The sequence below is a fragment of the Phoenix dactylifera genome, chromosome 15, assembly GCF_051530095.1.
Source record: "Phoenix dactylifera cultivar Ajwa chromosome 15, Ajwa_hap1_PhDact_Kaust_v1.1, whole genome shotgun sequence".
NCBI classification, from domain to species: Eukaryota; Viridiplantae; Streptophyta; class Magnoliopsida; order Arecales; family Arecaceae; genus Phoenix; species Phoenix dactylifera.
Window position 1 is genome coordinate 724737 of NC_143204.1, and position 72089 is coordinate 796825.

General features: G+C 41.5%; 1 protein-coding gene and 1 pseudogene across 1 annotated transcript; one reads left to right on the top strand and one right to left on the bottom strand.

Annotated features, from left to right (window-relative positions):
• Nucleotides 1-7821: 7821 nt before the first annotated feature.
• On the bottom strand, nt 7822-42940 carry LOC103697563 (uncharacterized). Its single transcript, XM_089927439.1, has 4 exons — nt 41884-42940; nt 41687-41783; nt 9901-10053; nt 7822-9829 (listed from the first exon to the last, which is right to left on the bottom strand). Exons 1-4 carry the CDS (start codon nt 42017-42019, stop codon nt 9793-9795), a joined length of 423 nt encoding a protein of 140 aa, XP_089783565.1. The 5' UTR covers nt 42020-42940; the 3' UTR covers nt 7822-9792.
• Nucleotides 42941-57766: 14826 nt separating this feature from the next.
• LOC149751182 (small nucleolar RNA R71) lies at nt 57767-57864 on the top strand (annotated as a pseudogene).
• Nucleotides 57865-72089: the final 14225 nt, after the last annotated feature.

Genomic DNA, 72089 nt, shown 5'->3' on the forward strand with positions numbered 1-72089 from the left:
GTAGATGATCACCGCAAACTGAAGTTCGTGATTTAGGATGAAGGTTCGCTTGAAGCCGTTCACGTGTCCGGCCTCTACGGGTATCCACACGGAGTAAAAACCGATCCAAGCTTCTTTGTCTCCTCGGGGTGCTAGCTCCCTTACAGAGACAACTTTAATGGCTGATGTCCTCCCTTTGGATCAACTCTTGAATGTGCTTGGGAGGAGGAAGAAGAAGGATGAAGAACCAAAGGCTAGACCTAGCCTTTGCATTTCCCTGCGTTGGAAGAAGGAAAGGAAAGGGAGGAGGCCGCCAAGGCCTTCTTCTTTTTCTTCCTTGCTTGCGGCTGAAGACCAAAGGGAGGAAGGGGGGGCCACAGCTTGGATAGGAAGAGGGCTTCAATGAATGCCCTAGGGTGCCGCCCACTTCTCCTTTTAAAGGTATGAAGGGCTCCTACAAATTAGGAGCCCTTGATCTTTTTCCAAGAGGGGCGTCGGCCCCTCTTGTGTTGCCGCACCAAGGAGGAAAAGGAGGAGGGGCGTACGCCCCTCCTTCTTGGTTAACCTAATCCTCCTCTAAGGAGGATTAGGAAGGTCACTTATGGATCGGTCCTAATCTAATTAGGCTTAGACCAAGGGTGAACCAATTTTGGGTTAAATCAATGCTAGTCCTAATCCAATTAGAACTTGAATGAACCATGACTTAATTGAACTCTTCAATCCTAACCCAATTAGAAGTCATGTTAATTCATTAGATTAATAATTAATTGGGACTTAAGAAATCCTAATCCAATTAGGACTTATTTAATTTTAGTCCTAATCCAATTAGGACTCGATTTTGAATCCGAATTCCTAATCTAATTAGGACTTCTAGGAATCCTATTCTAAGTAGAAATCCATATTGAATTCAAAATCCTAATCTAATTAGGATTGTAAGAATCCTACTCCAAGTAGGACTCCCAGTCCTAGTCCAAGTAGGATTTTCAGTCCTAATCCAACTAGGACTCCAAGAATCCTACTCCAAGTAGGATTTGTATTTTAAGTCCAATTAATCAATTTCCATTGTTCCTTCTTCTACTGATTATCAATCGAATTGATTACTCGTGATTCATAATCACTTTTCAACCATCGGATCGGTCAATACCTCTAGTATGTGTGACTCCATAGGTTCTATTCTGACTGGTAGTTGAGTCGATCCTAGAAAAGTTTGGATCAACCCCAGCACGGGCAAGGGCATAACGGCTAGTTCTGCAGAAGTGCTTTTTGACCTTCCAATGGCTAGTAACGGCTAGTTTTTCAAATCTAACCAATGGGGAGTGACCAATAGAGGTGGAAAAGTATTTAAAGTGACGCTATTCATCAGAGAAAGTATCTTTTGCTAAGAAATCAATAGTTCATTCAAGTCAAAGCAAGCCCTAGCATCCTTCATCAAGGTTCTCCATTTAAGTCTCAAAAAGGAGGTGGTTGAGCAATCTGAGTGTGTATTCAACAACTCCACCAAACCATTGTGAAGTGAAGTAACCTTGGCAAAGAAGAAAAGAGCATCCTCAAAGCGATAACTATTTTCTCATCTCTTCTATTAGTGTAAAATTGTTATATTTGCTCTTCTAGGAGTTTCAAACTCTTTCTTCTTAATTACTTTGTAAGGTTTGTTGGTGAGCCCGTAAAACCAACGATGTAGGTTGTTGGTGAGCCTGCAAAACCAACATAGATTTTTGGTGATCCTGAAAAGCCAAAGTGTAAAGATTTTTGGATTGTGAGCCTGAAAAACAATCCAACTGTAATCCGCAGGATTATAATGAATTTCCAAGGGGATGCCTGGAGAGTGGACGTAGGTGCTTAGGAGAGCACCGAACCACTATATTTCTTGTGTGTTTGTATTGTGTATTATTCTAACTTTACTACACGCACTCAATTAATATTAACTAAATCACTCACTCATCAATTGATTTAATTAAGGGATTGAAAAATTTAGAAAAACCACTTTACCCCCCCGCCCCCTCCTCCCTCTTGGCTTGTCACCTTGGGCAACAAGACCTGAACTGGGGCCGACCCAAGCCCAGAGTGGGGTCGACCCCACCTTGAGTCAACCCAAGCACAAGCTGGGGTCGACCCGACGGCGGGACCCCCATTTTTAAGGGGGTGCGGTGAGCAAATTTAGGGGTTCTTTCTCACTTCTACCCTCCCAAAAATCCTATTTCCTCCTTTCCAATCCCCTCTAATCACTTCCAAACAGTAGTAGATCCCTCTCCCAAGCCATTAGATCAAGTTCTTGGAAAGGGTTTGGTGAAAATGGGACACATACGAGCAGTGGCCAAGCGTGCTAAGAGAGTGACACGCCCATCTACAATAGAGGAGCACACTAGAGAACCATCTACAGTACCTCCTCGAGCTGAGCCACATGCAGAGCCTCCTCCACCTCCTTCCCCTTTAGTTCTACTTGCTAGGTATGCGGGGAGACCGGTTACTACAGGTAGAAGAATTAATTTTGAATTTGTGGATCAAGAGGGGTTCAGCTTGAGTGGTTGGATCCAGCAACAGGAATGGGGGTACCTTTGCTCCCTAGATTTACAGACCTACCCGGGATTAGTTCGTGAGTTTTATGCTTTCCTACAGGTCGGTTCAAGATGACTTGTGTCCGAGGTTCGTGGAGTTCAGATCCGAGTTTCTAAGGAGAGCCTAGGATAGTTGCTTCATCTTCCGTGTGAGGGTGCCATACCAGATAGACCAGAGCATAGGATTAGAGCTCTACAGCTGATTCTAGAGAGAGACGAGATTGATTATTCAGAGAATTTGGTAGCCAGCTCCTTTCCTGTTGAGATGAGATTGCTTCATAACTTCATAGGTCGGATACTGTTCCCGAAGAGCGGGAGATTCGACCATGTGTCTGAGCATGACCTGGCTATTGTGGAGCATGTTATTCAGGAAATTCCTCTGAATCTTCCGGCCATGATGATTAGACAGATGCATGAGGCTGTATCTAAAGCGAGAGCTTCTTTACCCTACGATATGGTACTCACAATGGTATTTAGACATTATGATATGTGTCTGGTTGGAGAGATCTCCAGAGATTTATTACATAGCGACACCTACACTGCACGATCACTTATTCGCATGGGCTACGAGAAGGTGGATGGTCACTGGGTGCGCAGAGGTGCAGGGGCACAGGCACCAGAGCCTGATGTACCAGAGCCTGGAGACTCCATTCCCGAGCCTGAGGTACCTGCCGACCACCCTTCGGCACATGCAGAGGCAGGACCTTCATCATCCACACCTACTGGATATATAAAGGAGTATTGGAGTAGGATGACTGAGATTGTATCAGCTCAGGTGATGTGTCTCTCCGATAGGATGACGAGTCTCTCCGATGGTATGATGAGTCAGATGGACAGTATCACAGCTGAGGTCGGGGAGTATCTGCTCAGGTGACGAGTCTCACGGACCGGATGACAGCTTTAGAGAGAGAGTTTCATGGTCCTCAGAGAGCTCGAGCAGCTGAGTTAGAGGTCTCGGCACAGAGCCAGCCAGTTCATAGGGCTCACAGACCCTCACAATCATATCAGCCCAGACCTCCTCTCGCCACCTACACTAGGAGATCTAGAGCCAGATCCCAACCTTTGGATGCCTCTAGGCCTACTGATAGCACTGCAGGAGCTCATTTAAACTAGTGCCTAGAGTTACTCTAGTTATCCATGTATTTGCTTTTTGTTGATTGTCAACGATGTTATCTTATATGGCATCTTGGCTTATTAGAACATTGTAATTTTGGCTCTTATGAAATGCAATGTCTTATCCTGTTTTATGATCTTTGTTATTGGAATACTTTTCACCCGTGTATTACATATCTTTTTGATGATGACAAAAAGGGGGAGAAGTAAGAGAAGGGAAAAGTTGCAATATAGGGGAAGAAGTAAGAGAAGTAGGATAAGTTATAGAAGTTAAAGAAATTCTTCATACCTAAGACACAAAGGGGGAGTATATATATACATCTTTAAGCAAAGCTAAGTTGAAAGAAAATATAAGAAAGCAATTGTATACCTAAGGGGGAGATATGTGTAACAATGAAAAATTCTACACTCTAAAACTTCAAAACAAGAAAATCTGAAGTTTAATCAAAAATTCTGAATTTGGCACATACTTCTCTTGTCTCGATACATAACTTGAAACTCTTGTATTGGCATAAATTTTTGGAGTCTTATCTTCAATAAAACACAAGAATAAGGGGGAGCAAAAGTAGAGTTCAATTGGCATAAATTTGGATTAGAGAGGGCGAGATTTTGGTTGGCACACCCTTTAATTTAGAAAATTCTGAATTTTCAGCTTTTAAAGCATTTTCTAAACTTTAAACCTCAAGTCACATATAAACGCCAACTTGAGTATACTCAATGTTTTGTAATCATCAAATAGGGGAAGATTGAGGATGATAATATTATTTTGATGTTTAATACAACTATTGAGGCCATATTAAATTAGAAATGCAAATTAACTCGATACATCATTAAGGAATGGCACACTCTCGATACATTCACGATACATTAGGAAAATGCGGTCAAAACAACTCTCAAAGATTAATAACGAGATAAAATTTGTAGTAGAGAATGATAAAAAGCTTTTAAATTTATTTCGGCAAAGTTTTAAGTAAAGTATATTCTAAAGGGCAAAAATATAATTTTCATTATTAAGGGTACGAAACTCTAATATGCCATATATTCTAATTTACTTGGAATATGTTTTATTGATCCTATATGCTAGTCTAACACTAAGATCATGATTAGAGTCGACCCCAATTAGTTTGGAGTCAACCCCGATATATTTGGCATGCCTTGAAACGAAGTGGCACGCCTTTGGATCACTTGGCACAGAGTAGGAGTCAACCCCAGAAGAGATAGAGTCGACCCTAGCACGTTTTGGCACATTCTGGCACATCCTGCCACATATGGTATAGATGAACAGTAACTGGAGCCGACCCCAGGAAGCCTTGAGCCAACCCTAGTGGAGCCAACCCCAGGTTGAGAATTCAAAAAAACATATCTCTGGAATCCCTGAGAGGGCCGACCCCACTGTAGCTTGGGTCGACCTCAAGAAAGCATTAGTCGACCCCAGCCTGAAAAGTCGGAAAAACAAGCTTCTGGATTTTCTGAGAGGGCTGACCCCACTGTAGCAGGGGCCGACCCCACTGTAGCAGGAGCCGACCCCAGAAAAGCTTGAGCCGACCCCTGCCTGATGAACAGTGACTTGAGCCGACCCTAGAAAAGCTTGAGCCAACCCCAGCACGGGTGATAGCCCAACAGCTAGTTCTGCAGAATTATTTTTTAAGTCCCCAACGGCGATAAATGGCTACTTTCTCCATTCCAACGGTAGGAAAGTGTTCTTTAGAGGTTGGGAAAGTATTTAAGAGGCACTATTTATCAGAGGAAAGTATCTTTTGAAAATCAAGAAGCACGTTCAAGAGAAAATCCTAGAAAAGCAAGCCTCATTCAATTGCTTCATCTCAAGAGCCAAAAGAAAGTATTTGAGCAGTTTCAAAGAGTCATCAATAGCTCCACCAACCCTTGTGAAGTGAAGCAAGCTTGACAAAGAAGAGAATAGCTCCTCCAAAGTGATAAACATTCTCTAAACTCTTCTTTGTAGTTTATAATTGCTTTATTTGCTCTTTTAGGAGCTTTCATTCTTTGCTTATTACTCTTGTTGTAAGGTTTGTTGGTAAGTACATAAAACCAACATTGTAGGTTGGTTAGCCGCAAAACCAACATTGAGGTTTATTGGTGAGCCCGAAAAACCAGTTATAAAGGTTTTAGATTGTGAGCCCGAAAAACAATCCTACTGTAATCCGAGGGATTATAGTAAAATTTCCAAGGGGACGCTTGGGGAGTGGACGTAGATGCCTTGGGGTACACTGAACCACTATACATCATGGTGTTTGTGTTGTAGCTTCACTTGTGATTATTCTTGCATTATCTTTCATCTTTGCTATAGTTTAATTCATTGAAGTAATTTCAGAAAGCATCCACTGCACTCAACTAAGAAAGTTTTTTTTTAAAGCACTAAAAATTTAAAAAAATCCAATTCAACCCCCGCCTCTTGGGTTGTCACCTTGGGCAACACATGTAAATCTAGAGAAGTCATCAACAATGACAAAAGCATATGCTTTTCCACCAAGACGTAGAGTACGAGAGGGACCAAATAGGTCAAGATGGAGGAGTTAGAGAGGCATTATAGTCGAAACAATAATTTTTACTCTCAAATGAGGCTCTTGTTTACTTCCCAAGTTGACATGCATCACATATTTTTTTTACTCTTTCACTCATGTTCACTCTTACTAACACTTCCTTGAATTCCCTGAGTGTTCCAATGCATTTATATCTTGAAAAATCATTGGAAGACGGTTTATAGCTGTTGGAGGAGCTAAAATAGCCGCTAAGAATGATAGAGCCATTTTGAGTTTGTAGAAAAACTAGCCTTTACTGTTGCATATATAGAGGGGTCGGCCAGACTTTTTCAGGGGTCGACTCATGATTTTTTGGGGACGACTCTTTTTCTCGGGTTGACTAGAGAAGGTACTGAATTTCATTATGTTCTGTCTTTCATCTATGGCTATTCTAGGGTCGACTTATGATCTTCTTGTGTCAACTTGAGGAGGGGCTATTTTTCACTGCTTTTTGTCTTTTATCTACAACCATTATAGGGTCGACTTAACTTGTTCTGGGGTCGACTCATGCTCGACAGGGCTGAATCATGATTTGCTTGAGTCAACTCGAAAAAAGTCCATTTTTCATTTCTTTCTGTCTTTCCCCTGAGACTGTTCTAGGTTCGACTCGACTGGTCTAGAGGTTGACTTATGAAAGCGTGCCAGTTTGCTCTATTGTGCCAAGATCAACTCATATACCTTTAGGGTCAACTCCTGAATCCCTTCAAAAATAAAGTCTTCTGTTTAAGCCTGTGCACATTCAATGATCAGCTCCTCATGGCTTGAGGTCAACTTCTCTTATACAAAACTTTATAAAATCTTGTTACATCATTTCCAAATCGAACATTTTAGGTTGCATTCTTCTTAATACATTTGGATCATTTTGGGATTATCTTTGCTTCACGTATGCATTCTTAAATACTCCAAAAATGCTATTACTAACTTTTTTACTCAAATACTTTGTATCATTAAAATCAAACCTTTTGGGTCAACAATGGGTTTCAAAGTGGATAGATCAGGAAGCCACCAATAGATCAGGAAACCTTGTTGAATACTTCAGCATTGAGGAGGCTAGTTGAAGACTACAGCCTAATGTCATGATAGTGCGTCAATGTTCATAAACCCACCATTAAATCGAGTCCCAAGATTGATTATCATGTTAAGCATCAAATCAAAACATGCCTTGGTGTTGAAGAATGTGAGAGACCTGGGAGTATTTGGGGGTACCCATTATAGGAAGACAACCCAAAGTGTCCAAACACAACCCATTAATACAGAGGATTCAAAATAGATTGGGGAGGTGCTAATGGAATATGTTACCGATGATGGGAAGGATTGTTCCGATCAAGTCTATATTGAGTGCTATGCCGGCCTATCTCATGGCAAACACACTCACTCCTCTAGGAGTTATTAATAGAGTTGAGCAAATGATGTGAAGCTTCCTTTGAGGTTTCTCAAATCCATCTGAACAATTCACCTCCTTGCATGGTATGCACAGTGTCAACCTATACAGGCTAGCTCATTGTCCATGAGAGGATACATTGATGATAAGCCATGCAGTGACGATTTCATTAGATCCTCAAAATTTTTGGATCATATTGAGGGCATCTAAATATGGGGAGAATTAGCACCGTAATTGCTCATTTATTGGAAAGCACTATGTTTTATGCTCCCAGGCTTACGTTCAAATTTAGATGGATGGTTGCTGATGGGAGAACTATTGATGTAATCAATGACCTCTGGATGTCCACAATTCTGCTGGCACACCATCCTTGTACTATTGACTATGAGGCTCTAGGAAATAAGGTGTCCGCAATCTAATGGTTATTAGAGAAAGAATATGGGATAGAGAACTCATTGAGCAGCACTTTGGAGGTGAGTTTAGCTTCCAAGTGGTCTCTCTGAAGATTCCTTTGGAGGTCTCAACTGATAGACTTGGATCGGATGGCACTAATGGGTAGACAATCAAAGTCAGTGAGCTTTACACACTTCTCAAAGGTTCTATAGAGAGATAGAGGGATGCATTGTGGGTCTAGAAGGTATGTGTTCAATCAAGTGGCACTTTTTCTCTGGAAGCTGATTTGGAATCAATTACCATGCCAAGAGATTCTCCACCATAGTGATATTTCCATCTCCCCTTATTGTGAGCTAATGTAGGAAACTAAAGAATACATGTGCGCCTCGAGTGTCCTAGAGCAACACAGATTTGGAGCGACGCTTTTAGTTTTCTATCCCCATCCATCCAAACTTGGAATTTGAAGACTTTCTTCCCATCTGAAGGGGGGCAATCTCAGAAAAGTTGCACATCAGGTATCTACTTCATTGTGCTATATTGCCTACAACATATGGTTGGCTAGAATAAGAGACTCTTTAATAATGCCAATGAAAGTCCCCTAGTTATTGTCTTGAGAGCTTTACACACGGTCTCAGACTCCATCAAAAGGGTTGATAAATGCTAGGAAAATATAGGGTTCTACACCTACAAGTTCTGCGTCCCATGCAGTTCACTTTACTTGGAAACCCCTACCTCCTAATTTACTTAACATCAACTTTGATGGCAATGTGAAGAACAGACATCTAACTGGTAGAGCAGGCTTTTGTCATTCAAAACTCCAGATCAAGTTTCATTGCAGCAGATGCTTCTTCCCTTTGATACAACGGTCCTATTGCCTAAACTAAGGGCTAAATGGGAGTCTGGTGTCTGCCATTATGGTCTTAGAGGCAGATCATATCACATTGGCAGGGATCATCTCAAAATTTCAGGATAGGGAGCCACGTATCGACTAATGATGGATATTTGGAAACTCAAATTGAGTATCACTTCACATATTGTTCAGCATGTTTTCGAAAAGGCCAATAGAATGGTCGACTGAATGGTCTCCTATGTGGCTGAACATAGTGGATCTGCTTGTGTCAACCAGTTATCTTGGGATATTTTGATGATTGATGCAAATGACTGTATGTATAAGAGCTTTCTAAAGCAGCCAGGTTAACGAGAGAGGGTGGGGGAGCAGAATTAAAAAAGAGAGATATATAATAGGGATGGCATTTTCTTAAACAGACCGGAGACCCACCAACCTGCCCACAATTTGAAGGATCTTTCCCAATCGGATCATACAGAAAATACTCAAATATAATTGAGGGTAAAACTCACCCCTACCGCCAACTTGATAAAATAACGTGTTGGACACCCGTAAAACCCAATCCTAGGCACAAGGAAAGTGGTAATGATGCAATAGATCCAGAGCTAGTCATCTCTTAGTTCACAGGAATATGGATGCCATGTAGTTCCAACAAAAAAGTAGGAAAAGAATGGAACATGCTAAATGAAAAGGTGGACCAGACAGCATGATAAGGATTTACTTGTGTTAAGTCAGTTTACCTGGCCACTCAATCAAATTTTCCAAAACTAGAACCAGAAGCATAGATTAATTCAGAGACACATACGATCATTATAGTATCTCGTTTATTTGCAGAATAATATTGATATATAAAATAGTAAAACTACAAAAAAAAAAAAAAATGTTTTTTGCCCTTTCTTTTTCTCTTTGTATTTGTCAGTGACTAAGTTCATGGTGACTTCATCTTTACATGCCCACTTCAAATGTGGAACAGATTTTATCATCTCAATCTTCCGAATGACAAATCCAGTAGATCAGCCCACTGCAAGGGATATCAATGTTAGATAACATTCCATGGTAGGAGATGCATATACTGGAACCAAGCAGGAATACCTGATCAAGACAAGCACACATTGAAGGACACTAGCAACATCTGTCCACACGGAAGGGCCCTTATCTGTGAGGGCATCTTGTATTAGCAAGCCCACTGCTGCAGAGAGAGAGACAAAGGAAACAACATATGCAACAAAGAGCCAGAGCTTCAACCTGTAGCGGCAAGAGTGGAATCAATATCATGAGAGGCAAAATGTAATCTGAGTTCTGAACTGAAATACTGATCAAACATTCATCATCAAATGAAAAGAATTAACAAATGTCTCGATGAAAAGTCAGAGCCCAAATGCTGAGAGAATGAGGGAACCAATCTAAAAGAGTAATACAGAGAAAAGTACCGGAATATTGCTTGATTCAGCCTGCCGACCTTACCATATTACTTATTTTGTGCATCATGCAAATAAAAGGCTGTACCTATATATCTTTTTCATAACAATCCTAACAACTATGTCATTAAAGAGAATGCTCACTTTCATAGTCTTCAAACCATCGTCCACGGTTGTCTCAAATGCAATCACGATCTCACTGCATTATATCCACTACTCATGACCATAATCTTCTCGAATTGATGATCTTGGAGTTGGATATGCTTACAATCACGATCATGATTTTAGAATCATCTCAATTTTTCATGAACCTAATACAGTCATGATCCTTACAAGAAGAAAGCGTATGGCTTTGGCTTCAAGAGAAAGTATTTGATCCCGACATTTTAGGCACATATCAGGTCTTAGTTTCCCTTTCATAATTTAATTTTGAGTCTAAGCACTCAGTATGCAAGAAGCAGAGCATTGCATAACTTGCCAGGGACTAGTTCAAACTTTAAGATTCCATTTATGATTCCCTTTTCTGAATCATTATTTTGATTTCAATTTCCCAATGCTTTTCCAAGTCTGATTGTTAGGATGTTACTTTAGTACAAAACTTGGATCTGATCTCACTTCAAAGACAAACTAAAGAAATCATTCTCATGTTTCTTTATAATCTTTAGTTGGACCTTATCAACATTCTAATGCTAATAAAGTTTTATATGATATCTTTGCTCCACTTTCAATACCATGTGGTTACCATAAGAATTGGCACTTGGACTGTAATCTGAACCTTGATTTTATATATGATCATAGTTCAGCTAAATTTGATTATGAAATTCTAATATGCTCTCACATAATTAGAGTAGCAAGGACTTGAAAGCAAGATCTTTTAATTTCAACAATACGCCATCTGATCATGTAGAGCACATTAAAATTTCACAGTCAAATATACAACTGTAGAAGTATGCAATTCTAATCATAACCAGTCATGATTTGCTTTGTTTGTGCCATCGTTCTACAATGATGCACATCTGAAATCCATTCTAGTATTGAATCTGACCTATTCTTGAACAGCATTAAATTTTAACAATTCATCCACCTACGAGGATACAAACCAAGATCTGGGTCCATTCGAATGCATATCCCTCTCCATCATAGTTTTGAAACTGTATATGAGGCTAGGCCATAATTTTGGCTTGAAAATCTGAATCCTACTTCTTTTGTCTATCTTGCTTCCTATATCTAAATCTCGAAACAAGCAAAACCTCCCAGACATGATAGTAGTATTTTTTTTGAATATAAAAGTAAATCACCATATTGTACTGAGATGTTTACACATTGTGATCTTCTATATTAGATGTGGAAACCCAATCATGTCATTGGCCATTCTTTGTATCTCTTGGATTCTCCTTCAATCCATCATGTCAAATGTGAAATTTCTAACCTTATACATGACCATTATCACAAATGTGAAAGTGTATGGCTTCAAGAGAAAGTTTTTGATCCCGACATTTTAGACACATATCAGGTCTTAGTTTCCCTTTCATAATTTAACTTTGAATCTAAGCACTCAGTCTGCAAGAAGGAGAGCATTGCAATAACTTGCCAGGGACTTGTTCAAACTTTAAGATATCATTCATGATTCCCTTTTCTGAATCATTATTTTGATTTTAATTTCCCAATGCTTATCCAAGTCTGATTGTTATGATGTTACTTTAGTATGAAACTTGGATCTGATCTCAAAGATAAACTAAAGAAATCATTCTCATGTTTCTTTATAATCTTTAGTTGGACCTTATCAACATTCTAACACTAATAAAGTTTTATATGATGTCTTTGCTCCACTTTCAATACCATGTGGTTACCCTAAGAATTGGCACTTGGACTGCAATCTGAACCTTGATTTTATATATGATCATAGTCCAGCTAAATTTGATTATGAAATTCTAATATGCTCTCACATAATTACAGTAAGGACTGGAAAACAAGATCTTTTAATTTCAACAATATGTCATCTGATCATGTAGAGCACATTAAAATTTCACAATCAAATATACAACCATAGAAGTATTCAATTCTAATCATAACCAGTCATGATTTGCTTTGTTATGCCATTGTTCTACAATGATGCATATATGGAATCCGTTGTGCTCTTGAATCTGACCTCTTCTTGAACAGCATTAAATTTTAACAATTCATCCACCTACGAGGATACAAAGCAAGATCTGGGTCCATTCGGATGCATTTCCCTGTCCATTGTAGTTTTGGAATTGTATATCAAGTTAGACCATAATTTTGGCTTGAAAATCTGAATCCTACTCTTTTTGTCAATGCTTATCTTGCTTCCTATATCTAAATCTAAAAACAAGCAAAACCTCCAAGACATGATAGTAGCATTTTTTGAATATAAAAGTAAATCACCATATTGTATTGAGAATGTCATTGGCCATTCTTTGTATCTCTTGGATTCTCCTTCGATCCATCATGTCAAGTGTGAAATTGCGAACCTTATACATGACCATTATCACATCAAAGATATTCGTCTGAATAAGAGTGCTACCATAATCTCAAATATATACACATTTCAGTTCATGATGAATGTAATGTAATCCTGATCCTTATCAAAAGCAAAATGCTTAACCATAACCACCCGCCCAGCCCACAGCCCCCCACCCCCCTACAAAAAAAAAAAAGAAGCAAATTGCTTAGTCTTTTGCAAAAGCATTGTTCTTGATATTTTAACAATGGTTTTCTAAATTTCCTTCTAGTCTAGTTTCTTTAACACTCCGGTTAAGAGAGAAAATGTCGCAATCATATAACTCATGTAACTTTCGTCTTGTCCATGCTTTATTTTCATTTCCTTCATGACTCTTCTGAATCAAGGTTCTTAAGTGTCAGGTGCCAATCTCATGACGCCATGGCACCGGCATGATACTGGTGGGCTCTAGCGTCGGTCGCTCGCCAACCACACCAATGGGGTTACCTTTTGCTCCTTGGCATCAGCTTTGTGATGTTGTGCCTCCTTGACCGATGATAGGTAACGCCGGGCTGATTTGGGAATTCGGCACACTTGACTCCTTCTAACTCCAAGCTTGACTTGGCTAAGAATGGAGGATGATTTCCTCTTCGGAACCTTAGGCAATTGAGGCCAAATGTAGACTACTCAAATAGACAATTGAGGCAACAAGTGGTGCTTTGATTCCAATTTGAAGAAAGAAAATACAATGATTCTAAGGAGTGATTGATGTCCCAACCTTAGCCTAATCTAAGGGAGGTTGATATACCCTACCTTAGCCCAAGTTCCTAGGAACTGAAATTAGGCATTATGCATACCCAAGCCTTGCGGCACACTCAATGGTGGCTAATACAATGTCCCAAAAAAGTCCCCAAATTCTCCTCACTTAGGCATTTATATAGGCCTTTACAATGCATGAGAGGGCGCCATGTGTTGCTGCAGTTCTAACTCCTTGGCTTGATAAACTTGATGGCAACCGCTGAGTACTTGCATTGGGCTGGCTGAAGAGATGGCATGGTTGCCGTCCGGTTGCCAAGTAGTTTGGCCGGTGGTTCTTGGTAGTTTCCTGCGGTTGGCTGGCTGTAGCACTGCAGCAGCTCCTTGGCGCGGTGGTTTCTTGCTGTTGGCTAGCGTTGCACCCTACTGTGGCCTGCGGTTGGTGGTTGTTGGCTGGCGCTGGCTAGAACCTTGGCGTGCGTGGTCTGGCGGTCCGCACATGGGCGTGGGCTGGCCTGGTGCCGCCCGCTGTCTCCTGCGCTTGGCCGATTGGCTTGGTCCGGTTGCTATTGGTTGGGGCGCTGGATGCCTGGGCGCTTGCCTTGGGCGCGCCTGGTTGGACAGGCCGCACGCATGGTCAAGAACCTCGCGCGCGCGCCCGCTCCAAGTGTACACGCCTACCGCGCGCCCGTTCCTTGGCGCGCGCCGGCCTAGGTGTTGAGGACCCCCACAAGCGCCGCCAACCAAGGAGGGCAACGGGCCATGAAGAGGCCTTGGTCAAGCCCTTCATTCGGCCAAGCACAACCATAGTCGGCCCGTGCCATGCATGCCAAGTCTTGGCCGAGCGCGCCCAACCTCGGCCGAGTCCACCGCGCGCAGCCCCGAGCCTTGCCGCGACCCATGCTGCGGGCGAGGATCAGGCCAATGAACCTCGCCAGCTACACTGTGTTGGGCGAGGTTCGGGCCGCAAAACCTCGCCCGCTAGAGTGCCATGGGCGGGGAACCTCGCCCGTTACAGTGTCGGGCGCGCCCAGTGCCCGCGCGCGCTCGCCCGACAGCGGGCCTGCGTGCGCGCATGACCCTGCATGCGCCAGACGCCTGCGGCCGCCCGACCAGCCCTTGCCAGCGCCCCTGCCGCGCCCCAGCTCCCTGCCACAGCGCCCCTGCCGCCCCAGCCGCGCGCCCAACGCCCCCTGCCTGCACCCAGGCCGGCGCCCCAAAGCCCTGCAGGGCCTACGGCCGACCAGGCCACCCAGACCAGCCGTGCCCAAGCCCTGCCAGCCGCCTGCCTAGCCCTTCTGCCCACCAGCCCTGCTGCCAGCCATGCCAAGGACCATGCCACAGCCTCCAACTAGCCAGCCAAAGGCCTGCCCAGCCACCAGCAGCCTTTGGACAGCCATGGCCGGCCTAGGCCACACCATTAGCTAACTTTCCATTAATTGTTTGTCCACCATGAAGAGCCTATAAATATGTAGACCCGGGCCAAGTGTTTCCAACAAGCCAAGGGTCGGGCCAAGCTGCAGCCAGTAGACCCGCCCCTTGACTTGTTCTCCATGGCCATCCGAAGAGGCATATAGCACCCAGCATTACCCGATCGGCCCACTTTTCTAACAATTCTAAGTCATCCACAAGGAGCAAAGGTGCAAGACTTGGTATGGTGGCTTGGGGCCGAAATCCACCCTCCAAGCGCCAAGGCCGCGCATGCGCGGGCCCGCTTGCCGTGCGTTTCTTCCTTGCGCGTGCGCGCGCCGGCCGGGGCCTATGTCGCCCTGGCCTCGCGCGCGCAGGCTGCTTGCCACGCGCTGATGGGGGCTCACGGTCCAAAGTCCCTCACCAAGCCCTTTTTCCTTGCGCTCCTCGCGTGCGCCTCCAAAGTACGTTGATGATGGACCGATTGTAGGTAACGCCGGTGGAATAACTCAATAAAAGAGATCAACAATGAAAGCAAACTTGATTTATATTCCACTAACTTGAACAACGAAGAACAACGAAGAACAATAATAAAGAAAGCAAAAGAAATCTAGAAAGAGATTGAAGAGATCCCTTCCTAGCCCAATCTAGTGGAGATTGATTTATCAACCACTAGCCCAAGTCCTAGAACAAGAGATCTAAGGACCGAAATCTATTGAAGGCCTAACCCCCCAATAGCCCAGGCCTTACGGCCGACTCTCTCACAAGAGAAAACAAGACTCAACTCATTGATCATTCCCCTCCCCACATTGGCCCCTCACAAGCTTATTTAAAGGCTAAACCCTAGACAAAACTAAGTAACTTGTCATCTCATGGATCCAAGGCTTTTCCACCGTTGATGGGCATGAGATCCATGGCTCAAAATCACCCAAGAAGGGCCTTCTCTCGGCTGATCCTTGGCTTGCTCTTGGCCCTTGGATGGAAGATGATGGAGGGGCAGATCAGCTTGGATCCCGCGGACCGGACGCACGGGACGCGTGTCCCGGATGGCCGGGACGCGTGTCCCGGTTGGGGCTGGCAGAGTCCCAGTCCGGGAGGGACTGGGACGGGGCGCGCAGCCTGGGCGCATGGGACGCGTGTCCCGGTTGGCCGGGTCGCGCGTCCCGGCTGGCGGAGTCCCAGGCGGACTGGGACTGGGCTGGGCGCTCGGCAGGTGGGCGCGCGCGCGCGCGGGCGGGCGTGCGCGGGCGCGGGCGCGCGGGCGGTCGCGGGCGCGGGCGCGCGGGCGGGCGCGCGGGCGGGCGCGGGCGCGGGCGCGCGGGCGGGCGCGGGCGAGCTGGCGGGCGCGGGCGCGCGGGCGGGCGCGGGCGCGGGCGCGCGGCCGGGCGGGCGCCTGGACGCCTGGGCGCGTGCGGGCGTGCGCCTGGGCGCGCTGGCGGGCGCCTGGGCACGCGGGCAGGTGCCTGGGCGTGCGCCCAGCGCCGTGGCTGGCCTGTGCCAGCCCCTGGGCGCGCCTGGCCTGCTGCTGGCGCGGCAGAACCGTGCCAGGCCAGCAGTTTGGCGTGCCAAGGGGCTTGGCCTTGCTGTCCATGGTGCGCGCAAGGTTCGGCCGTCTCGCGCACCTCCTTGGCTTGGCCTTGCTGATGCTGATCCTCCGCTTGGATGCTCGTGTCATGGCCGGTCTCTTCCCATGGTTGAAGGCCTTGGCGATGCTCTCCTTTGGCCTTGTCTAGGCCTTGGATCCTCCTTGGTTGCAAGCCCCAATGGCGGTGTTCATGGGGGTCCCTTAGCACATGGTTATGCACGGGCGAGCGCAAGACTTTGGCCATGGTTTGGCCCTCTTTGGTTGGCGGGGCCACTTTGGCCTTTGATTGGCACATGGTCCTCTCTTGGCATGACGATTTTTCTTGGTGTTGCTTGCATGGGTCCTCAACAAACCCCTTCCCTTGAAAAATATCCTTGCCCCCAAGGATATGCTCTGAATGTCGCCGAACTCCTTCTTCATGGGCTTCTTGTGTAGCTTCTTCTTTAGGCTTTCGGCCGTATAGTGTCTCCAACATCTTGGCCTCCCCAAGCCTCATGTCATTGTTGCCCCAATCGATTAATTGCTTCCAAGTCTTCAACCCTTCCTCATAGGAAGAGTGCTTTGCTCGAGTGTGAAGGCACCTAGGATGTCCGCCCACTTGGCTATTGTGGAAGTGCCCAGACATGTCCCTGTAGAAGTTAGGAATTATAGGCACATGGACATACCGCATGTAGAAGGTCAGCCATTCCCGGTTGTGGTCTTCTTGTGTAGTTGATGCCTTCGGTACGTCGCTCCAATAGAATAGCATCTGCCACATCTTCAATCTTCCCCAATAGGAGAAGTGCTTTGCTATGCTTTGAAGCCATCTCGGTTGTCCGCATTCGTTGATGTTGTGGAAGTGCCCGGTCATGTTCCTGCTGAAGTAAGGACTCATATGCGTATGAACATACCGACTGTAGAAGATCCGCCCTCTATGGTCATGGTAGTAAATCTGCAACTTGTTGTCGGTAAGGGTTGTATCAACATGATCTTCTATAGTCCTCCCGTGTTGATTGGCTTCATAGCTTGCTGCTGCAAGTTCTGTTGCAGCATTCTTCTCTTTGTTGTAATCATCCGGCAAGAGAGCTTGGCCGGTCTTTTGAGGCTCTGATTTGTTGTTGCGGCCATTTGCATCTTCGGAGTTGCCTAGTGTCACATCAATAGGTTCTGTTGTGGCCACCTGCAGATCTGAATTTGTGGATGCAGTTGGCTCGGTTTGCTTGGCCGTTCCTTCATGGTTGGTTGCTGCAAATTCAGTTGTAGCACCTAGTTTATTGCAGCAAATTGCTTTAGTATCCCCCACTTCGCTACAGTTGGTTCCAGCATCAAGTTCTTTGTTGTGGCTCCTGCATAGGAGTTCTTGAATACCCTCTACAGGAGCTGATTTGCTGCTGTCGTCATTTGGAGTTGCTGCCGTACTTTTGGCCTCTTCTTTGCTTGCTGGAATTTCTGCAAGTGTTTGTTCAGCAGCCTTGGTTTGGGAGGTTACCTTGGAGCGGTTGGCTGCGGTAGGAGTTGCAGAAATTTCTGTCACAGAAATTTTAGGAGTGGCTGAAACTTCTTCAGTTGCTGGGGCAAGCTCTACATCATGCTGGGCCGCAAGGTGTTTGGCCATTGTTGCGGCCTCGGAACGCTGAAGTTGGGCCTCCTTTGCTGCTGCAGTTGGTGTCTTAGCATCTGACTTTGCCCGGTTGAACCTTGGGGTGGCAGAATTTTCAGCGGGCACTGAAATTTCTGCTGCTGCAGATTTCTTTGGTAGAGAATCAGGATCACTCCCGAGCCTCTCTTGCTGTTCATCTTCCTCAGAAAATTCAGACACCATGATTTGGATTGGGGTTGCAGAATTTTGGGCAGCTGCTGGAATTTCTGCGGTTGCAGAAATTTCTGGATCATTGTTGGATTTCCTGCAGCTGCTTGCTGCTGCACCAATAGGATTTCCGGTGGTGACTTCGGCCTCCTGCAGTTCTGCAATCTGAAGATCAACAGCCTTAGTTTGATGAGGGACATTAGCTCGGTGGGCTGCTGCAATGGTTGCAGAAATTTCAGTTGTTGCTGGAATTTCTGCAGCTATAGGAATTGCCGATGCAGAATTGGGTTTCTCCGCAGTCACCCGCTGTTGGTTATCTTCTTCCAAGGTTGCTGCTGATTCCTTAGTTGTTGCAGCTAGTTGTTGTGGCTTTGGGGCTGCACGATTGGCTTTGGACTTAAGTTTGAAATCAAGTTCAGGGTCGTCGGTCAATTTGGTATTGGTGCTGGACCTTGGAAAGTTAAGTCGAGGTTCTTTTGGCCCCCTCACTTGAAGCCTTCGATCCCCCGTAGTACTCATATCATAGACATCACCAATCAGCCCCCTCCTCCTTCTATCCATGTGTTCTCTCTGGCCTTTAAGCCTTCGAGCATGGAAAGCCTCCTCTTCGGACTCCGTCTCACCATCTGCATACCATCTTTTTGCCACAACTCCTTGGCCTTCTAGTCTTCCTCCTTTTTTCCTCTCTACAACACTTCTTCTTTGGCTCATGTTCTCCCTCATATTTTTTTCTATGTTTCGCCTCATGTTATGCCTAAGGTCATCATCATCATCACTCTCGCTCTCATACCATACTTGGTTTCGCCATGGAGCATGCGACCTAGGCACTTCTCTATAAGTTTTCCTTTGTTCCTTCTCTCTTTCCCATCCACCTATTCTCCTTTCTAATCTCTCCATCTTCTCCCTTCTTTCCCTCCTTATTTCATCCATGTTCACTGCCATTGTTTTAGACAAGTTTTCCAATGCCCGGTTTAGGTTGGCTGAACTATCTTCTAGGGCTTTCAACCTCCTATCTTGGTTGTTATAATGGGGGGACTCCATCTCCTTTTAACCCTCTGTTTTAGGACTCTAAGACCTTGAGACAACAGCCCCTCAAACTCCCAAAAATCAGAACTCAACCACCTCCAAAACTTGCTGCACAAAAATTTCTGGGTTGCTGAAAATTTCTGCGGCAGTCCACAAACTTCAGCAGCCAGTTTCGCCTTCAAGGCAGACTCAAATCACCCCACGAAGAGGCCTATGACAGTGACTAATAACCTCAGATACTCTCCACAAAAAATCAGAATTAAAGCTTCAGAAAAACCCTTCTCTTAGAAACCCGACAAACACCTTGTTGCAGAATTTTTCTGCAACACAGAAACTTCTCGAACTAGTCCCCAATCCTCCTGCGGTTGTCACCCAATGGATGAACCAACCCACCTGACGTGTACACCACTCAATCAACCACCGACAGGGGTTTCACAAGGATGAAAAACAGAAAATTAATTCTCCCAATCGACTACAAGTTCAAGCCCAATATAAGATGCAGAATTTTTATGAACTTCAGACTAAGATATATGGGCTGCAGAAATTTTAATCTCCCTCGGACCAATCAATATGGGTTTCAGAAAGTTAAACAGCAATGAATCAATTATGTTTAACACCCAATTCCAATTTTCCAATACTCCAATTCAGATCTGAAAATTTCTGCAGGATCCTCAATCATCAAGATATATGTATTGCAGAATTTCAGATCAAGGATATGGGGTTGCAGAATTTTTAAAACCACTCCAGATCCTAATATGCTCCAAAAATCTATTCCCCAAACACCAACAATCAGATCTGAAATTTTCTGTAGATGAGAACGTTACCTCCTTGAAGAATATATCTCTCAATGAAAGCACCAAATTGATGGGGGCTCACGGTCCAAAGTCCCTCACCAAGCCCTTTTTCCTTGCGCTCCTCGCGTGCGCCTCCAAAGTACGTTGATGATGGACCGATTGTAGGTAACGCCGGTGGAATAACTCAATAAAAGAGATCAACAATGAAAGCAAACTTGATTTATATTCCACTAACTTGAACAACGAAGAACAACGAAGAACAATAATAAAGAAAGCAAAAGAAATCTAGAAAGAGATTGAAGAGATCCCTTCCTAGCCCAATCTAGTGGAGATTGATTTATCAACCACTAGCCCAAGTCCTAGAACAAGAGATCTAAGGACCGAAATCTATTGAAGGCCTAACCCCCCAATAGCCCAGGCCTTACGGCCGACTCTCTCACAAGAGAAAACAAGACTCAACTCATTGATCATTCCCCTCCCCACATTGGCCCCTCACAAGCTTATTTAAAGGCTAAACCCTAGACAAAACTAAGTAACTTGTCATCTCATGGATCCAAGGCTTTTCCACCGTTGATGGGCATGAGATCCATGGCTCAAAATCACCCAAGAAGGGCCTTCTCTCGGCTGATCCTTGGCTTGCTCTTGGCCCTTGGATGGAAGATGATGGAGGGGCAGATCAGCTTGGATCCCGCGGACCGGACGCACGGGACGCGTGTCCCGGATGGCCGGGACGCGTGTCCCGGTTGGGGCTGGCAGAGTCCCAGTCCGGGAGGGACTGGGACGGGGCGCGCAGCCTGGGCGCATGGGACGCGTGTCCCGGTTGGCCGGGTCGCGCGTCCCGGCTGGCGGAGTCCCAGGCGGACTGGGACTGGGCTGGGCGCTCGGCAGGTGGGCGCGCGCGCGCGCGGGCGGGCGTGCGCGGGCGCGGGCGCGCGGGCGGTCGCGGGCGCGGGCGCGCGGGCGGGCGCGCGGGCGGGCGCGGGCGCGGGCGCGCGGGCGGGCGCGGGCGAGCTGGCGGGCGCGGGCGCGCGGGCGGGCGCGGGCGCGGGCGCGCGGCCGGGCGGGCGCCTGGACGCCTGGGCGCGTGCGGGCGTGCGCCTGGGCGCGCTGGCGGGCGCCTGGGCACGCGGGCAGGTGCCTGGGCGTGCGCCCAGCGCCGTGGCTGGCCTGTGCCAGCCCCTGGGCGCGCCTGGCCTGCTGCTGGCGCGGCAGAACCGTGCCAGGCCAGCAGTTTGGCGTGCCAAGGGGCTTGGCCTTGCTGTCCATGGTGCGCGCAAGGTTCGGCCGTCTCGCGCACCTCCTTGGCTTGGCCTTGCTGATGCTGATCCTCCGCTTGGATGCTCGTGTCATGGCCGGTCTCTTCCCATGGTTGAAGGCCTTGGCGATGCTCTCCTTTGGCCTTGTCTAGGCCTTGGATCCTCCTTGGTTGCAAGCCCCAATGGCGGTGTTCATGGGGGTCCCTTAGCACATGGTTATGCACGGGCGAGCGCAAGACTTTGGCCATGGTTTGGCCCTCTTTGGTTGGCGGGGCCACTTTGGCCTTTGATTGGCACATGGTCCTCTCTTGGCATGACGATTTTTCTTGGTGTTGCTTGCATGGGTCCTCAACACGCGCCTCCATGCGTGCGTGCGTGGTCTGCTGGCCGCACACCTAGTCCTTGTGCGCATGCTCGATCTGCTGGCCGCGCGTCTGATCCTTGTGCACGCGCTCGATCTGCTGGCCGAGCGCCCTCTCCATGCGTGTGCGCGCGGGCTGGTGGCCTTGCGCCTATTCCTTGCTTGGGCGCGCACCGGCCAAAGCCTGAATGGCCAAGGCCGCGTGCGCTGTGAGGTGACTTGTGGTGCCCGAGGGGTTCGGGCGCCCATGGCATTGGGCATGGCCGTGCCAAACCCCTGCGCACGGCCCTTGGCCGAGCGGCAGGGCTGGCGCATGCCAAGCCCAATGCCAAGGGAATCCAATGACGCCCGCCAAGCCTAATGTGAGGTTCGGCTTGGCATGGCAATAAGAAAAAATTGCTAAACTCAATAGACATAAAGTGGGCACTTGGCGAGGTTGGATGAGCACTTGGTGGGTTGAGCTTGACTTGGTCTCCGCCTCTTGCCGTTGCATGTCTTCCTTGGTTAGGCCGCCATCAAGGGAAGAATTTGAGGGAACCTCACTAGATACTTGCCATGCCCTATCAGTCATTGGCACATATCAGCATGGGCACAAGCTAGCACACAACATGAATGCTTACAACATTAGATAGTAGCTTGTGTTTACTTCAAGTACCTGGTCACAATTGCAATGTGAACCTCCATCAAAACAACCCACAGCTGTCTCCAACTTTTGGAACTCCTCTAGTCCACCACCACTCCATTGCCACTGCAGCCAAGTTGTTCATGATTACATTTGTGCCACCCTAAATACCCATTATGGGGATTTGGACATCCTAAGCATTCAGCTTGAAATCACTGGCCCGTGCTCAAACCCCTTTCACCTAGAGTATGAGCCATGGTAGCCAGGTCATTAACTTTTAAATGTGCACATTAAATTCCATTATCCTATACAATTTAGCCTCTGGTATATGCAGCTAGCAAGTTACTCATATCAAAGGTTTCCTTTAAGATACCAGCCCACTGAAAAACTACCAAAGCTGCCTAAATATAGAACATAAATACACATTATTCACTGATATTTTACTTGCTATTAGACTTCAGAGATCCCCAACAAGAGAGACATTGTAAGCTTACTGTGTTGGTGCCTTAAAACAAGCACCAATCTAGTTACAAGTGTCTTCTAGTAATACATTGGACTTGAATATTTTCATTTGATACATTACTACAACATAAAAGGTAGGGGCAAGCCAAGACAACAACCATATCAACTAAACTATTACTGCATGTATTTTCACCAAATGCAACTGCTTACAATCAGAATTTAATTTTAAGAAGGATACAATAGAGTTGAAAGTTTCAGGATAAAATAGAGTTGAAAGGTCTAGCACGTAACAAGCAATTCTAGATAGCAGCCCATAAACAGCTCCAAACAAACATCAAATGCTATTTACTTCTAAATAGTCTGCCAAATATACAAGTTTCTTCTAGGAACTCAAGAAGTAAAATTTGAAAAAAGATATCATAGCTACCACAATAATTGCAAAATTTTCTGAGAAACCTCTTGAAAGTTCCATAAATTCCCTTGTTAAGGCTTTGCAAATCTCGCAATAAGCCAGCAAGAAATAACTAGACCCCTCTTTAACTTCAATAATTATGGCCAGTGCAAGATAGATAAACCAAACACCACCTCGACCTTATGGCCAAGCAACTAGTGTAGGTGAGCACCCACGGACCTAACCAACCAATGAAATGCATCATTTGAACTTTGTTCAACTAAATTGTGTCTATTCCCAGCTATGCTAATGAAATAAACCTTGATCACAGCACAAGTTAACCATAATTGAACATGCATCAAAGCAGTGTTCTACCAATTTGAAAATAATAATTCTCGTAAAGACTTGACCTAATGTGTGTTGACATCCTAGGCACCCTCTTTAATGGCTCTTTGCATGAATGAAACTCCAATAAAGGACACGAAAAAACTTAATTCACCCAAACTCCCTTACCAAAGCCATAAAAACCCCAAAATACAACTTTTACCATTGTCAACCCTAGGACAATCCTAGGTCAAACCATGTTCAAACAATACATACATCTTATATACCTCCAACACTTCTAGAATGAATTCCATCTCTTTTTTATTTGACTTTCAAGACTTCATGTTAAAAATGGATATTTGGGTCATAACAGTCTTCTCAACCAGCATTTGACCATATCTGACTCCTGGCCAAACTAACTCAGATTGATCCCATCAAAACACACTCCTGTATACCTACTTTATACCTACAAAAAGTTTCAGTTTAATCCAACTTCTCTAACCCCATTTTCCAATAGCCCAAAGTTAGGTAGCCGATAAGGCTTAATACTTGGTCAATTGTGGACACCCAGTTTTGTGACCTTGTCACAATGACTCACTTAACCAGCTGAGCCATGCCATCAATTTTTCAAAATTGACCATTGGATCAGTTTGTGCTTCAACCAAATCCTAGCCCTTTATGAACTGTGATTCATGTGAAAGTCCTAGAGCCTATCAACACTTGACACTTTGGACCCATTTAAGCCATTTAACCTTTTATATTCTCTAAAAGGTGTAATCTCAACCCTTGGGCCAGCCACTCCTCGCCAATAAACACCACCTCCATGGAAGGAGAAAGGAGAACCTTTCAGCTCTTTTGAAATCTTTTGAATTCTTGGCCTCTTTTTTCTTAGGTTATAACGCCCATACTTAGGATTAAGTTAGGAAATTGAAACCAAGATCTAGCCATCTCCTTCTCCAAGCCTAGATCTATATTCTAGATACAAGAAAGTCTAAGATCGTAAACAAGGGAGAAAGGAGCCTCTAAATAGCATCTCAACAAGGAGAACTCCCAAAGGGTCCTCTACAAGAAGGAGGGCACCTCAGAACTACCACCATCTTGGAACAAGATTTGCTTCCTTCCCCTCTTTTAATTTGAACATTGTGAATCTTTACTTCAATAGCATGTAATTCTTAGCAATTAATTGTTTCTTGCTTAATGACTAAAGACAGATTTGATTCCACAAGTTTTCCTAAGTTGCTAGGTCAGTTTCTTTCATATTTTCTTGTTCTTTTCTTGAATTTTCCTTTCAATCTATGCGTCTAAGGGAAGGTAGGTCCCTTTGACCTCACCCTCAAGCCATCCTCAAGAACCCCGAGTCAGACCCCTTAAACATTGCATGCAACCAGGTCTGAGGCCAACAATGGTTTGATTTCTAATATGGTGGCAATGCATGTGAATGCCAAGCAACTAGGCATAGATAGTCATGCTCTGGTCCTTGAGTGGTATGGACATTGCTTTTGCAAAGCCAATTTGGGGAGTGGATCCCTTCACTGATTGTACTCTTGCCCTTACCCTACCCTTTGATTCCCTACCAATCCTTTTCCCTTTTAGTTTTTACTAGGTTTCCTATTTTTAGACCTAGGTATAAAAAGTAGGTGGCAACTCCAAACCTTGACCCAACTGCTAGCTGGCCCACCTTGGGACATGTCCACAACATTCATTGTGAAAAAGATATCTCAAGATGAAAATGTTAAAGAGAATAGGAAATTTCCTTAGGAGCCATTACTTGGTGCAATGATAAAAAAGGCTTGGGTTGACATTCAGAAGGATCATTAGACTCGATACACAATACCTTGGCCACTACGAGTAGGACGGGATAGGATCCAGGAGCAAGATCCGCCACATCAAGAGCCAAATCGTGTGCCAAACATTCGAAGGATATAACTTGGTCATACGATGCCCGATTGAAATTATCTTTTTTTCCAAATCAGATAATTTTTTGAGATCGACGATGTGGTACCATGCCTAAGAAGGGTTATGCAACTAGCAATCAAGTCCAAATTCCATCATTTGGGCTCCAAACCAGGCCAATCAAATAGAAAATTTTCTTTTCTGGAAAGACTTTAACTAGGCGTATCTCCTAATCTAGGAATAACTAGGCAGAGCAATGGAAGGCAAAGTTCATGTAGAAGTCAAAATCTACCTCATGTAGAATTTTAGCTTTTTTGTGTTTATTTCTACTAGTTATGTCTATTTTTGAAAATCTAGTCTAATTCAAACCAAGAGAAAAATCTGATCCTAATTGTGAAAGAGCAGACCTCATTATTATAAATAGAGATATATACCTCAATTTTTGAATCAATGAAAGAAAAGAAGACCTAAAACCCTACTTTCGCCTATTTTTCATCTTTTTCTAAATTTCTTTTGAGAGATTTGAATTGAATGGGTTAAAAGAATTCTTCCTTCCCCCCTATCACATTAAGTTGGTGTCAGAGCTTCGATCTACTACATATGTAGGAGACTTAATTTATAGTCTAGACATGCGAGCAGCACTGTAGATGGGAGAAGAGTTATCCGTGCTCGAAGTACGTCAGAAAACAAAGGCAAGTATGGCTGCTAGTTCTACCTCAATGGATGATGAAATGAAGAAACATATAACACAACTAGAGAAGAAAATTGCCTAGCTTACTAAGTTTGTGTCTCAATTAACGATCCCTTTGACATAAGCACCAGCAACTTCTATAGTGAAGCTATCTCTTATGTTTGGAAATGAGGATCTACCATCTAGTGAGGAGGATGAGCAACCTACAGACACTCCAAAACCTCCTCTTCAGCCTTCAAAGTCGAAGCTTGAATCGAGATCCCTTTATATGATGGAGTTGTTGATGCAGGAAAGCTAGATAACTTGCTAGACCAGTTAGAGATCTATTTCACTATCTATGGATACTCTAATATCTAGAAGGTAGCTTTTGTCCGCCTCAAACTTTCCACCCATGCTCTTATCTAGTAGATTTGTACATGAAGAACAAGGACATCTCTAATCTGACATGGAGCAAATTCAAAAACCTAACCAACAAGCAATTCTACCAATCAGCCACGAGGAGGATCAATGGATCAAGCAGCAATACCCGCAGCAGAAGTATGATCTTTTGGTATAGGATTACACTACTGGGTTTCGCAAGCAAACTATCTTAATCAAGATCTCCATCGATAATAATGTGGTCTATATGAAATATGTTGGAGGTCCCCACGAGGGCATCCGAAAAAAGCAGAAGCTCTTCAAAGTTGAAGACATCAGCGAAGCTAGCATGAAGGCTATGGAGATCGAGAAGAATCGGCCTAGGAAAGAAAAAAAAACGATAAATTTAAGAAAAGCGACAGAAAGCCTAGCTAGAAACCTAGCTAGAAACAGAAGCAGAACAAGAAACAACCAACAAAACTCAGCAAAATTATTGCAATTACCATAACATCAGTGGACACACCAAGAAGAAATGTTGGAAGCTTCATCTTGAGTAGCAACTAAAAAGGAGGAAATCAAAGGATGGGGATCTCAAGAAGAAAGGAAAGGTGGTCCTCAATGTGATAGAGATTGAGCTTGAGCAAGCAGATTCAAAGTTGAACCTGATGGTGAGAAAATCCAAGACAGCAATTGAGACAGACCCAAAGGCATGAGACAAACTCTTCCACTTGAAGATTCAAATGAAATAGAGCATCATTGAGACTACTGTAGGTCATGAAAGCCAAAAGAACCTTATCTCTGAAAATCTAATTCAGAAACTAGGATTGCAGACCAAGCCAGGGAACACGGAACGATTCCGAACTGCCCAATTTCGAGGCATACTGAGCCATGCCAGTGGCAGACCGAGATAGTTCCGACATTCAAAATAGTAAACTAGCAGGTTGGGGAGAGAAAAAAGGAAAGAGAGGAAAAGAAAGAAGGGAGACGAAGTGAGAGGGAGATGGAGGACCGTCGGATGCCTCCGGAGTGTGCCAGAGGGACGCCGAAGGGCCGAAGCAGGGGCTCCACCCTCCGGACCCTTGTTTCGTTCAAAACATGGGTGAGCAAAACGGGGGTCCAGAGGGTAGAGCCCCTGCTTCGGCCCTCTGGCGCCCCTCCGGCACCCTCCGAAGGCCTCCAGCGGCCCTCTCTCCCTCTTCCTCTCCCTTTCTCCGCTCCTCTCTTTTTTTCTCTATCCTGTTCTTCCTCTCCCTCGCCCTCTCTGCTGTGTCGGTATGAGCTCGGCATGGAATGGCATAGGAGCGTACCATACCGTACCACCGGCCGATCCGCACAAGCTCCGGTACCGGCACGGCGAACCTTGGACCAAGCCTTATCTGCATCTTTATCCTCTCGAGTGGATTCAAAAAGATGTTGAGTTGAAAACCGCCAAGCAGTGTACCTTCATATTCGCAACAATTGAGAGGTACATTGATGAGGTAAAATGCAAAGTAGTTCCTTTGGATGTATGCATGCCATCTTTGGAAGCTCGTACCAATAAGATCAAAATGCAGTCTTTTATAAGCGATAGAGGAAATATCGACTCGTAAAGGATGGGAAGGAGTTCATAATTAATGCTTCTAGAACACAAGAAAAAATAGACCATGCGACCACTACCCAGGCGAAGTGAATTGCTAACACCTGCAAAGAGTTTGTGTTGTTGATGATAAGGAATGTCAATACCACACAGGAGAGGCTGAGCCATTTGATAAAGACCCTAGATCCGAGTCAGAAAACTGAGATAAGCCAATTGCTGAAGAAGTTTCTAGACCTAATCGAGGAGGTAAAAGGGTTGCCACCTAAAAAATCAATTAGACACGAGATTCAACTAATTAATGATGTACTTTGGCCCAACTTGGATCTCTAGCGCAACTTGGTGATAAAGTACGATGAGATCAAGAACCAAGTCACAGAGCTTCTCGACCAAGGCGTGATCAAGCCTAGTAGTTCACTTTGTGGATCTTTCGTGGAACTAGTACCAAAGAAGATGGAGGATGGAGGATGTGCATCAACTATTGTGCCTTGAACAAGATCACCATCAAGAATAGATACCCTCTAACTCAAATTGATGATCTATTGGACCAACTCAAGCATGCACACTACCTTGCCAAGCAAAACTTGAAAGCTAGTTACCATCAAGTCCAAGTTTGCAAGAAAGACACTTGGAAGACGGCCATCAGGACGAGACAGGGTTTGTTCGAGTAATTAGTCAAGCTATTCAGACTATGCAACGCCCCTGCCACTGTCATGAGGTTGGTGAACAAGATGTTGCAGCCTTTCATAGAAGACTTCATGATTGTGTATCTCAACGATATTCTGATCTACAACAATACCTGGGAAGAAAACATCGAGTATATCATAAAGGTCCTAAAGGTACTATAACAAAATCAGCTAAACCTTAAGAAGCATGAAATTGGGAGGCAGTCACTGGTCTATTTAGGCTTTATGGTTGGTGGAGCCACATTAAAAATTGATCCAAAAAAGATGCGGGTTATAAAAAATTGACCTAGACCTAAGATGGTGTAAGATCAAGAGCTTCATGCGTGCATGCCAGTATATCAGAAAATTCATTAAACAATTCTCAGTGATCACAGCACCCTTACACGGTTTGACAACAGCAAACCAAGTATTAGAACGGTTGAAGAATCATGAAGACACTTTTCAGCTTTTGAAGAAGATATGCGGAGCACCAGTCTTAACATTGCCCAATCTGCAAAGACCCTTCGAGATCAAGACCGATACATTAGGATATGCACTGGGAGCAATCCCTATGCAAGGAGGAAAATTGGTAGAGTATGACTCGGAGATGTTCCAAGGTTGCAGCTGAGTTATCGAACATATGAAAAAGAATTGTATGCCCTACACTAGGTCGTTAAGCATTACGATCATATTTGCTAGACAAAGAGACAATTGTGCATACAGATCACAAACCACTTCAATTCCTCAATATACCCAGTCCAAGTTGCAGCAGGCCGACACAAAAATGGATGTCTTATCTGTAGCAATTCAGCCTGATGATCAAATATAAGAAAGGGGTTACAAACAAATTAGCTGATTTATTGTCCTGGTTTCCATCAACAATGGTCTCCAGTCTATTGATTGTAATGCAGATTCAGCCACTCTATCATGAGGAGTACAAGGACCTCTATGCAACATATCCAAATTTTCAGGAAGAAATGGAGAAATTAAAGAACTGCTAATAGAATTCACCTTGAACGATGGATTGCTATATAGATGAACATGTACTATATATCCCTTAAGCTGCTGATAGGGTACATTGGATTTGAGAAGCTCACACTTCAAAAGTAGTTGGACACTTTGGAGTAGAGAAAACTTTATTGAACTTGAAAAGGTATGTCTATTGGATGAAGATGCAACAAGATATGGCCAAATTCATCAAAGGTTGTATTTTACGAAGCACATCGAAGCCCTCCAATACAAAGCTAGAACTTTATACATTACTACCAATACCTAGCAAACCTTGCAAGAGTATCTCAATGGATTTCCTAGGAGGTTTGCCAAGGACAAAACACAGCCATGTTTGTGGTGGTTGATCAATTCAGTAAGATGGTATGCTTGATTCCTTGCAAGAAGATTGTAACCAGAGAAGAAGCTCATTTATTCTTTCAGCATTTTGAGCTACCTTCTTCCATAATTTTAGATTGAGACAACCATTTTCTGAGTAATTTTTAGAGATCCTTATGCAAGATGACAGAACCAAATTGAAGCGAAGCACTGCCTTCCACTTGCAGATAGATAGACAGACGAAGGTCAAATTGAACCATGGTGCATCTCCTTCAAGGCTATAATTCAAACATCCGAAAACTTGGAATGACAGCTTGTCCTACCTCCAATTCGCCTATAATATCCATTATTTTACTCCAAAGTCACCATTTAAGGTCTGTTTGGCCTATCTGTCACAAAGTCCCTTCGACCTAGAGTTTACAATTGGCTCTAAACTAAAGAATAGTATAGAGGAGGGAGACCAAGCACTAGTCAAAGGTTTCTTGAGAAGATCAGAAAAGTGCATCAAAAGGTCGAGGCACAACTGTATAGATCACAGCTATGTTACAAAAATCGGCATGATAAGTATCGCATGAAGTGCAACTTCCAAGAAAGGGACCTAATCTATATACACCTAGGGAAAGACAAGTTGAAGGATGAAGAAAAGAAACTAACGGCAATTCGATATGGTCCCTTCAAAATTTTGAATAAGATAGAGAATAATACCTTCCAGCTTGATTTGCCACCATATATGGAGATGTACTCAGTAATCAATGCTGAAAATTTGAAGTTGTTCGAGCCTTCTATGTTAGACAAAGACTAAAGTCAAGAACCAATGCTACCACCTATGGATAATCTACAAATGGTGCAAGAAAGGCTATTGAAAGAGGACCGTGTCATCAAGAGAAAGGTCACAAAAATCCGGCATGAAAGGATTGAGTCAATTGGATCGGTCCAAAGGTTCAACGTCCAAGAAAAGCCAAGTGGTTCAACCATGCAAGATGGGGAAGCAGACATTTTTTTCACCTTCAGTTCTGCTTTAACAAGAGCCAAATTTTCTAAACAGAAAAAGCCCTGATCCAGGAGGATCACCAAACATAACGTGGATTACTTTGGTCAACATGAGTATGGTTGGATAAGGTCCAAAAGCGAGATCCGCCACATTAGGAAGCAAAATCGTGTACCAAACTTTTGGATGCCATAACTTGGTCATACGACATCCGATTAAGATAACCTTGTTTCCTTTTTTTAAAAATCAGGTAACTTTTCGAAATCTACGATATGGTGCCACTCTCTAAAGGAGGGTCGTGCAGCTAGTGATCAAAACCAAATTTCATCATTTGGGTTCCAAAGTGGACCGATCAAACTAAATATTTTTTAAAAATAATTGATTGGATGTATCTTCCAATGCAGAAAAAAATAGGAGGGATAGAAGATAAAGTTGAGATAGAAGTCGAGATCTACCTCCTACATAATTTTAGCTTTTTCGTATTTATTTTTACTAGTCATATCTATTTTTGAAAAGTTAGTCCTATTCGAACTATGAGAGAAATCCAATCCGAATTATGCAAGAGCTGACCTCATCATTATAAATAGGAGCTATATGCCTTAATTTTTGAATCAATGAAAGAAAAGAAAACCTAAATACTACTTTGGCCAATTTTTCCATCTTTCAAAAATTTGTTTGAAAGATTCAAATTGAGCGGTTTAATAGAAGTATTCCTTCTTCCCAAATAGATCCCAAGTACAATGGAATAGTTTGAGTCCTAGGGCAGCCACTTTGTGCAAAAAATTGCCAAAGGTTACGTCTGTCCCCAAGTTGCCCATCTTAGGATCCTAGATTGCCAAGACCATAACTAGGTAACATCCGTTTCCTAGACCAGTAATACTCTTAATAAAATTGTATAAAACATAAAATCTTCATCACCAAAACAAAATTGTGGCTCAACAAAAGATACTAAGAGCTTTTCCTAGAAAAGTTTAATTGATCTAACTATAGCACCTTTTAGGCTTCATAGCAATTTGATGTAGTCTCAGGACTCCGTCTTATATATAGTTTATGTTTTTTGTTGTTTCTGTGTTTTCCATCCACAGCCATCTTTAGGCTTGGATTTTCAGTCGAGTCATGTACTAGTACTGCCAAGCAAAAAAGCATCTACCTAGGTATGATAGGAAGCCTAACTCGACTCCAAACCACCACACTTAATTGCTTGAGCCTTAGCCTTTCTTCAATACCCACAATCATCACTCATCTCTAGGAACGGAGGAGGATGGATGATAGTCTTGAAAATAGAATTGTGCATACATGGAAGAAGGGAGGAAGTTAGAAAAGAGAAAAAAATACGTAGAAATCTGCAAAAAACAGCACAAAAAAAACACTGTTCACATGAACAGTAAGCCGACCCATTACTATTCACGGAATAGTAACCCGACCCGTTACTATTCACGGAACCATAACCCGATCCGGTTACTATTCATGGGACAATAACTCGGCCTATAAAAAGAGAGGACCACAGCCAAAAAACAAAGAGAAGAAATCCTATAAAGGTGAGTGCCACTGTAGGCGAAGCCCTGAGAGACCCTTTTTCTTCCACTTTCATCCTGCTTCTTGATCTATTTCTTCTTGGAGCCACCTTCTTGACCCCGTCATCCTTTATCTCGCTACTTTGGTGGAACGCAGCCTGAAGATTCTCATTAGATTGGAGGGACCAAACTCGCAGAGGTAATTATCCGACTAGTTCTATCACCATCTTTTGCCCATCCCTCGTTTCTTCAACCATAAATCATTATCTCCACCCATCATCATTGCCATCGTTGCTATTTATCACATCCTTGGAATCCGAGATTACTGACAGTATTTTTTTTATCGTTCTGTTGTGGTTGTTTTCAGTTTGTTGCACTAGTTATATTTCATTGATTAGACTTCATTAATAAGATATCTATCATGTTCTGTTTTGCATTCACATACCTCTATGATGATCTTTAGGGATGATGAGTATTTGCTGAAGTATCTAATCAGTCGCACCGTAATTGATTATTATGAAATCAATATACATCTGTAGTAATCGATTATAGGTTGCACCAAAGTAGTATCAGAGCAAATAGGTCCTGCATATTTAGAAATTTTCATTATTGTGTTTGCATCATAACATTCATCTTTTTCTGCACTTTAAATTCTGAGAATTAAATTTCTGCACTTCAAAACAGAGAAATATATTTTCTGAATTTAAAAAAACAGTAAATTATATTTTCTGCATTTAAAACTACAAAATTTTAATTTTCGGAGTTAAAAATACAGAAAAATTAGTTTATGCATTTAAAAAAAACTGCATTCATTTTCCGCATTTAGAAAATAAAAAATATTTCTGCATTAAAATATTAATTTTTGTATTAAAATATTTATTTTTGGCAAAAAAATTAAAAAAATCTGAAAAAGAAATTCTAAAAAAAAAATCTGTTTCACCTCCATAATATTAGAAGCACCTCCGAAACAGTTTTGGGTCAAATCTTAGCCTATAATCATGTTTGATAATTGGCAAGATGCATTTAGAACCCAACAACAAATCTTAGAGCAGATCCAACGATAGGTAGAACACCTCTCCAACATCATGACTAGACTAGAATTGAACATACCTAAGATAGTCAGACCTAAGAGAGAGGAAAATCATCAGGATGAACCAAGACGTAGAGTCAGACCTCAAGGTAGACAAAGGGTCCATCAGAGGATAGTCGAGAGTAGTGAGTCAGATAAGATAGAAAATGACTTAGACGACCGACCACTATGTGGGAACAGAGAGAGACCACCACATAGAGAACCTCCTCGTGCTAGACGTTGGGATGATGGCATTAAGATTGGTGTTGGGGATTTTGAGGGGTGTTTCCAACCAGATGCTTTCCTTGATTGGGTTGACAAAATCGACCAATATTTTGATTGGAAAGAAATTCCTGAGAATAAAGAGGTCAAATTTGTGACCCTCAAATTAAAGGGACACGCACTGGTTTGGCGGAAGCAACTCCAGGAATGAAGAGGCAAGGTAAGGATAAGATCCGTACCTGGAGTAAGATGAAGGAGAAGTTGAGGAAGAGATTTGTCCCATTGGATTATCGCCAAAACCTCTACTTGAAATTTCAAAACCTTCGACAAGGGACTAGGACCGCGGATGAGTACACCGAGGAGTTCTATGAGCTCCAAGCAAGAAATAGCCTTAGTGAGGACCCCATTCATGTTGCTAGTAGATATATCAATGGCTTAAGACGGGACATCCTAGACCAAGTGGAGATGTTCGATGTCTCGAGTATCGAGGATGCCCATTGCCATGCACTGCAAAAGGAAGCACAACAAAGGCGAACTAGTGGTCGAAAGTAGGACTCAAACAGAAACTCCATTACCCAATAAAAGAGTCAGTTCGAAAATAAAGCAATAAATTCTCAGAACCCTACCAAGACCACAACTGCCCTAAAGCCCAATTTTAACAAGGACTTATGGGACAAGAGCAAAGGCGTACTAGCACCGGCACTTGATTCCACTATCATTTGTTATAAATGCCGACAACCCGGACATAAATCCTCTGAATGTCTCCTGAGAAAATTCCAGTCTCAGTCATACCTAATTGAGCAAGGACGCCAAGACGATTTAGATGAACCCAATCCAGAGGCAAATGAGAATAAGTCTGAACAACAGGATGACTCGGAGAACGACGATGTCCACATTATAGGTGATGAGGTGGGCCCACTCATGGTGATTCACCGTGTCATGGTCGCACCTAAGTAACCTGTCCAGGACAATTGATTAAGGCGAAGTATTTTCTTGACTATAAGTACTACAGGTGGATATAGATGTTCTATCTTGATTGATAGTGGTAGGACTGAAAACTTCGTGTCCCAATACATGGTTGATAAACTAAAAATACCTATACAAAAGATTCATAAACCATATAAGGTATCTTGGTTTAAGGAGGGAGTTGAGGTTCCGGTCACCCACAGGTGTCTAGTAGAGTTTTCCATTGGAAAATGATACCAAGATCATGTATGGCGTGACGTTATGCCTATGGGGTGTACCACGTGTTGTTAGGTAGGCCTTGGCAGTACGATAGAAAGACCCAACATGACGGAGAAAAGAATACATATTCCTTTGTGAAAGACAAAATGAATATCACGCTCTATCCACAAAAGGAATTGCATAGGTATAATACGAAAAATTTTATGAAAGATAGAGGCAAAGAACGTACTCAAAGGGCCTTGATTCTAAATTCAAAATATTTTTGGCCTAAGATGAGAGACGACGTCATTAGATACATGTGAAAATGCCAACATTGTCAGCAAGAAAAAGAAAAGGTCCAGAATACAGGCTTGTACCCCCCGTTGCCTATCCCTAGTGGCCCTTGGAAGGATGTTACCTTGGATTTCATTGTAGGACTACCCATGATTGCTAGGAAGGTCGATTCGATTTTTGTTGTGGCGGACCGATTTTCAAAAATGGCACATTTCACTCCATGTAAGAAAACATCTAAGGCATCTCATATAGCACATTTATTTTTTAAAGAAACTGTTAGACTGCATGGTATTCCAAGATCATTCATATCTGATAGGGACACAAAATTTACTAATTATTTTTGAAAAACTCTTTGGAGCAAATTAGGAACAAAATTAAACTTCAGTAGTCTTATGATAAAGGTAGTGAACCGTACACTTGGTAACATGCTTAGATGTTTGGTTAGTAAGCGTCCTACTCAGTGAGATTTGGTCTTAGCACAAGCTGAATTTGCATACAACAGTTCTATAAATCGTACTACTAGTAAGTCTCCATTTGAAATCATCTATGATTTTCCTATTCCACACATACTCGATCGTGCTTCCATTCCCTATCATGGTCGGATAAGTGCCGAAGCAGAGGACAATATTGAGCAAGTCCTTCACATCCAACAGAAAGTTCATCAGTGCTTGCTTGACTCCAGTGCCAGGTATAGGATGATGTTGACCGTCATCGCCGAAAGGTTCACTTTGCAGAGAGCGATCTGGTGATGGCCTATTTCAGGAGAGAGATTTTCATTGGGAAGTTACAGCAAACTCAGCCCGCGAAAGTATGGTCCATTCCGCATACATCGAAAGCTGGAGGAGAATGCCTATTTATTGGAGCTTCCAGACAATGTTCAAACTTTTCCAATTTTCAACGTCGCCGACCTGTACCAGTTTCATGGAGATCCACCAAAGGCGGTTGCAGTTCCAGATCTACCCAGCACCAACTCAGAGTCTAGTTTTCATGAGGGTATTAAGGATATTCTTGACGTGCGAGCAGTAGACACTAGGCCGGGGCAGTACCGCAGATTTCTTGTGTGTTGGCAAGGGAGACCTATATCAGACAGTTCATGGACCAGCGAGGACGAGTTGAGGCGCTAGAGACCTGATTTGTTGCAGCACATACAGGAGGCCTACTCATCAGGAGTCGAGCTCTTCCCAATTGGGGTGAACTGATGTAGTCTCAGGACTCTGTCTTATACATAGTTTATGTTTTTTGTTGTTTCTGTGTTTTTCATCCAAAGCTATGTTTAGGCTTGAATTTTCAGTCGAGTCATGTACTAGTACTGCCAAGCAAAAAAGGATCCACCTAGGTGTGATAAGAAGCCTAATTCAACTCCAAACCACCACACTTAATTGCTTGAGCCTTAGCCTTTCTTCAATACCCACAGTCATCACTCATATCTAGGAACAGAGGAGGATGGATGATAGTCTTGAAAATAGAATTGTGCATGGATGAAAGAAGAAAGTTAGAAAAGAAAAAAAAATATGTAGAAATCTGCAAAAAATAGCACAAAAAAAAACTGTTCACATGAACAGTAACCCAACCCGTTACTGTTCATGGAACAGTAACCCGACCCGTTACCATTCACGAAACAGTAACCCGACCCGATTACTATTCACAGAACAGTAACTCGGCCTATAAAAAGAGAGGATAACAGCCCAAAAAAAAGGAAAGAAATTCTAGAAAGGTGAGTGCCACCGTGGGCGAAGCCCTGGAAGACCCTTTTTCTTTCAATTTCATCCTGCTTCTTGACCTATTTCTTTTTGGAGCCACCTTCTTGACCCCGTCATCCTTCATCTCGATACTTTGGTGGAGCGCGGCCTGAAGATTCTCATTGGATTGGAGGGACCAAACTCACAGAGATAATTATCCGACTAGTTCTATCACCATCTTTTGCCCATCCCTCGTTTCTTCGACCATCAATCATTATCTCCACCCATCATCATTACCATCGTTGCCATCTATCACATCCTTGGAACCCGAGATTACTGGCAGTATTTTTTTATTGTTCTATTGTGGTTATTTTCAGTTTGTTGCACTAGTTATATTTCATTGATTAGACTTCATTAATAAGATATCTATCATATTCTATTTTGCATTCACATACCTCTATGATGATCTTTTGGGATGAGTATTTGCTGAAGTATCTAATCAATCGCACTATAATTGATTATTATGAAATTAATTCTATACCTGTAGTAATCGATTATGGGTTGCACCACAATTGATATATCTCCTACCTTCTTAGACATAAATATGTAACTTCTAATGCAATTAGCAAAAGATCATGGTAATTGCAACAACAAAAATGCAACTTCTTTGTCCAAACTAATTTTAAGGTGATTGATCCTAATTACTATAAAAATAGGTGACTAATTGTTTTTGCCTTAACCATATAATGGTAATAAGTACTATAGTTATTTGTGATTGCATAGGGGACAAATCCCTATGAAGGAAAAAAATTCCACAAAACATATAATGGAAGAGGCCCATCTATTACTAGGAACAAGAACCCAATCTATAGCATGGATAAAATCAATCTCAAAGAAATTAAGCAAACCAGTTTAATGGATAAATTTCAACTATAGGAATGCAGGAAAAAACAACAAGCTTCACCTCATTTTATCCATTATCCACTAAGAAATTATGAAGCAAGAGATCATATAAAATTTGATCGAGTTATTTCGAGGTCAATAGATAATTTCATGAACTCTAAAATGGAACATGTTCAATACAAATTTCACTAACATAGTGCTGGTACCCTATTAGCATGTTAAATCAATATATGCATGCCTTGTCTTGGCACATTAAGTTGTCTTGAATTTGTTCTACAATCAATATGGGAAGGAAATTAAATGGTTATGTTCTTACAATGTAACGACAAGAAGATGGTAGTCAATGACCTTCACTGCTTATAGCCCCATCCATCCTTGACAATCACCACTATTTATGGTTGAGGTTTTGTTCCTCAATCATTGCAGAAAACTTCAACTATTTCTGCACAAGATGCTCAAAATTATCATACCCAAGTTTGTCTTTTCTGAAGCTAAAGATGTTCTCAAAGAAGATGGAATACGTTTACATTAATTTTCAAATATAACAATACACAACTAACCATATGTTTGGTTGGGGTCATGAGAGGGAGAATGGATGGTGTTGGAAGGATGGATGACCCCCAGCAACCATTTGGTACAAAAAATATTAGAAAGGATGGATGAAAAAAAAATTGCACATCCATCCTAGCCCATCGGTCTGCATTGAGAGGATGCTAGGATGGATGGAGCATGTGAGGGGTGGATTTCTATGTTAACAAAATTACTCCTCATTAATTTTTTGACAAAATTCTAACACTTCTTCACTCTTTTATGACTATTTATCAACAAGTCAATCAAGAGCATTTGGTTGTTAAATTTCTATATTGCAACTTTTTTATTATTGAAAACGAAAATGATAATGGCCAACATCTTATCTCAAGAACTAGTTTAGGACAATTAAATTAAACAGAAAAATTCACTTTTTCAATCATTTTATTTATATGTTTTTTTTTTAATTTTACCTATACTCTTATCCCCATACTATTAAATTTTATTACTAATTATTTAAATTTAGTACATTATTTCCATAACTATAAGTAAGTAATTAGAATTGTCTTCTAATTTTCTATTTATATTCACTAATTTTAGTTAACTATTTATATAAAATTAATTAACTATTTAAATTAAATTATAAATTAATTAGTTATTTATATAATTAATATATAAATAAATTAATTCATATATGATTAATTTATAAAATCATTTATTTGGTTAAATTAAACTAAGATTAAAAATTCATATAAATTTTTATATAATTATAAATTATAAAGATTACAAGTTTATATATAGCCATACTTTTTTAGTATAAATAAGTGTTACAAATTGATAATAATAACAATTTTTTATCAAAGGGTAGTTTCGTAAAAAGATCATACAAATATTATCCATCTTCCCTTTGGTTCCTTCTATGCCAAACAAAGGAGGGAATCATTCCATCCATCCTTTCATATTTCGCCAAACACATGAGAGGATAATGGAAGACCCATCCATCCTCTCCCTCATCTATCCTTCCTCCCAAATTCATCCTTCCTCCAATCAATCTTTCATACAAAAACATTGGGTAAAAGTTATAATGAAAATATAATTAAGGTCTTGGGAAAATTTGAGTTTTCTTAGAACATAATAGCAATTAGTAATTCAATTCTTCAATAACAAGGCTACAAAAAGGCTTCTCAGAGCATTATATATGGAAGTATCAATTTGAGGATGATAACCTTGTTAATTTAAAAGACTTCTGCAGCATTATATAGGCCCCGCCCTCTAGAAATTTAAACAAAGACACTCTCGTAAGACAACCATCTTACAATGAACCATGTGAGATAAGATCAAGGTGTGAAAAAATTGTAAGAATTCAAGAAAAAAAGGAAACTTTCATCCCCAAAATAGTTGACCATCACTCCTCTTTTCACAACCAATCTCATATTGTTAAAAGCATGGATTCAAGAGATGGTCAAGCCTGATATTTCTAGGCTAAACTAGTCAAAGACTAAGTTTTGGGACAACTACGGAGCTAGGTTAGTGTAAACTAGGGTGTCCCGATCGGGGCCAATGAGTTGATGGCCGACTCAAATAGTACGAACTAGTACAACACTTGATATTTGTCAGTAAAGAGAGTCTGAGGCTCTGTCTCTTGTTTTCACTCACAAGAGTTGGAAATAGAGAGAAAGCAGAGGAAGAAGGGAAGAGGAAGAGCTAGGATATATTTTTCCCTTTTTTCAAAGCAATGGCATTGGTACAAGTGCAAGTGGCTTTAACCCAATCACAGGCTCAAAAGCCTAACCCAATCTTAAACTATAAAAAATAAACTCTAAAAACATTCAAACATACACTAAAAATAATAGAAAACAAAAAATAAAGCTGAACACCGAAAAACTAGCATCTCGATGAATCATAGGAACACCAAACTATCTCAAGCGCCGAGACGATATCGAGACATCCTAGTGATATAGTCTCACCCTGATAGCATTCGAATCCAACCTCGAATCGATAAGGGTATGACAACCGGGATTCAAAACCTTGCTTAAAAAAGAAATAAGGCACCATATAGTAAATTACCCTTTCATCAAATCATATAGTCAATTTAAACCCTTGGTTAAAAATGAAATAAGATACCATATAGTAAATTACCCTTGAAGCAAATCATAATCTAAACTCTCTAAAAGTCCTTCACATACTGCCTCTACTTGGCAACTTCTAAAAAATGGCAGCTATTAAGGTTTTTCTTTAACAATCTCAAGGATTTGCTTAACAATATCCTCATCTTTTGGGGGTGTGTCTTTCCATTAAACCATCATATCATTTATTTCCCATTGAACCATCTTATCGCTTACTTACATTACCTCAAGGTTTTGAAAGGAAGAAAACAACTTAATCCGATGACATCTAGATGTACATTATTTCACAAAGCCATCTACATACAAGTTGAAGCTCCATATATAGGTTGCCAATTTCTTAACATTTGTTATATCAACAGATTACATCCATTATAGCAATGAAATCATGTGATATTTCTGTTCCCATATAACCATCACGTCCCATGAAGTGCACATAAACTGAAATTTTATTCACCAAAAAAACAAAAATCAAATTATAGCTTGAAAGTCCCCTTTAGTTTTTATTCTACTGAAAATGGTAGAATCTGATGAATAAGGACTACTATTCACTATTCTCCATTAAAAAGAAGCAACCATTTTTAAAGGACTTTGACCTCTTCTCGCATTGCTATCTCATCTCTCCATCTGCCTATAAGACTTCTGAATATATGCAACCAAGGATCAATTTTGCATTAGCAAACTACATATATATTCTTCCCTTCCAACAAGTATAGCCAAGTTAAAAGATATCTACACTCAAAAAACCAATACAGAAGGCTCTCTGAATTCATCTTTCCAACAACTCCCAAACTTCATGTTTTATTCTAATATAAACCATTTATGTACACAAGTTAAGTGATTTTTATCATTCATGTTTGATTCTTCCCCTTAAGAAAAAGTCAAAGGCAAAGCCAAAAAGATGTTTCATGAACAATACCTTAGGTAACAACTGTCCCAACATGTACCGAAAGCTACCAGTTAGTGTGCAGCATTACAATTAAATACCGAGTAAACTAGCCAACAAATAAATTTAGTAGCTGTCAACCATCCAGAATCTTGTTCTACCACATAAATCAATCTAGTCAGTTGACTGCGTGATGATTTCTATACGAGTAACAAAGATTCATATCAGATTAGTTGCGAAAGTGGGATCAGGACGCTGAAATCAAAGACTAACGGAACCACTGGAGTAGAAAAAATCAGCAAGTAGATAAAGCAAGGGAAGGATGGATTGGCGTGCTTGGGAGAGGCGGACCTCCATTCGCTGTCCCCGTAGGGAGAGTAGTAGTCGTAGCTGACATCGTCTCTATTGACGCAATTGAACATGAGAGCCGCCAGAGACGCGAAGATTTCTGGGGAAATCCGCCGAGAGAGGAAACCCTAATGAGCCCCAGAAGATCAAGAAGAGCGGCGGGTTTGGAAGAGGAACGGATGATTGGGTGGGTGGCGTACCGGGGAGGTAATGGAGGAAGGAGACCTTGACGGCGCTGCAGACGACGGCGTCGACCCAGAACCACCAGCCAGCCCCGAACACGGCGCCGGCAATGCCGGGTCCCATGATCTCCCACATCGGCGACAAGTTGTCCATGGCCTCGCTCGCTTTACAGGGCAAGTTCTTGGGCTCAAACCAGAGCTTCTGCAGATTTTTTTTTCATTCATGGAAAAACAATAGAAGAAGGAAAAACGGCGGCCCTTTGCATCCCTTTTTATAGGACTCACTCTAAATCCCTAATAAAAAGGCTCAATTCGTAATCAAATCCTAATCAAAACAGGCTCCTAATTAAGTCTGAACTTAGAACTAAAACAGAACTCCAAACAAACTCAATTCAGAAATTTTAAACAGACTAGGATTCAATTTAGCCAATATTCAGAAACTTGTAAACCGTGGGATTGATCTCCGGCAACGTGAGATCAATCCCAATTTCCCCACAGCCCGCGGGAACCTTGCATCCTCTTTGCTTTGGCTCGCCAGCATCCAAGTTTCTTCGCTCCCGCACCAGCAGAATTTCAGCAGCAGGTTCCTCTAGTTCGACTGATGGATCAGCAATTTTTGGGACAGCAAGAATGTCAGCAGCATGTCCTACATCAGTCCCCTCCACTTGGAAAGAACTCGACCTCGAGTTCCACTTTGGATACAGTTTCTCCCTTGGATTATGGTACTCATACATATCAGCAACATTGAAAGTTTTTGAGATCCCCATGTCGTCCGGCAGATCAATCACATATGCATTACTATTTATCTTCTTTAAGTCCTTGTATGGCTCATACTTTCATGGCTTCCACTTGCTATATGTTCCCACTAGAAATCTCTCCTTCTGCAAGTAAACCATTACCACATCCCCTTCTCTGAACTCCTTATGTCTCCTATGCTCATCCGCCTTGGCCTTGCACCAAGCATTCATCTCCTCGAGGTGCTTCTTCATGTCTAACTGAGTAGTTTTAACCTCCTCTGCTAAATTTTCTGCTGCCACACTTTTTTCAGGGAACTTTGGTACACGGAGATCTTCCGATGCTCCTATCAAATGCACTATTCCAAGCAAACTCAGCCTAGGGCAATGTGTGATCCCAATGCTTTAGGCTGCTACCACAAATACAACAAATCAGATTATCTAGTGTTTTATTGATCATTTTCGTCTGCCCATCAGTCTGGGGATGCGTAGTGCTACTGAAACTTAATGAAGTGTCAAACATCTTCCATAGAGTAAACCAAAAGTGACTCAAAAATTTGGAATCCCGATAAGATGTAATGGATTGCGGGACTTCATGCAAACAAACAATGTCCCTAAAGAAAAATCTTGCAATATGAGATGCGTCCGATGTCTTCCTACGTGGGATGAAATGTGTCATCTTGGAATATCTGTCCACCACCACAAAAACTGAATCCACACCTTGCTGTGTTCGGGGAAGATCAAATACAAAGTCCATCGACAAATCCTCCTAAATATCATTCGGCATAGGTAGAGGCATGTAAAGACCGATATTCTGAGATTGTCCCTTGGCTGGTTGGCGAGTATAACACCTCTGGATGAACTTCCCAACATCTCTTCGCAACTGTGGCCAATAATACCACTCCATCAAACTAGCAATGGTCTTATCCCGGCCTAAATGCCCACTGAGACTGCCACCATGAAGGTCTTTAATCAGCTTCTTACGCAGCGACGATCTGGGAATCCACGATGAATTACCCCGGGACAAATAACCTTCCTAGATATGAAAATCTTCTATTGCATGATTGCTGGAACACTTCGCCAACACATCCTTGAAGTCGTCGTCTTTAGCATACAACTCCTTCATGCATTCAAATCCTACAACCTTCGTGTGCAAGGTTATCAACAAGGTGCTGCGTCGACTTAGTGCGTCTGCCACCCGGTTCTGCTGCCCGGATCGATGTTTTACTATTAAAATGGCACCTTAAATCTTCCTAGAAAGATTTAGATGAATTTTCTAATTTGTAGGGATTGCATGGTGCATGAAATTGTTGGATTACCCCGCAGCGGCACGACGATCGTGGCGGAATCTGCATGCCGGGCCCGGTGCATCGCATACGCCGGAACAGGATCGGGTGGATTTCAAAAATTTTCTGAATCAGTGATTCAGAACCTTTTTGAAATTTAGATGGGGACTAAACTAAGATCTAACAATTAATTATAAATTGTTAAACTACCAGCAAATCAGAAATCTAAAAATTCAAATGAAGATCTCATCTTCACCTTTGTGCGGGTAGAAGAACACCGCAACCGATGATCGTGGTTTGGTTCCTTGTAGCCGCACAAACGTCCGGCCTCTACAAGTATCCACACGAGGTTGCTGAAGATCAGAGATGGGGCTTCACCGGGGTGCTAGCTCCTTGCAAAAGCCTCTCTTGGATGTCGAAGAAGAAGGAAGAAGAAATCATAAGGATCCCACCTTGTGCAGCCTTCAAAGAAAAAAGAAAACCCTTCACTGTTTTTATTCTTTTCTTCCCTTCTCTTTGCTGATTTAAAATCCCCAAAAATTAGCCTTGCTGCCCCACGCCTGGGAGAAGAATTCTCTCGGATGCTTGGGGTGTGGGGCTTCATTAATAGGGCTCCAATCACCTAGGCACCAGGATTCCTAGTCCTTCTAGGTTTCCTGGTGCCCTTCCTTTTATGGCGGGCCCCTTGATTCTTGGAAAGAATCAAGGGGCGTTGGCTCCCAGCAAAGAAGGAGAGGGGGCCACGCCCCTCCTTGTCCTCTTGGCTGCCCCCTCTTGCCTATTTTGACCCCTCAAAATAAGGCATCAAGAGGGAGGCTCCAATAATAAGAAAAAGGCTGAATTTGGCAGGGTTTTTAAAGACTCGATCTAGCCAACTTTTGACTAGGATTTGAGTCAAATTTCTTTGGATCAGACCCAACATATTTGACTCAATTAATCAGCAAATCAAAGACTTAATTATAATCTAATTATAATTATTTAATTCTTCCATTTAACTCACTAACTCTTAGTGGGTTATTTCAAACATCAATCTCATTGACATTGTGATTCCAAATCACAATTCGACAATCCTAATAATCAGAACCCCTAATGTGTGTGACCTCGTAGGTTCTAATCTAACTGGTAATGAGATATTGAGATCTCCATCTCAATATCACTGAAACACCTTTCAGTGGACTAAAACACTTTCAGTTCTACTCGTCAGGGTTTACCGATCATCAGGTAAATGCCCGTGAGTCCCGACATCCACAAGTGACACCTAGCAGTATGTAGTGGCAACCCAGTAGAATAGAATAATGAACCTCTAGCTGCAGTTATCGTATGATACAGTCCTACTATCGTGGATCCATACAGGACGGAGGTCATGGACAACTCATCAAACCCCATCGTCTGTCATATATCAAGATTTATTCGACTTAAGTTCGAGAGTGGAAAACTCTTTCTCCACTATTTTTACTGTCTCGGCCGAGGTCTTACGAATTCAGTCTTATAAATCACATAGGATCTCTCCTTATCTACCAAGGTCGATAGATTCCATATAGGTGCATACCCTACTCCTATAGTGAACCTACTGCAGCCAATCTACACTGCATGGACCCATATGTCTAGAGACCATGTATATGTGCAGTCAAACTACAATAACCTCACTGTGAGTAGCCGAAGCACCGCAGGTCAAAGGACCAGTCACACTACTACAACATCAAGCAAGTCACTGACGAGTGGATAGACATCCAAGTGACTTCTTGTCTTGGTCACGCTCAGTACCCTTGTTCTCTAACAAGCACCTGCACTATCACTTCAGTGTCCCTACACTGTGGACTCGAGTCTCGTCCATCCATAAGGAAAGCGATCTGTGCACTGATCTCATCGGATCGATCACCGTCCTCGTGATGATCCATTGATCAGGAGCATTTAGAAATTAATCACTAATGACACATGGCTCAAATTTTCAACTCTTGAGAATATGCGTCATCATCTTATTAATTCCTTAGACGATTCATGGACACATAAGAATATAAATGAAAAGAATGCCCAACTTAATAAATTCATAATAAGGTCAAGTACAAATTTATGTCCCAGAATAAAATAATGCATCAGCCAAATTGGCTTCTAGTGCATACTTCTAACAGAAATAGGGTGGTATGCGGCTGAACTTTGGACGCATGAATTTCTATCTTTTAGGAATCCAAAATGCACTAAATTTGGATATGTTTATCTCCTCTTAGCTGCCAAACCACCAGAATTTTTTGGGGATTTTATCAGCTAAATTAGTTGACTAAATTAGGTGTGAGGCGTGGGGTGGTCTTTTGGCTATAAAAGACCCCCATGCCTTGGGTTCAAAATATACAATATTTAGAAGTTTCAAAAAATTCTGAAAAAATTCTCTAAGGGCCTCTATCTCTTCTTCTCCTTCTTCCTCATGACCATCCTCCATATCCTTGAAGAACAATCAAAGGCTGAGTGTTTAGAAGAAGACAGCTTCAGCCATTGCAACGTTTCTATGCGAGCTAGCACTCCCGCGGAAGACGATCTACCTAGGGCTTTGCATGTACTTCTCATAGAGGCCATTCGAGTGCGTGGCTGCGAAGTCAAGGATCAGATCCATAAGTTTCTTCTATCATAAAAGATATTAATTCTACATCAATATTTTATTTTAGAGTCTGGGTCTAGATCTGATTTCCGAGGTTTTACCCTCCTTTGGGGCTCCTCACGGAGTTATCTTCAGAATCCATTCGATGGATATTCGGAGATTAATCGGAATAGAGTGTTTACCTTTCAGATCTGATAGTTAATCATGCATGAAAGTTTTAGCATAATTGTTTAAACGATTCCGGCATAATTTTATGTGTTCTTAAGGTGCTGAGTTCTAGATTTGATCTTGTAAGCGTATATGAATTAAATTGTTTGATTCGGTTTTTCCGCTGCATTTTAAAACTTAAAAAGAACTACGTATGGCTTGATCCCCCTTATGAAGGGGTACGTAGACAATCCGATTAGGTTCAACCATGGTTTTATAAAAAAAAAATTCAGCATGCTTAATACCGAAGAACCTAGGATTCACTTTCAAAAGGTTTCTCCTTCCTCTTCCTTCATTGCGAGTAAAATCAAAGAAGAAAAGGTTCTTCTTCAAGAAGGTATGTTACAAGATTTCTTCCAATCTATTTGATAGTTATGAGAGATCTTTGCAAGGAGCTAGCACTTCGGTAAGACCCTATCTCAGATGATTAGATCCTCGTGTGATACCTGTAGAGGCCGAATACATGTGCGGCTTAACCAGGAACCTAGAAAGATCATCAGGCTGCGGTGTTCTACACCTGCAGAATTTTTGAGAATGAGATCTTCAAATTAATAACTTCTGATTTTTGTTTCAGTTTTATGAATCTTAATCAACCCTCCTCAGATCCTAATCTCTCCTCCCTAATGAGTTCAAAGATCATTTGGATTTGGATCCAGAAATTTTTTTGAATTCTATGATTCGAGGCGCGTTCATACGATGAACGACATTCCGTTCGAATTCTGCTGCGAACGTCGTATCGAACGAGACGTAACTCAGCACCTACGCAGCTGGGAAGTGAACCCAAAGATATGAATCTCACTCCTCCTGCCATGACATCCTAGAATTGACTAGGACCTCCATTCTATGAGCTTACACAGCTAGAGAACGATCCTGGAGATACGAAACCTCCTTTATAGAGACACCCCAAAATTGACTAAGACCTCCGTTCTATAAGCCTACATGGCTAGGGAGCAAGCCCAAATATATGAACTTCACTCCAGCAGAGACAAGCAAGGATTAACTAGAACCTCCATTCAACTTGCCAAGAGCTGATAAAAATACCTAGCAAATCCTAGGCTCGGATGGGACAATGAACACTTGCCCTTATCATCTGGGTGCTAGCAATCTAGAAAACCCAACCAACTAAAGACCCAGCAAGCTAAACTCCTCAAACCCAACCACTTCGGGATGGAAATGGAGGCTTCAAGAGAGGAAGTCAACCTCAAGCTACAAAAGGATCATAGTCCAACAGCCTAGCAATGCCGAGAATGAGAGGTAGAGGTCCAAGATGACCAAAAATAATTCAAATCTCCGAAATCCAATTTCCTAAGGATCGTAGTTGATGAGAGCACAAAAGTGCGATCTACACGCTGCTTAAATTAGTATTACTGCTAACATATAATGATAAAGATCAGAAAAGAGCTTTCACTACTTTTAGCTTGGCTTGACATGCTATTCGTACAGTAGTGGAAGCAGGGTACGAAAGAGGCGAAAGTCGTGATAAAAGGTCCTGGTCTCGGAAGAGATGCAGCATGACGAGCCAGAAGTGGTAATATTATATTTTTGTTTGGCATAGGTTAGTATAAATTAAAGTTTAAATGCGCATTTGGTAGGGTTTAGAGGGATGCATCATGCCCCAAACCGTGCGGGCCCAATCCTGCCATGTTCTGGTCGAACACATTTGCACCCAAACATCCGAGCCCGTGTGCGATCTCCCTCCTTTCCGGATTAGCACCCGCACTCTTCCGGAATAGAAATTCCCACTCTCACTTCATCACAAAGAAAAAGAACTTTTTAACCTCCAATCCCATGAAGAATAGCTGAAAATACTATTCATTTCTGAAATACTATTCATGCTGAAATCACTGTTCATATGAACAGTATTTTGAGATGACACTGTTCATATGAACAGTGTTACGTGAAAATACTGTTCATATGAACAGTGTTACGAAAAATATACTCTATTCACTGTTCTTCTTCTTCCTCCCGTAGTGCATCACGACCGTCCATCTTCCACGGATCACTTTCCAGATCAGATCCCACGCTTGTCCGCCTCATCCGCATCAAAGCAGGCTCCAGCCTCCGCCCTGATCCAGCCAACCGTTGGAGCTCCCAAATTCACATGTCCATCTTCTACTTCATCATCGGCATCTTCCAAGTTCCAGCATCCGCGAGCAATCATCCCACGCATCACCGGCAGTCCTGCTCTCTTCCGGATTTGAAATCCCAAGCGTCCGCCTTACAGATCGCGTCCGCCCTCTCCTTCCAGAATCCGTAGCACCCCTCCTCCGCCTCTGCTTCCGCTCGCGATGCGTGCCCGTGGCATCCTTCCTCTTCAGCGCATCCCAGCGTTCTTCCGCATCTCATCTCGTGCATCCCATCCATCCACGAAGCTTCTGGAGCCATCGATCCAGCCATCTTCTTCTTCAGCCCTCCACATTCCCAGCATCCCGTGATGCAATCAAAAATTCCGCCTCAGCCTCCCTGCAATCCCGTGGCCAGCTTCCGGAGACCCAATCCCATGCGTCCGTTTTCCCCTCCTCTCCACATGCTTGCTGGGGATCTATATAAGGGAGCCATTGGCAGGGTCCAAAGAGGAGGAGGGTGTGCTCGGTTGAGGCCAAGAAACAGAGAAGGAGAGCTCTGTTTTTGAAAGAAAGAAAAAAAAAGAAAAGAAAAAAAGAGGGAGGAAGAAGAGCTCTGTTTTCCAAATAATATTTTATGTCATTTTTTGGGAGTTCCACCGAGAGGGAGAAGTTTTCTATTTGATTTTCTTTTAGTTCTTGTTTTCTTTTTTCTTATTTGCAGAAGAAAAGAAGCATTAGGCTTCATCTTCATTTTTACTTCTGTAATCATTTCTTGTTATGAAATCCATCATTTTTCTTTTATGAAATCCGTGTTTAAGTTTCAGTTTCATTTCTGCAATTTATTTTATGCATTTTGGAATTCTTAGTTTTAGGATAACTCTGAAATTTTTCTTTGCTATTCAATCTGCAGTTTTTATTTATATTATGTCTTCAGGAGTCGACTCCTACTCTGCATTAGAATTCAATTGCAAGTTTTCTTTCTTTCCTTTATTTATTTTCAAATAAAAAATATTCTCTAGTAGACTAGAGAATCATTCAACATCCCCGACGTAATATTTTTTTTTGTTATTCAAAAATCGAATTTGAATCCGAGTGAACGTTTTGATTTTTATGCAACTCCAACCGCCTCCCTGTGGATCGACCTCTTATGACCACTATTCTTCGAGTAGAAAAGGTAAGAGTGTAATTAAATTAAACTTTATTTGTCGGTTCTAACAACGATCTATTTAGCGTATTTTTAGATAAACAAGAATTCGACAACAAAATTTTAAAGCCGTTGCCGGATAGGCAAATCGAGAAGCAAGAACGATCATGAAGATCAAATCGAATTTTGGATGCCCGGAGTGAACGCACTCCGGTAGTAAGTTTTTTGTTTATTTCTATTAATTTTTCTTGTTTTGATTATTTTTAGTTAATGATTTCGTAGTTATTAAATTTTGAAATTTGAAATTTAGAATTTAAAATTTTGAAAAAAAAATAAAATTCAAAAAATTTAAAATTAAAAAAAATTCCAAAAATACTAAAATTTAAAAATTTAAATTCAAAATTTGAATTCTGAAATTCGAAATTTGAAATTTAAAAAAAAGGAAAAAAAAATTTGCTTGCTCATTTAATCAGTACAACCTAATGACATTCCATAAACTTTAAAAAAATCATTGAATATTTGCTGCATTTAGTATTAAGCATTTGCATAAAATAATTTAAGGACAAAACCCATTAAACAGATAAGATCGAAAAGTCATTACCTGTCCTTAGCCCAAAAATCACCACCTTGCATAGATATCCTAAGCCAAATTAAATTAAAATTAATTAGACGTTGGCCTTAGGGTTTTCGAGCTCAATTAGGCTCTTGGAAAGAAGCGGCTGAAAGCCACTCCAGTGAGAATTTAGTAATTGGTGATGTCTAGAAAAGTTTTAGAATAGTGAGAACTATTACGTGTATTGTGGTACTAGTGTATCCCTTGTGGCACCACCACACACCCCAGAACTTTTCTGGTCATTGGTTACTGGATCGCTTAACTGGTAAGCTCAAACTTAATCTGAAAGGGAGATTAGGAGCTATCTAATCTAGGAGAGAATTTTAGGAATTTTTACCTAATAATTCTCCACGCAACTAGATTTAAGAAGCTACTAAACCTCACTTAATTCTAAGACTAATAGAGTCAAATTGTTGTGTGGTGTTGGTTGTGGTCATCTATGTCTAGCCCTTCTTTTCTCTTAGGATTTTGTTCATTTTAGGAGTCAAATCTAATGAATTGTTGATAATTTATTGATGGTAGAAGATCACTAAGGGGTAAGTTAACACTATTTGATCTTGAGATTGACAGAACTTTTCATCACAATCAGCGAATTGTAAGCCAACCGTCAATCTCTACAATGGGTGAACATATTAGAAGTTTGAATGAGTTGTTCGCACCCGCATCCGCTAGTCCCCCTACTTGCATAGTATTACCAATTAATAATGCAGCCCAATTCGAGATTCAGGCTGCAACAATATACATGTTACCCAAATTTCATGGGTTTGAGAGTGAACAACCGTATATTCATCTAAACAATTTTTTGACAATCTGTCAAATGTTTAGAAATCAAAACTTAGATGAAGAGGGTATTAAATTAAGGTTGTTTTCCATGACTTTAGAGGATCGTGCTGCTGCATGGCTGTATTCTTTTGCTTCAAATTCCATCACATCATGGGAACAACTATCTAGGAAGTTCATGGCTAAGTTCTATCCAATGGTAAAGACTGAAAAAATTAAGGATGCCATCAGAACTTTTAGAGAAAAATCTGAGGAGGAATTTTTCCAATTTTGGAAAAGATTCCATGATCTTTTGGTCAAGTGCCCGCACCATAGGCTTGACAAGGCTGATTTAGTACATTTCTTTTACAAAGGATTACCTCTAGCACATAGGAACATGATTGAATCCATGCATAAGGGTAGGTTCATGAACCAAACCCCCGATCAAGCCTATGAGTTCCTTGTGGACTTAGCTGAAAATGCCCAAAATTGGAGTAGCTACAGTCAGGAGATAGATAGAGATGATTATGGGTCTAGAGAACCAAGTACCTACGGAATAAAAACAAATCCAAAACTCAAAAATATCATGTCCAATTTGGTGAATGGGGTGAATAATCTAAGCAAAAAGTTGGATGCTTCAGAGTACTAATACCTCCACCACAACAGGGCACCGCCTGAGTTTTAGGTGCACTACTCAAGTTCAAAAGTATTTTCTACAATTTATTAGAACCTGATCCATCAAATTTTCAGAATATCACATGTTGTCTAAATTTGTCAAGAATGGTTCGCATGTAAAGAAAGAGCTATCAATCTCAACTAAACAATCCGGGTACACAGAGGTCCAATACAATGGAGTCAAACCAGCCATTACTACATGTCACTAGGTTCAGCCTAACCAACTCATTCATGCTTATTTTTATTTCATTTTTTTTCTTTCAATACACATGACAACTATAGCTATCCAACCCCATTAGGCTCTAGTAAGGTCCATGTAGCGAGCTTTCAGTCAATGACCCCCGATCCAGTTGGCTCAAGACATTAGGTGAAACATCCCTCGGACTTAATTACTCGAACCAGACTACGCCACGAGGCCAGACTTGTCATCATAAGTTTTTTTTTTAATATTTTTTTATTGTGCAAGAAAAGAGATGGTAAACTGAACCATATAGATATTTTTATTATATATGTGACTGCATTGTGACTATAGGTCAACCAAGGTCGGATCATAAGGCACCTAAGTAATCTAGTCGGGATATTCAACCTCTATTTTTATATGAAAACCAAATCATGAACCTTATGGTACGAACAAGGACACTCATACTTCTTTTATGGATAAGGCTAACAAAAATGCAGTTAACAAATATGAACTCCTGAGGCCTTCCTATTGTCATTAAGTACACGTGTGGGGATCTAATAATAGGTCTCTGATCAATCATAGTATGCATGTGTTCCTTGTCTTAATAGTTGCACAAACTCAATATGAAAATACATATGCATTTGCGTAGAAAAGAAAGTAATAAATCAAATGCAAAAACAATTTTTTTTTTTGATCAAAATATTTCCCTCCCCCCAACTTAAACATTGCATTGTCCTCAATGTAAAAAAATGCAAGAAAACTATATATGAGAGACAATAGAGAAAATAATAGAGAGAAGAAGAATACCTTGAGTTGTTGATTGCCAGAAAAGAAGACCTACAAAATAAGAAGAAAACTAGAAATAAAAGAAAAAATTGAATTCTAACTAATATACACATACCTTGGTCGTCATGCTCAGTCGTAAGAAGGCTCCCCCAAGAAAAAGAAGTCCTCTTCATCTGCAAAATTCTCAAAAAAAGGTTTTAGTCTATGTCCATTAACCTTAAAAATTTTGCCATCCTGTGGATTCTCAATTTCAATTGCCCCGTGTGGAAAAATAGTTTTTACAATGAAAGGACCTGTCCATCTTGATCGTAACTTTCCAGAAAACAGATGTAAGCGAGAGTCATAACAAAGAACTTTTTGTGCAGGTTCAAAAGATTTTCTTAGAATTGATTTATCATGCCTAATTTTCATTCGTTCTTTACAAAGTCTAGCATTGTCATATGCATCCCGACGAATTTCATTCAACTCACTTAGTTGTATTTTTCTAGCTAAACCAGCATCTGACAGTTCAAAGTTTAATTTTCTAATGGTCCAATACGATTTATGCTCTATTTCAACAGGTAGATGACATGCTTTTCCATAAACTAGCCGATACGGGGACATACCAAGAATAGTTTTATAAGCAGTACGGTAAGCCCATAATGCGTCAGAAAGTTTTAAAGACCAGTCTTTGCGTGATGGATTCACCGTTTTTTCTAAAATTTGTTTAATCTCCCGATTGGCTAACTCCACTTGGCCACTAGTCTGCGGGTGATAAGGAGTTGCAATTCTATGAGTGATACCGTACTTTCGTAATAGGATCTCAAAAGGCTTATTACAGAAATGTTTTCCCCCATCACTAATTATAACCTTGGGCATCCCAAATCGTGAAAAAATATTTTCTTTCAGAAATTTCAAAACAGGTTTGTGATCATTAGTTCTACAGGCAACAGCTTCTACCCATTTTGACACATACTCAACACCAACTAAAATATACTCATATCTAAAAGACGGTGGAAATGGGCCCATAAAATCGATGCCCCATATGTCAAAAATTTCAATAGCAGTAATGGGCTGAAGAGGCATCATTTGCCTACGAGTTAGACTTCCAACACGTTGACATGGGTCACATGTCCTACAGAACTCGTGGGCATCTTTAAATAGTGTAGGCCAATAAAAACCACATGGTAACACCTTAGCTGCCCTTTTTTTAGATGCAAAGTGTCCTCCGCAAGCACTGGCATGACAAAAAGAGAGTACACTTTGTATCTCATGATCCGGTATGCATCTTCTAAAGATTTCATCATTGCAATACTTGAACAAATAGGGGGCATCATAATAATAACTCCTTACTTCACGCAAGAAATTATTCTTATCATTCGATCCCCAATGCTCCGACATCTAGTTCGTGACAAAAAAGTTTGCAATATCAGCATACCATGGCATAGTAGAAAGTGTAAACAATTGCTCTTCAGGGAACGAGTCCTTGATGGGCAACTGTGGCACCAAATCATGAACAACTAGCCGTGATAAATGGTCAGCAACCACATTCTTTACTCCCTTTTTATCTTTGATAGTGATGTCAAATTCTTGGAGTAGAAGTATCCATCGTATTAAGCGTGGTTTGGCATCTTTCTTATCCAATAAATATTTTAGGGCTGCATGATCTGTAAAGATAACAATAGGAGCACCAAGGATATAAGAGCGAAATTTGTCTAATGCAAATACTACTGCAAGCAATTCCTTCTCGGTGGTGGCGTAATTCATTTGAGCAACATTTAAGGTTTTGCTTGCATAGTAGATGACATATGGCTTATTATCCTTGCATTGTCCTAGGACAGCTCCTATCGCATAGTCACTAGCATCGCACATGATCTCAAAAGGTAATGACCAATCAGGTGGTCGCACGATGGGTGCAGTGCTAAGCATAGCCTTCAATTTTTCGAATGCCTCTTGACATGTTTCAGTCCAATTGAACGGTGTATCAAGGGATAGGAGGTTACATAATGGTCGGGCTATGACACTAAAGTCCTTGATGAACCTCCTATAAAATCCTGCGTGACCCAAAAATGATCTAACATCTCTAACCATTTTGGGTGCAGGTAGCTTGGCAATTAAGTCAATCTTGGCTCTATCAACTTCCATGCCCTTCGATGAAACAATATGTCCTAAGACAATTCCCTTTGGCACCATAAAGTGGCATTTCTCCCAATTTAGTATCAGATTCTTTTCCATGCATCGAGCTAAGACTGCTTGTAAATGTAATAAACAATCATCAAAAGAATCGCCAAAAATAGAAAAATCATCCATAAACACTTCTAAAAATTTTTCGTTCATTTCTTCAAAAATGCTAAGCATACACCTTTGGAATGTTGCAGGTGCATTACACAACCCGAATGGCATCCGACGGAAAGCGAATGTGCCAAAAGGACAAGTGAAGGTAGTCTTCTCTTGATCCTCAGGTGAAATTTCGATTTGGTAGTACCCGGAATAGCCATCGAGAAAATAATAGAATTTGTGTCCTGCAACTCTTTCCAAAACTTAGTCTAGGAAGGGTAGGGGAAAGTGATCCTTCCTAGTAACCAAATTCAATTTTCGGTAGTCAACACACATGCGCCAACTCGTCGGAACACGAGTTGGGACTAGTTCACCCTGCTCATTTTTGACTACCGTCAGACCCGCTTTCTTGGGCACGACTTGAGTAGGACTCACCCACTTACTATTGAAAATTGGGTAAATAATACCCACGTCAAGCAACTTGAGGACTTCTGCTTTAACCACATCTCTCATCAAGGATTCAACCTGCGTTGCATTTGCCTTGTGGTTTTGGCATTGTCCTCCAAATATATCCGGTGCGTGCAAATTAAAGGGCTAATCCCCTTCAAGTCGGCAATAGACCATCCTAAAGCTCTCTTATGATTCTTTAGAACACCAAGTAATTTTCTTTCTTGGGCATGATCCAGATCAGATGAGATGATTATAGAAAATGTGTCCTCGGATCCAAGAAAGGCATACTTGAGTTCCTTCGGTAAAGGTTTCAACTCAAGCTTAGGTGTTTGTTCATGGGATGTTACTATCTTTGCTTTACGAGGTGGCAACTGTTCAAATTCCTCTATTCGTGGTCTCCACCCATTGACCATCATAACATCCGAATTATCTAAACCAGGTGGGACCACATCATCAGCAGTATCTTTAGAACACCAATCTATTAAACCATTGTCGGCCGATTCAGTAAATATTTTTTTAACAAATATTCTTCCGCAATGGTTTCAACCCATTCAACTTCTTTACTTTCTTCATGATCACTGGGTTGTTTACCTATACTAAAGACGTTCAGTTCCAAGATCATATTGCCAAAAGAAAGCTTCATGACACCATTCCTACAATTGATCAATGCATTAGAAGTTGCAAGGAATGGGCGTCCTAAGATGACCGAAATCTGAGATGGTGAATTGGAAGCCGGATGTGTGTCCAGTACGATAAAGTCAACAGGAAAATAGAACTTGTCTACTTGGACCAACACATCTTCGATAATCCCTCTAGGGGCCTTCACTGACCTGTCAGCTAATTGTAAGGTCACAGTTGTTGGCTTCAACTCACCCAAACCGAGTTGCTTATATACCGTATATGGCAACAAGTTCACACTCGCTCCTAAATCTAGCAATGCTCGCTCAATCCTAAAATTGCCAATGATGCACGAGATAGTTGGGCAACCTGGATCCTTATATTTAGGAAGAATGTTATGCTGTAAAATTGCACTCACATTTTCAGCCAAAAATGCCTTCTTCTTGACATTTAAACGATGCTTGACAGTGCACAAATCTTTTAAAAATTTTGCATAGGAAGGCACTTGTTTGATTGCATCAAGAAGAGGTACATTGATTTTTACTTGCTTAAAAAGCTCAAGAATTTCAGAGTTTGGTTCAAGCTTTTGCAAGGGCTTTAATCTTTGTGGAAATGGTGCAGGAAAAGGACATTCAATTTTTTCAGTAGATGTTGGTGCTTCAGTTTCTTCGTTATCCTTTTCTTTTGTCTTGGGAGGGTCGGAATCAGGTATGACTTGTGTTTGTTCTGGGACTGGTCGATCAATAACCTTTCCACTTTGCAAAGTTATTATACTCTTCGCTTGTTCTTTATGCAAAGTTGAAGATGATGCATTGCTACCGCCATAGACTTGAGGATTAGGTTGTGGTTGAGCTGGTAGCTTACCTTTCTCTTGAGCACTTAAAGCAGTGGTCAGCGTTGTCAGTTGATTTCTTAATTCATCATTGATTTTAGCTTGACCTTGCATGAAAGATTGCAAAGTTTCTTCGAGACTGGATTTTTGAGGGGGTGCGTGTGCATAATGAGGTTGCGGAGGTGGAGGAGTTGGGTTATATACTTGTTGAGATTGGTCATTCCTCCACCTGAAATTTGGATGGTTCTTCCATCCAGGTTTGTAAGTACCCGAAAAAGGATTATTGAAAGATTTTTGATAGGTATTCATAACATTGGCCTGATCGTGCAAGACTTCCTTGAATGCGGGTATTGTGGGGCAATCAGTGATGAGATGGCCAGGCATCTCGCAAATCCTACAACACTCGCTGTTATGTTCTACGGTCTTGACGGGTTCAATCCTTCTAAGTTCATTTTCCTCTGCCTTCCTAGTGAGGGCTGCCATTTTAGCCTGAATATCATCCTGAGTACTAAGGTTGTAAAGGCCCCCGTGTCCAATGCTAGTAGGCTTCCCATAATTGTGCAGTCCCTACGAAAGAATCTAAATAGTCCCATGCCTCATCGGGTTGCTTTTCCAAAAATAGACCATTGCACATAGTCTCTATAAATTGTTTTAACTGTGGAGACAACCCTTCGTAAAAGAAACTAATGGTTCTCCATGTTTTAAACCCATGATGAGGACAAGAGAGAAGCAAATCTTTAAATCTCTCCCAGCATTCATAAAATGTTTCATGGTCTTTTTGTTGGAAATTACTAATGTGCCTTTTCAAAAAGTTAGTCCTTTGTGCAGGAAAGAATTTTTTCAAGATTTCTCTTTGCATATCATGCCATGTTCCTAGGGATCTAGGTCTCAAGGAGTTCAGCCATGTTTTGGCTTTATCCTTTAAGGAAAAAGGGAACAAGGTCAATTTAAGGACATCTTCCGATACATTTGACACTCTAAATGTGATGCTAATTTTTTAAAAATCCTTAAGGTGAAGATAAGGGTTCTCGGATTCCATTCCATGATACTTTGGCAGCAATTGAATTACTCCTGGTTTGATTTCAAAGTGTCCTACGTTTTCAGGAATAATCATGCATGAAGGTTAACTAGTCCTAGTGGGGTGTAAGTATTGTCGAAGTGTCATAACTGGGGGTCTACCTTCATCACCATGGTGACTTCCTACATCATCAGGAAAATTTGCCATCTCACAAGGTGTGAGATACTTCGAAGGAATTTCAAGGATGTGTCCTAAGGGATGATCTAAAGTTGTACGACTTAATCGACCGGTGTCGTCCCTATTCCAACCTAGCATACAAAATTTAATTAATTTTTTTTTTTAAATTTTTTTTATATTTTTTTAAAAAAATAAATATAAATGTAAGTACTAACTAAAGATACCCTAAAACTACATCCTAAAACAAAAATCTATTCACAATCAAACATGCAACTAAACATTACACCTCAATTTCTAATGTTTTTCCTAAATTTCTAGACAGCTTCCAACTGGTTTGAAGAGGGCACCTAAGCCTCCAATCCGGTCTAATGAACCGAGTTGACCAAGTAAGCTCCCAAGTAAGTAGAGGGGTCACGATGCGTTCGCAAAGGTCCCACTTAAAACCCACTTGCCTCGAACAGATGAACTGTCTCCCTTATAGGGACAAAGCTTGCCTAGACATCAACTAAGCCACAGAGCGAAATTGGTGCAACTTTCGGTGGTCTTCATCCTATTGAGCTCGAATGTCCTTAGTGTTGTCGGCGCCCCGCACCGGAACCCACTCACACCAGCGCCGCCACCGACGTCGGACAAGCAAGAGAGATACAAACGGATAAGCACTCTCTCGCTCCCTCGACTCCGGACTCAAGGATCACCTCTTCGCTCCGCCTACGAAGGGCAAAAGATTACCCCGTGGTATCAGTAGGGTAAAACACTTGAGCACCGCAACGGATTATCAAAGATCAAAGGAAGAAGAAGGAAGAAAATAGCAAAGCAAACACAAAAATGTAACGAGGTTCGGCTACAAATAGCCTACGTCCTCCACCGCTCCAAATCTCAATAAGGATGAACTGATTACAGAGATAGCACACACCCGAACGATCACAAGCGATCGATCTACAAGAGATTCACACAGAATTCCCTTTGCACAAGAAGTAGGATCCCAATCCTCTTCTTCTCTAGAACCCTAGCCTCACAAACAAGAGTCTCTCTCAAATATACGGCCAATCACCCTACCCTAGGGCTCTCATGAGTCCTATATATAGTCTCAAGACCTTCAGATGATCATAGCCGTCGAAACGCCACCAAAAACACCAAAAGAAAATCGTCCGTACGATTTTTCGCGAGCCCGAGTCGACTCGGCTGAAGTCCGAGTCGACTCTGGCACGTCTGAACAACTTCCAGTTTAACTGGCACGATCTCGAGTCGACTCCACGATGCTCCGAGTCGACTCGACTGTAGTTCGAGTCGACTCTGACAGTCCAGACAGAAACATGGTTTTTGCGGCTTTCTCCTCTCGGGTCGACTCGACAGACCTCGAGTCGACTCGACTGTTCCCGAGTCGACTCGACTGAAGCTCGAGTCGACTCCGACAGTCCGCCAGACAGAAAACTATGCAGAATTGATTTTTCTTCAATTCTCTTCATCACCAAAGGTCTCCACATACCCCAACACTTAGGGGCCAACGTCTAGTTGATTTTAGTTAAGCTTAGGATATTTATGCAAGGGGGTGATTTTTGGGCTAAGGACAAGTGATGAAATCCCGACCTTATCTTTTTAAATGGGTTCAGCCCTTAGAATATTTTATGCTGATGCCTTATACTATATGCAGCAATCAAAAAAAAAATTTAATATTTTATGACATGACATTAAATTTCATTGAATAGGTGATCAAGCAAATTATTATTTTTTTTTAATTTTATGAGTTGAAGTTTGAAATTTGAATTCTGAAATTTGAAATTTGCAATTTTAGGTTTTTTCTCTCTCTTTTTTTTAATTTTTTGAATAATCACCCTTGATTTTTTCTTCAAGTTTTTTTTTTAAAATTTTCAATTAGCAACAAGGGTTAATGAGATATGATAACAATAAAATTCTGATTCTAAAACAATTAAATGCAGAAAATTAAAAACAAAAAGCAGCAATGTTTCGTATTAATCTAATGGTCTTAAAAGTTTCAGAATGTCAATCAGACCGTTCAGATGAAAGAAACATAGGTCTTGCACTTGACGACCAAATTTGAGTTCAATCCGACGGTTAATTACTTTGATATCAGAGTTTGATGCAGACTGTGCAGGGAATAAAAAAACAGCAGTAAAGAATTTTTTTTTTTGAAAGAAAAAGACTAACTATTAAAGTACTAATTAAATCTAAAATTATACTAATAAATCAGCCGTTCCCCAGCAACGGCGCCAAAAACTTGATGCAAAAATAAAATTGTTCTCCCAAGTGCAGGAGAATCGTATAAGTAGTAAAATCTCGGGAGTCCGAGGTCGAATCCTCAGGGAACGAAATATATTTAAGATTATTTAATATAATTTTAGATTAATTAATTCAATAAATTTGTGGATTAATATGATGTTTTGATTTTCAGAAATTAAAAATAGAGAATAATAGATCAATGAACAAAGTTCAATCAAATAGAAATGGTTAGGGATCCGGAATCCCCCTTGATAATATTGCATTCAAGAATAAATCCTGCGATTCTTGATTAAGGATGTAAAAGTAGAATAAATAAAAACATGGAATATATTTTATGGACATATGAACTCTATTTCTAAGCATTCATCGTGCCTATTATATCAACGACAAATCAAATACTAAAGCAGTCCATGTGCCAATAAACATAAACCATTAAAAATCTATCTACGAAATAGTTATGCAAGAACCCATAACACATTAAAAATATAAATCAATAAGAGCAAAGGTTCAGAATTTATTTTAAAGAAAGCAATACATCAAAGGTTCCTCCATCACCCTTCACCTAAGAAATCAGCCCTCCATTAACATAAAAGAAAACTCCCCTCTTTTCTTTTTTTTTCTATTCTTTTTGGAAACAGAGCATGCTCTGTTTCCCTTTTTTTTTTTTTCTTTGAATAACAGGAGCTATCCTCTGTTTTTCGAATGGAACTCTCCTCTGTTTTTCCTTCTCTGAGATCCCCCCTCCAGCCGAGAAAGAACCCTCTTATATGCTGCGATTGGTCCCTGATCCCACAGGATAACTGGAGATTCCGAGTATCCCGGATGCGAGAAGGCCAAACGCGGGATGGGAGCTGATCACGGATCCTTCGGGCGGACGTGTGTGGCAGGCTCGGCTGAAGATACTCGCAGACGGCTGGGATATCTGGGAGAAGTTGGATGCTGGAAGGCTTCACGGAAGGACGCGTGGACTGCGAGGAAGACGGAAGCTGGATCGCGATCTTCGTGGGATGCACGCGGACGCTGGGAGCTGATCACAGAAGCTGGGATCTCGGGAGATTCGGGATGATTCGTCGGACGGGATCATGGAAGAATGCTTCGCAGGAGGTTGCGGACGTTGGCTCATGTACGCGGAGAAGATCTGGGGATGCTTGAAGGAAGCTGGGAATCGGGATGGAATCGCGCGGATGAAGCGGACGGCTGGGAGCTGATGTGGCTGGAACTCGAGAGAAGCTGGAGCGTGGAAGCTTGGGACGCACGAGATGAACTCGGACGTTGGAAGGTTGGGTGGTCGTTCGAAGTATGCATCCCGGCTGGCAGCGGGATCTCCGGACGCGTGAAGGAAGCTGAGAATCGGGATGAGGGGTCGCACGCTGGGATTTAGATGATGCGTTGGAAGGTTACACGGACACGGGGTGCTGGATGCTTCGTGGACGCACAAGAGAAACACTTGATCGCAGGTTCCAAGAGTTGGGAGTGTGGAGTGATTGATTATAACCCTATTTGATTTTAATGAGCTCAAAGCATTTAAGTATATCTTATGTTATACTAATGAATTCAATCTAATATTTCAGTCAAATATTTGTAAATTTATGTTCAAGTGTCTCTAGCTTTGGTTCAATACACTTTGGATAAGTAAGGAATTCAATTTGAACCAAAGTCTGAATCTCGAGTCGACTCCGGAAGATTACGAGTCGACTCCAAGCGTATCAGAAGCTCTGGCACAAGCTCGAGTCGACTCCTGCACATTACGAGTCGACTCCGACTGAGAACAGACAGCCGGACAGAAAGATTCATCTCAGAACCTGTCAACGAGTCGACTCCTGAAGAATTCGAGTCGACTCCGATGCTTGCCGAGTCGACTCCAGCATAGTACGAGTCGACTCCTTGGAGTAACAGACAGAAAGACAGAGAAGCCATATTGGACTCTGAGAGCCGAGTCGACTCCCGAAGAACTCGAGTCGACTCCGACGGTTGGCAGGTCGACTCCTAAGGAAGCAAGAGTCGACTCCCAGAGAAATGCAAGGCTAAAAGTCAGAGAGCCAACTTCGATGTCTGAGAGCCGAGTCGACTCCCGCAAAGTCTGAGTCGACTCCAAGGCAGTTCAACTCAAAAGACAGAAGACCTGTCTTTCAGGCTCTGAGAGCCGAGTCGACTCCAAGAAAATCCGAGTCGACTCGAGGAAGCAAAACCGAGAGGATGAGTTTTGAAGCCTGAAGATCGAGTCGTCTCCAGAAGGGAAAGTCATCTCCGGATAATTGGCGAGTCGACTCCAGGTTCAGCCGAGTCGACTCCAGAACGGGACGGCACTCGATTTCAAATTTTGAACAGTGGGCGAGTCGTCTCCAGTAAAGTATGAGTCGACTCCAGCAACACTCGAGTCGACTCCTGATCGAGCGAGTCGACTCCGATCCCAACGGGCATTTTGTCAGGAGTTGCAGAATGTGCAGAACGGCCTTGAATCTGTGTCTAACGGCTATTTTTCTTTGGGAATGGCTTAAATAGCCTGAGTGAATAGTAATAGAGTAAGAAAGAGAGACTCCATTCAAAGCTAAAGGGATTTCTACCAACCAAAAGCTCTCTAGAGTGATTACACGAAAAAGAAGGAAGAAGTGCATTGAAGTCGACTCTCCAACTGTCTTCCTCACATTCAAGGCTCTCCTCCTGACAGCAAGTCTACATCAAATTCAAGAGGAGTCAAAGAGTTTGAAAAGCCCCATCCTCCATCTCCAAAATCAGTTTGAGGGCTTCTTACTCTTCTTGCTTAAATTGTTTAAATACGCTTTTGAGAAGCTTCCTTTTTGTTTGTGTCAAACTATTTGTTACTTACTTGATTCAATCAGGGGATTGAATCAAGGGTGTTAAGATTTGTTGGTGAGCCAAGGTTAAAACCAACGGTGTAAGGGTTTGATTGTGATCCCGGAAAAACAATCGGATGGTTCTAGTCGGTGAGCCTGTGAAAACCGACCGAGTTCGTTGTAATCTCGTAAAACAACAAGTTGGGTTGTGAACTTGTAAAACAACCGGCTGTAATCCGAGGGATTATAATTAACTCCCAAGTGAGGCTTGGAGAGTGGACGTAGGAGCAAGGATTAGCTCCGAACCACTATAAAATTGCTTGTGTTTGTGATTATTTCATTGTCTCTTCCTTTCCCTTCATCCACTGCATATAGCAACTAATTAATCCACTCGCAAAAGTTTTAATTAGTTACTCACAAAGTCTTTTAATTGCAATAATTATTTTAAAACCCAATTCACCCCCCCCCCCTCTTGGGTTGTCTATCTGGGCAACAAGTGGTATCAGAGCCGAAATTTTTTTACCAAAAGAGTAAAAGATCAAAATGACAACCCCATTTGGATCTTCTCATATTGAGGGCCAGTCCACCCATAGACCACCATTCTTCAATGGATCCGATTACTCATATTGGAAGGCTAGGATGAGAATATTTATCCAAGCACAAGACTATGAGATGTGGACCACCATACTTAATGGACCATACATCCCATCAATTTTTGTACAGGGTGTTACTATACCCAAACTTGAAAAGGATTGGGATGACAATGATATAAGGAAGGCACAACTAAATGCCAAAGCAATGAATGTGCTTTATTATACTTTAGACCGAAATGAATTCAATAGAGTCTCTACTTGCAATTCTGCAAAAGAGATTTGGGATAGACTTGAAGTGACCCACGAGGGCACAATCAAGTAAAAGAATCTAAAATAAATATATTAGTTCATAAGTATGAATTATTTAAGATGGATTCCAATGAAACTATCACTTGCATGTTTATTAGATTTACTGACATTGTCAATGGCCTAAAAAGCCTTGGCAAAAATTATACTAACAGTGACCTTGTCAGGAAGATTCTTCGTTGTTTGCCAAGGTCATGGAAGGCCAAGGTGACGGCACTCCAAGAAGCCAAGAACTTGAACAAGCTTCCACTTGAGAAGCTTCTTGGATCCCTAATGACGCACGAGCTCACAATGAAACAACACAGCGAAGAAGAATCCTCTCATAAGAAAAAGGTAATAGCTCTCAAATCTACTTTTTCTAACAAGGATTTATCTTGCAGTAGCAGCAGTGAAGAAGAAGATCATGAGGGAGATGATGATGAGGCTCTTCTCGTGCGTAAGTTTAGAAAATTCATCAACTGAAAGATGTCCTTTCATCAAAGAAGAGGTCCCTCAAGTTCCTATTATAAGGATAAAGGTAAAGAAAGGGAAAATGAGGGAATCGGATGCTACGAATGTAAGAAGCCGGGACACTTCAGAGCGGACTGTCCTTTGCTCAAGAAGGCCAGCAAGTACAAGAAAAAGAAAGTCCTCATTTCCACCCTATCGGACTCCGATTCATCATCATCATCATCAGATGAGGAACAAGAAGAAAAGGCCAACCTATGTTTTATGGCAAACAAAAATAAGGTAACATCTGATACGCATTTAGATTTTACCTTTGATGAATTGTATGATGCGTTTAATGAATTAATGGATGAATATAAGACAATAAATCTTAAGAATAAAGAGCTAAAACTAACCAATCAATCTCACCTCCATAAATACGATAAATTAGTTAAGGATAAGGATTTTATCATTAAAGAAAATTTAGAACTTAAAACAAGCAAGCAAATGTTAATTCAAAAAACTAATACCTTAATTAAAGATAACGAAAAACTAACCAAGGAAATTTCTGAACTTAAAAAGGATAAACAAACTATTAGAGATAATTTCACAAAAGACTTAAATGCACTAAAAACAGAAAAACAAAAGTTGGCACTAGAACTTAAAAAGTACAAATCTTTTGTAGAAAAGTTTACATATAGTTCTGAAAAATTGGAAATGATACTTAATAGTCAACGAGCTGTGTTCAATAGAGCTGGTTTAGGGTATAAACCTAAAAATAAGCAAAAGCTCCTTAGTAATTTCTTTGTAAAAGCAGGGAAAAGCAAAACTAAGAAAATAACCTGTTTTTGCTGTGGAACAATAGGACATAAAGCTAATGTGTGTGATCATAGAAAAGGAAAAGCTAAAGAAAAAATTAAAAGGGTTTGGGTTCCAAAAGGAACCAACATTACTAACCATGAAGGACCCAAGAAAACTTAGGTACCTAAAATTGTATGATTTCTTTGTGTAGGAGTGTCTTACAGCCAAGGTCGACAAAAACTGTTAGTACTTGGATGGTGGCTGCTCAAGACACATGACGGGTGACAAAGACCAATTCTTCATCCTTGAGCCTAAGAAGGGAGGTGCAGTGACATTTGGAGACAATAACCAAGGTCACATCGTTGGTATATGTAAAGTACAAATCACCTCCTCAACCTTTGTTGATAATGTACGATTAGTAGATGGTCTTAAACATAACTTACTTAGCATAAGTCAATTATGTGATAAGGGTTTTGATGTTTTGTTTAAACAATCCTTATGCATCATAACCAACTCAATTGATAATAGCTTAGTATTCAAAGAAATAAGACGTGGAAATGTCTATGTAGTAGATCTAGATGATCTTGCTAAAAACAGTCCTTGCTTAGTTGCTAGTGATACTAAGGAGAATGATGCAAGTTGGTTATGGCACCGTAAATTAGGACATGCAAGTATGGATACAATATCTAAGTTAGTTAAAAGAGATTCTGTAATAGGTTTGCCAAAACTAAAATTTGAGAAAAATAAAATCTGTGAAGCTTGTCAATATGGCAAACAATCAAGGAACTCCTTTAAATCCATAAATTGTGTCTCTACCTCTAGACCTCTTGAACTACTACACATGGATCTATTTGGACCAACTAGAACCACAAGTCTAGGTGGAAACAAATATGGTCTTGTTATTGTAGATGATTTTTCTAGATATACTTGGGTCATGTTTTTAGCTCATAAAGATCAAGCATTTTCAGTATTTAAGAAATTTCATAAGGAAGTAACTAATGCTAGAGATGCTTCAGTCATAGCTATTAGAAGTGACCATGGAACGGAATTTGAAAATCATCTATTTGATGAATTTTATAGTAAAAAGGGGATAACTCATAATTTTTCTGCACCTAGGACACCACAACAAAATGGAGTTGTAGAAAGGAAGAATAGAATCCTAGAGGAAATGGCTAGAACCATGCTATGTGAAAGTAACCTCCCTAAGTATTTTTGGGGAGAAGCCATTAATACATCATGTCATATATTAAATAGAGTTTTATTGAGACCCATTATAAAGAAAACACCTTATGAACTTTGGAAAAATAGAAAGCCCAAAGTAAACTATTTTCATGTTTTTGGATGTAGGTGTTTTATTCATAATAATGGGAAGGATAACTTAGGTAAATTTGATTCTAAATCTGATGAAGGTATCTTTTTGGGATATTCTACATCAAGTAAAGCATATAGAGTATTTAACAAAAGAAATCTTGTTATTGAAGAGTCTATACATGTTGTTTTTGATGATACTAGTGATATCTCTTCTAGTAAGAGAGTTGTTCCTGATGATGATGCAGAAATTCTTGAAGAAAAGATTGATGAGATGACATTACAAGAAGATGAACAAAAACTAATTGGAAATGCATCAACAAGCCAAGAGGCAATTGTGGATCATGGGCTGACTAAGGCTTGGAGGTATGCTCATGGGCATCCTAAGGAATTAATTTTAGATGATCCATCTCAACCTGTTAGGACTAGAGCATCTCTTAGGAACTTAAATAATCATCTAGTATTTGTCTCACACTTTGAACCTAAACACATAGAAGAAGCTGAAAAGGATGTAAATTGGATAAATGCAATGCAAGAAGAACTAAACCAATTTACTAGAAACAAGGTATGGAACCTAGTTGAACGACCCTCTGAATATTCAATAATAGGTACCAAATGGATATATAAAAATAAACTTGATGAAAATAGAATTGTGATTAGGAACAAGGCTAGACTAGTAGCAAAGGGTTATAATCAAGAAGAAGGTATAGATTTTGATGAAACCTTTGTTTCTGTAGCTAGACTTGAGGCAATTAGATTGTTACTAGCATTTGCATGCTCTAAAGACTTCAAATTATTTCAAATGGATGTAAAAAGTGCATTTTTGAATGGGTATATTAATGAGGAGGTGTATGTAGAACAACCTCCTGGTTTTGAAAATCATCAATACCCCAATCATGTTTACAAACTAAATAAAGCACTTTATGGTCTAAAGCAAGCTCCTAGAGCTTGGTATAAAAGACTTAGCAAATTTCTACTAGACCATGAGTTCTCTAGAGAAAATGTAGATACAACACTGTTTTTAAAGAAGAAAAACAAAGAAATATTAGTAGTGCAGATTTATGTTGATGATATTATTTTTGGTGCTACTAACAATCGCCTCTGTGAAGAATTTGCTGACTTGATGCAGAGTGAATTTGAAATGAGCATGATGGAAGAGCTGAACTATTTTCTCGGGCTACAAATCAAACAATCTAAGAAGGGCATCTTCATCTGTCAAGCGAAATACATCAAAGAGATGCTCAAGAAGTTTGATATAGAAGGAAACAAGCCAATCAGCACACCCATGGGTACGTCATGCAAACTTGATAAAGATGAATCAGGTAAGTCAGTAGATCAAAAGATGTATAGAGGTATGATAGGATCTTTATTATATCTTACTGCAAGTAGACCTGATATCATGTTTAGTGTATGCATGTGTGCTAGATATCAATCTAATCCTAAGGAATCACATTTAATAGCTATTAAGAGAATCTTTAAATACCTAATAGGAACAAAAACCATAGGTCTATGGTACTCTAAAGATTCAAGCATAAATTTAATTGGGTACACTGATTCAGACTTCGCTGGTTGTAAACTTGATAGAAAAAGCACCAGCGGATCATGTCAATTCTTAGGAGAAAATTTAATCTCTTGGTTTAGCAAGAAACAAAACTCGGTTGCATTATCTACAGCTGAAGCCGAATATGTTGCTGCCGGGAGTTGTTGTGCTCAAATCTTGTGGATTAAACAACAACTTGAAGATTATGGCATTAAACAAGATAAAATTCTCATTAACTGTGATAATACAAGTGCCATTAATCTAACTAAGAATCCAATTCAGCACTCAAGAACTAAACATATTGAGATAAGACATCACTTCATAAGAGATCATGTACTGAATGGTAATGTGACACTTCAATTTGTGTGTACTGATGATCAACTTGCTGATATCTTCACAAAACCCCTATGTGAGGATCGATTTTGCATACTTAGAAGAGGGTTAGGAGTGATTGATCCATTCTCGTGATACTCTCCTCTAATTCATAGATTTTGAGGATTAGTCTAAGGTAAACATAGGACTTCTTATCGATGATCATCAATTCAGCTCCTAAATCATGGATAAGTCTATAACTATCTCTAGTGGCACGAAAATAACATGATTTTTGGGTGCGTGCCAGAATTCGAGTCGACTCGGATACATTTTAGAGTTAGCTCATGGGGGAGTCGACTCGCGTATATTTCGGAGTCGACTCGAGGTCGATGGCATCATGGGGGGAGTCGACTCGCGCATATTTTGGAGTCGACTCGAGGTCGAGTCGACTCGCAACTTACTGGAGTCGACTCGAGGTCGGGAATCCGATGTTTTAACCCTAATCGAAACGTTCAATCGACACTTCTATTCACCGCTGTCACTGTTTCAAAAACCCTAGAGTCGTCTCCGACCTCGTCTCTGACCCTTGTTAGGCCATTTCCGTCGAGTTTCCCTCCATCCCTCGTGTCCTTTCCCCCTCCTTAGGTCTAGGATGCCTCGCAAAGCCACTGTCCCGAGCCGAAAAAGGCCCCATTCCGCGAGCGGCACCGAGCGACGGTCAAAGGCTCGAAATGAACCCGCGAGGCCACAACCTCCGGTTCCTTCCCCGCCGAGGCCGGTTCCCTCGCGTCCGTGCGCCGGGAAGGTGGTCTCCACCGGGAGAAAAGTCAACTTTGACTTCCTCTCCCGAGAAGGCTTTACCCTAGGGCATCGGTTAAGGGCTCAAGGGTTAGAAAGGTTTTGTTCCCTAGATCTCCCTACTTACCCGGGGTTAGTTAGGAAATTTTACGGTACTGTAGCTAGGGGTAATGGTGGTATTCAGGGAACTGTAGCGGGTGTCCCTATATTTATTTCGGAGGACTTCATTGCTCAAGTCCTCCATCTTCCCCAAGTAGGGGTGTCTCCCTCTCACCCCGCGGATAGGACTGAGGCCCTTACGGCCATACTAGAGAGTCCACCTCAGTCCCCCCTAGAAGAGGTGTCTGCAAATCAGCTATCAGCTGAAATGCGGCTCCTCTTAAGTATCATATCTAGGACCCTCTTCCCCAAGACAGGCCGTTTTGATTTTGTGTCTGAGAGGGACCTAGCCCTGATGTTCTACATACTTCAAGATACTCCAATCAACTTCCCAAAACTCATCTATAGATACATCTGTGAACCATTAGATAAGCCTAGATTGAGTCTCCCGTATGGTATGCTATTCACCCTCATCTTTAGGGAGTTAGGGGTTCCTATTCCTGAGGGAGAACCCTCTCGCTCACTACGTCACACTGACCGAATGGGTGAGGGGACTCTCCATAGGATGGGGTTCCATAGAGTCGAGGGAGTCTGGGTACGGAGACCATCCACTTCCACACCTTCTGACCCTACTACTCGACACTTCCCCAGCCCTGATCATGACTCAGATTTTCCCACCTATCCCTCCACTTCAGCACCATCTACTTCAGCTGGACCCTCCACTGCACCACCTTCTCAGCCACTGGAGGTCCGGATATCTTCTTAGCAGCTCCGGAAGTTGCGACAGGAGATCGTGAGGGAGCTACGGGACGACCTACTGAGGGAGCTCCGAGGTCCTCAGAGTGCTCCCTCCACCCAGCTAGTACCCTCCTTAGCAGCCGTGACAGAGATGGTTGCAAATCTGAGGGAGGAGATATTCAACATCCGAAGCCTAGTTCAAGGACAATACTGGAACATAAGTGACGTCAAGGACGACACAAGGGAGATGCGAGATAGCATCAAAAAGGAACTAGGCAACCAGAGTCAGGGTGCTGAGAGACTAGCCAACGCACTGATCTTCAAGCTCGACACCCTCCAAGAAAGTGTGAACAACATATCAACTATTCAGTCTAGAGCCACCTCGGAGATTCTTGAACAACTGGAAAACATCAATGAGGGACTAAGCATGGTCATCAAACACACTAGACTGAGCAAGGGCTAGAGTTGTATATTTTTCTTTACTTTATGTTGTACAGTCCCTTGAGGACTCACTTGATATGTAATCACACTTGTACTTAATTTTGGATAAATACAATGAGTAGAACTTTTTTTCAAAAATTGTGCATTCTTGAGTTTTTGCATCTTACTGTGCTTTCTGCCTTTTTTCTATGATGATAAAAAGGGGGAGAAAATATATTGAATAGACATGTAAAGGGAATCAATAAAAAGAAAACTTTTAAAGCACAAAATAATTTGTTCTAAGTGGATTCGATACCTCGAGGCTCATTATCTCTCTATTGGGGCTCCTAAAGGAGTAATCTCCAGAATCTATTCAAGAGATATTCGGAGATTAGTTGAATCATACTCAAGAACAAATTGGCAGATTTTCCCTCTAAAACAAAAAATTTAAGTTCAAAAGCTTCAATACACTAAAAGAAAATTCAGAGAATCTAAACAAAGCTGAATGCATGTGTTGAGGGGGAGAATCTGAAATCTTAAGAAAGCAAACTCATTAAATATATATAAGCCAAACAATTGATTGCATGACATGAAGGCTTATATAATTCCAAATGAAAGGGAGAACTTTAACTTCAGAATTTACTGTTTCACACCTTTCAGTTTTGGATAAATTAAATGACTAGACACTTGAATTCATTTTAAAACTTTACTATAAATCTCCTTTTTGGTTGAGCAATTCACTTTACAAATACTCAATATTTTGTCATCATCAAAAAGGGGGAGATTGTGGAGTGATTGATTATAACCCTATTTGATTTTGATGAGCTCAAAGCATTTGAGTATATCTTATGTTATACTAATGAATTCAATCTAGTGTTTCAGTCAAATATTTGTAAATTTATGTTCCAGTGTCTCTAGCTTTGGTTCAATACACTTTGGATAAGTAAGAAATTCAATTTGAACCAAAGTCTGAATCTCGAGTCGACTCCGGAAGATTACGAGTCGACTCCAAGCGTATCAGAAGCTCTGGCACAAGCTCGAGTCGACTCCTGCACATTACGAGTCGACTCCGACTGAGAACAGACAGCCGGACAGAAAGATTCATCTCAGAACCTGTCAACGAGTCGACTCCTGAAGAATTCGAGTCGACTCCGATGCTTGCCGAGTCGACTCCAGCATAGTACGAGTCGACTCCTTGGAGTAACAGACAGAAAGACAGAGAAGCCATATTGGACTCTGAGAGCCGAGTCGACTCCCAAAGAACTCGAGTCGACTCCGACGGTTGGCATGTCGACTCCTAAGGAAGCAAGAGTCGACTCCCAGAGAAATGCAAGGCTAAAAGTCAGAGAGCCAACTTCGATGTCTGAGAGCCGAGTCGACTTCCGCAAAATCCGAGTCGACACCAAGGCAGTTCAACTCAAAAGACAGAAGACCTGTCTTTCAGGCTCTGAGAGCCGA

What these genes read in the sequence shown, in the direction of transcription:
- LOC103697563 (XM_089927439.1), bottom strand. Translation starts at nt 42,019, where the DNA reads ATGGACAACTTGTCGCCGATGTGGGAGATCATGGGACCCGGCATTGCC. An exon ending in CTTCCTCCATTACCTCCCCG is followed by an intron (nt 41,784 to 41,883) that starts GTACGCCACCCA and finishes GGATTTCCCCAG; the next exon opens with AAATCTTCGCGTCTCTGGCG. An exon ending in TGTGTGCTTGTCTTGATCAG is followed by an intron (nt 9,830 to 9,900) that starts GTATTCCTGCTT and finishes TATCCCTTGCAG; the next exon opens with TGGGCTGATCTACTGGATTT.